At 35.0% G+C, this 72,089-nt stretch overlaps 6 protein-coding genes and 2 non-coding genes across 10 annotated transcripts; 6 read left to right on the plus strand and 2 right to left on the minus strand.

The window, feature by feature from the left end:
- The first annotated feature begins 9,081 nt into the window (after positions 1-9,081).
- Positions 9,082-10,305, plus strand: LOC131653906 (NDR1/HIN1-like protein 6). The gene has a single exon (XM_058924246.1). It carries the CDS (start codon positions 9,244-9,246, stop codon positions 10,018-10,020), a length of 777 nt encoding a protein of 258 aa, XP_058780229.1. The 5' UTR covers positions 9,082-9,243; the 3' UTR covers positions 10,021-10,305.
- Positions 10,306-16,801: 6,496 nt separating this feature from the next.
- Positions 16,802-19,221, plus strand: LOC131651335 (uncharacterized). The gene is made up of 3 exons (XM_058921000.1): positions 16,802-16,953; positions 18,517-18,973; positions 19,063-19,221. The coding sequence occupies exons 1-3, from the start codon at positions 16,802-16,804 to the stop codon at positions 19,219-19,221; spliced, it is 768 nt and encodes a 255-aa protein (XP_058776983.1).
- Positions 19,222-25,600: 6,379 nt separating this feature from the next.
- LOC131653907 (serine/threonine-protein kinase BLUS1-like) lies at positions 25,601-27,563 on the plus strand. The gene has a single exon (XM_058924248.1). It carries the CDS (start codon positions 25,612-25,614, stop codon positions 27,190-27,192), a length of 1,581 nt encoding a protein of 526 aa, XP_058780231.1. The 5' UTR covers positions 25,601-25,611; the 3' UTR covers positions 27,193-27,563.
- LOC131653908 (LOB domain-containing protein 7-like) lies at positions 27,548-29,119 on the minus strand. Of its 2 annotated transcripts, none has more exons than XM_058924250.1 (2): positions 28,192-29,119; positions 27,548-27,847 (listed from the first exon to the last, which is right to left on the minus strand). In XM_058924250.1, exons 1-2 carry the CDS (start codon positions 29,012-29,014, stop codon positions 27,822-27,824), a joined length of 849 nt encoding a protein of 282 aa, XP_058780233.1. In that variant the 5' UTR covers positions 29,015-29,119; the 3' UTR covers positions 27,548-27,821. The 2 variants fall into 2 exon arrangements, with proteins under 2 accessions (XP_058780233.1, XP_058780232.1); XM_058924249.1 differs by having other exon boundaries at positions 28,166-29,119.
- A 2,543-nt stretch (positions 29,120-31,662) lies between these two features.
- Positions 31,663-32,532, plus strand: LOC131651336 (uncharacterized). Its single transcript, XM_058921001.1, has 2 exons — positions 31,663-31,960; positions 32,045-32,532. Exons 1-2 carry the CDS (start codon positions 31,663-31,665, stop codon positions 32,530-32,532), a joined length of 786 nt encoding a protein of 261 aa, XP_058776984.1.
- Positions 32,533-34,478: 1,946 nt separating this feature from the next.
- LOC131653909 (beta-galactosidase 17-like) lies at positions 34,479-43,783 on the minus strand. 2 transcript variants are annotated; one of them, XM_058924252.1, is made up of 20 exons: positions 43,563-43,698; positions 43,190-43,376; positions 42,900-43,001; positions 41,915-42,110; positions 41,712-41,800; positions 41,000-41,080; positions 40,295-40,389; positions 39,429-39,499; positions 39,085-39,175; positions 38,899-39,016; positions 38,722-38,817; positions 38,591-38,639; positions 36,849-37,027; positions 36,703-36,774; positions 36,412-36,561; positions 36,267-36,317; positions 36,010-36,181; positions 35,732-35,877; positions 35,537-35,602; positions 34,479-35,397 (listed from the first exon to the last, which is right to left on the minus strand). In XM_058924252.1, exons 3-20 carry the CDS (start codon positions 42,969-42,971, stop codon positions 35,293-35,295), a joined length of 1,899 nt encoding a protein of 632 aa, XP_058780235.1. In that variant the 5' UTR covers positions 42,972-43,001; positions 43,190-43,376; positions 43,563-43,698; the 3' UTR covers positions 34,479-35,292. The 2 variants fall into 2 exon arrangements, with proteins under 2 accessions (XP_058780235.1, XP_058780234.1); XM_058924251.1 differs by lacking the exon at positions 43,190-43,376 and having other exon boundaries at positions 34,490-35,397; positions 43,563-43,783.
- Positions 43,784-53,405: 9,622 nt separating this feature from the next.
- On the plus strand, positions 53,406-53,479 carry TRNAN-GUU (transfer RNA asparagine (anticodon GUU)). The gene has a single exon. It is a non-coding gene; the product is annotated as a tRNA-Asn (tRNA).
- A 5,236-nt stretch (positions 53,480-58,715) lies between these two features.
- On the plus strand, positions 58,716-58,788 carry TRNAR-CCU (transfer RNA arginine (anticodon CCU)). The gene has a single exon. It is a non-coding gene; the product is annotated as a tRNA-Arg (tRNA).
- Positions 58,789-72,089: the final 13,301 nt, after the last annotated feature.

The raw sequence follows: 72,089 nt of genomic DNA on the forward strand, positions 1-72,089 counted from the left end.
GAGCATTGGCGAGTTGTTGTGCTATTTGACTCATCTGAACCTCAAGATTTTTGATGGATGCACCCGTGTTTCGAAAATTACTCCTTGTTTCTTCTTGAAACTGAGAGCTTTGAGCTGCCATTTTTTCGATGGCAATCTCCCAATCTGCTTTTCTGGGGGCCTGTTGCTGAGGTTGTTGATAATGTTGTTGAGGAGTTCTATACTGTTGCTGCGACTGGTGACCTTGATATGGAATAACCTCTTGTTTAGGAGCATTCCCTGGTTGATCCTTCCATGAAAAATTTGGATGATTTTTCCACCCCGGATTGTAGGTATTTGAGTAGGGGTTGTTTTGCTTCAAGAAATTTATTTCCTCCACTTGCTGAGCTGTAGCAACACACTGAACAGTAAAATGAGGTCCTCCACATATTTCACACCCCATCGGTTGACTTGCTTGAGCCGGTTGAACTTGTGCTACTGTTTGTTTTTCAAGACCCATCTGTTTCAATCTCCGCTCAACTTCCGCAGCTACCTGATCTTCTATTTTCACAACTTGCGTTGACAATTTCATATCCACAAATCCTTCAGGTTGACTAACACTACGGTCATATAACTCCAAGTGTTCATTGGCCGTAATAGCTTCTATGATTTTTTTAACACCAGTGGCTGTTGCAAAGTTGGATGAGCCACCAGCTGCTGTGTCAATCAACTGCTTAGTCTTCATTTTAAGACCATTCAGAAAATTCTGCATTTGTTCAGTGACATCCATGTTGTGAGTTGGGCATGCCACCAATAACCTTTTGAATCTCTTATACGCATCTCCGAGTGATTCTCCTTCTTTCTGCTTAAAGTTAACAATATCATATCTCTTACGAATATAAACAGCAGCCGGAAAATACTTATTGAGGAAGGTTGACTCCATTTGTTGCCATGTGGTAATACTCCCAGCAGGTAATGAGTAGAACCACTCTTCAGCGTCATCCGCTAACGTGAATGGAAACATAACCAACTTCTTGGCTTCTTCAGAGTGTCCCTCTATCTTCAGAGATGTTGTCATAGTAAGAAACCTTTGTAAATGCTTATTAGCATCTTCATTTATTCTTCCCGAAAATGGTTTCTTCTCCAGCTGTCGAATTGTTGCTGGGTGTATCTGAAAGTGAGCAACATCGACCGGTTGATTTACAATTGTCATCCGGCCAGCTGGTGCATTTGCTCCACCATAATCACCTAATAGCCTTTCTACGGGAGCTGCCATCGTTTCAGCCTCCGAATCTGAATGCTCAGAACGAATAGAGAGAATTTCCTCGTTATCAGATTCCGAAGCTGTCAGAATGTCTTCTAACGCTTCCAGTTGTTCTTGCTTCGCTTTTTGAAGCCTAGCTCGCAATGATCGTTCTGGCTCTGCGTCAAAAATAAATTCTGCTGAGGCCTTACCTCGCATACAAAGGTTAGACGATTGTTAGTAATAAGCAAATGAATGACAGAAAAATAAAATAACAGAAAAATAATTTTAGTTGCAAAGCAACAAAAATTCAATTGAACTATTCTTCAACTTATAATTTGGCAGTCCCCGGCAACGGCGCCAAAAACTTGACCGGTAAAATAGCAAGTGTACTATTTGTTTACCGATGTAGTAATAAGAGAGTAAATTCCCAAGTGTCGAACTCGCGGACTGCGTAGGAATTATATGTTTCAGAACAGTGCAATTGAATAAAAAGTCATCGGGGTATTTGGTTTTTATGTTTAATTTAAATAACAACTTATGCAAACGAAAGAGTTAAAATAGTTTGATTCAACGAAAATATGGGGACACAAGTCAGGACTGATGTATGAATCGCTCTGCAATGAAATAATCACCACTTAACAGATTAACTTTAGAAATTCTCAATACCGACTCCAAACATTGATTTTCCCTAATTCCTTAGTGAAAACTTCTTGAGATTAAAACCCTCTTTCAATTCCTTAACAAGATAGTTTTACCTCAAGATTCTAAAAAGAACATAGCCCGGATAATTAGGTCGCTACACATTAATCCTTATTCCCAAGTGATTCATAGTTATAACGTTATGATTAAAAAAGCGTTGAGGTAGTTTTCCAACAGAACCTAAACCGTATATCATCACATATATTTTCCAATATAAAGAAGCAATAAGCACTTTTAATCATAAACTGAATTTCATAAAGATAATCCGCAAATTAACGGTAAATTATAGTCATTACATCACATGATTCAGGGACATCAATCCTAACAAGTAAAGAGTTTAGCTACTCATGACAATTATCACGATAACAATGAATAAAGATGAAGACATTACAATTGGTTGAATCGGAATTGATCTTCAATCGCGGATGCTTTTGAAGATTTCTTCGCTCCAAGCCCTAATGCTCTCAATCTCTATTTTCACGTTCTCCGACTGTCAAAAAGTGATTTTCTTCTTTCCAAACAGTGACTAAATACCTCACAGCAAATATTCTCATACAAAAAGTCCATCATACCCTTACTTAAGTGACAGATTTCATAAGTTAAAAATCAGAATTTTTCTGCGCACATGTCTGACACGGCCGTGTCATGGGACACGGGTGGCCGTGTCAGACCCCTGACTTCTTGGTTCCAAGATTTCTCAACTTTTTCTCTTCAGCATGTCTGACACGGCCGTGTCATGGGACACGGGTGGCAGTGTCACAACTCTGTCTTCTTGGTTTTCATATTTTCAAGTTCTTCTCTTCAGCAAGTCTGACACGGCCGTGTCCCATGACACGGGTGGCCGTGTCACAGCTCTGTCTCACCAAAATTCACTTTTTCTTGCCTCGAATCGTGCCCTGTATCTGCATAACTTAAAACACTACCAACACAAGATCAAAAGCAATGGAAAAACGACAGAAACTAGAAAAGATAACACACCAGATTCAAATACAAAGATAAATAAAACTAATCAAGAACTAGACTAAAACGACTTAAAATACCACCGAATGAAGTGCTTTTCCATTGATTCGAACATAGGAACAAGGTGAAATTGGTGGCCGATCATCGGCGCTAATGGTGAATGAGTTGGATTTGATTGGACAATTTTGAGACTTGAGTTGGTATGTGAAGGCACTCCTAATAGTGTTAGATTGGGTATGCTAAAGATGACTAATGGTATTCTTGACGAGATTAGATAAGGTCAGAAAGATGATGTGAGTTGAGCGATAAGTTGACTTTGAATTACCAAGGTAAAGGCGGTGAATTCAGAATCGACGAGAACGGTGTAATGAGTTTGAGTGCAAACCCGGAAAGGACACTGTTATGTAGTAACGACGGTTTATGCTTAAATATGATTTTTAACTATCTATTGACAAATTGAGGACTTGATCACCCTTAATCTCTTGTTGGTAGTAGACGGAAATCATATAAATGAGATGAACTTGTTTTGTTACCTTAATGGTATAAGATGTGACGAATACTAAGCCGCGAGAATAATCACTCACTATGTTGTGTGGACTTATGAAGAGGTGAATACGGAAGAGTGAGACATGATGGGCAAATGACTTAAGACAGGTAATCAGAGTCGCGCAGCGAAAATACGATGTGGAGTAGTGTTATGAGTACTACTTATGGGAAGTAAGGAATTAATATGTCGGAAGCCTACATAGAGAATATGTATTGATCTATATGTTGGATTTAGAATCCAGTGGATGTAAGGATGTCGTGTCGAAGAATTATAACTCTTTTGAATAATTTCCGAGATGATGAATATGTCATTACGGTTGTACGTAGTTAACGAGTATGTATTCGGCGAAATTAAAACGAAGGATTGATAATATATGATGCTGTAATAATTTTGTGCTGTTATTGAGGTGATATTGTAAATTCCATATATAATGAGGAATTACACTCTATGAAGGACGGAGTTGATTTGATTCTTAGTAGAGAGCGTGACTTAGTTGAGCTATTTTGTAAGCGATGGTATATTGAGGCTGATGAGTGTGTACTTGTTCTGATGGTTAGGATGTTTAAATAGAGGAAGTAAATCAGGAATTGGTTTTCGTTGGATGCGAGTAAGGATTGCTAAATGGTAGATTAGTACCATGAATGATGAAGAATGATTCTTGAAACGAATGAGTAAAGAGAGTCGGAATCGGGTAAAACTTAGAAAGCTATTTGGTATAGATGATTGTGATGAGTAGTCAGAGTAGTGCGGAAAAAGCGGAATGTAACGTGTTGGATAATTACTGGTGTGACTTAAGAGGATCCAGATAATTGGAATTCAATGATATAGGAATACGAGTATTGAGTTTCTTGAAGAAAGCAGTTGGTGAAAAGTGTAAGTGTTATTTTGTCGCTCAGATGGAAAAAGTGTCTAAGGATGGTAAGTTCGGTAGATGGGATCCATTACTGTATTGTTGATCAAGTGTGATCATACTATAAATTGTGTAATTGTATTACTCGGTTGTTGAGCGTATTGTATGGGTTGTACCTCAATGTTCTGTTGTTGTTAACATTTTGGAGGTATAGCGAGTGGTATACTTTTGAATAGTCAAATGCGACGTAAGAACTGGGATTTCAATGTATGGAACATGTTTCCTGTTGGTTATGTCAGATGGATTTTCGAGGAGTGACTGATGGTAATGTTGATTGGGAGCTGGAGATTCAGGTGAAGGACTCGTATACGAGCTGGTTACTTGAGGTATGTTTTCGAGGACGAAAACTCTTTTAGTGGGGGAGAGTTGTAACACCCCATATTTTCTAATTTTTATTTAATCGGAAATTAAATTATTATTTAGAATTATTTGGTATTTTGTTGAATTATTGGAGAATTATGGATTAAGGGCCATTGGGCTGGAATGGTGAGATTAGTAGTATGGGGGTGCTAAGTGAGTAAGCCGTTACTAATTATTTTATGTTTTCATAAAATAAAGGAAATAAGGAAAATTGGGAAAAAGGAAAAATGAACGTGAAAAGCAGAGCAGAGGAGATGAGAGATTGGAAAGCTGATACGTGAAAGAGGAACCGAAGAGGAAGAGGGCTAATCAAGATCTTTGGCTAAGGTAAGGGGGGACTCTTCCGGTTAACATCTTTTATCGTATTATAGATAATAGGACTGATTTAGAGGCATTGTTTGTGTCAATTGGTTATATGCTAGATTGGGGTTTTGGGATGATTTTGAAGGAAATTGTATGATTAGATGAATTGTATGATTATATGATTGTTATGGTGATTAAATGATCCTCTTTTTGTGTTATATTTATGTTATAACATGTATGTGGCTGATATGGTGGTTTTGAGGTTCATGACATAACTTGGTTTTGGTTTTGGGGATTTTGGGGTAAATCCCGAAATGCTGTCAATGGCGATGAGAGCTTTGACTTTTGCCAGTTCGCGCCGCGAAGGTAGGTGCGCGCCGCGAAGGCGTAGTGATTTTCTCGTTCCGCGCCGCGAACCTTTGTTTGCGCCGCGAAGGCGTGTTTCCATTCGTTACGCGCTGCGAACTGTGTGTGGCGCCGCGTGCTGTAGCGATAATTATTTTCCTTGAAAAATATAAAAATGTGTAACTTTCAAACCGTAAGTCCGTTTTAGACGCCGTTTTGGACGTTGTTCCTTAAATTGAAAGTTCTACCATATAAAATAAATATAACAATAATAACTTGATTTTATTTTGAAAAATATCGTTTTCTCCAAATGTGGTTTATTCTTGTTTTGCATAGTTGATGCGGTGCAATGGTTTGTTGTTTGCATAATTGAATATGTGCAATGATGGGTGTTGTTATAATGTGATTGCTTCTGCTTGTTATGCAAAATGGATGTTGTTCATGGTAAATATGGTTATCATGTGTCTTGAGGAATGATGATGTAAATGCTCTGTTGTTGTTGGGTTGATTTGTTGTACTTGGTACACGATTGTGAGGGGTGCTATTGTTGTTGCACTGTGTGGGGAATGTTTTATCTGTTATGATGTCGTGGTTGTAACTGGTAATTGATATACATATATTGTTGATGTAAAATATGTATTTATTTATGGTTGAGAAATAACATAACTGTGTGTGGCTATTGATTATCGTGGTGGTTGATGATTATGACAATTGGTTGTTTAATGTTGATGATGAGCATGTTATGGTTGATACATGCATTTCATAATCATGTTGTGGGTTGTATCCCTTATGGTGGTGGGACAGCGGTAGCTAATTCCCATTGTGTGGAATTGGTGAGAGAAGTAGCCAAATCTTTATGGTGGTGGATCGGTGAGATGGGTTATCCCATGTTTGGTACCACATGCATTTAGTTGCATTGCATTAGGTTGTTGTGTATGATTGTAACATGAATGGAAGTTGTCCAATGTTACAATTTGTGTGTATTTTGGTATGAACGACTGTATTTGATGAATGTTGCTATACAATCTGAATATAATGAAATTGGGTGAATAATGTGACCATGACGTGTTATTGTTTATGATTCGATAACATTTGTTAATTGTGAATGAGACTCACCCTTACTGTTGATATTTTCAGATTGAGGATAGCGGCTTTTGGCTCGGTGAGGATTAGCTCATGAGTCAGTTTGTTTAGTATAGCGTCGATGTCATGCTCTGATATTGTAACACTGGGGGAACGCTAGCTTAGATTTGATGATGATACTCTATGTTGTTGTTATTGGAGTAATTTTGTGAGATATTGCATAGATGATGTTATGCTTATCTGTTGATCAATGTTCCGCTGTATAGAAACATGATTTTGTTAAATTGATGATTTGCCCCTAAGTGAAGCATGACATTTGATTTATGATAATTTGTTTTAAATTGAATTGTGGCACCCTTGTTTTCATGTTTTACTCTGAATTATTTTATTATTTTCCGCGGGGTTTAGAAGGGTGTTACAATGAAGCAGACACAAATTCAACCACCGACTCCGGTGGCATCTCCGACCAGTGTGAAAATTGCAGTAACACCTTTGTGTGATCGTTTGATCTCTTTGCATTACTCCTACGCGCCCTTCAAATAACAAGTACTTCATGCATAAATATAAAGTTGATAGAGTGACACATAAGATGTTAAAGTATTTTCATTCACCCGTTATTTTAATACCTGGGTTTTTCACGTGTTATTTTAATACATGAGTTTTTCATTCAAACTCGTGTGAAAGTAAAGTGTTTTCAGGTATCGATCGTAGTCAAAGAATATGTATCGATACCCGAGAACAGGTTTTTAGACAATTGAGTCCAATACAGTGAAAGTGCTTGGAGGAGATTGAGAAATACACCATTTTTATAGCTACACAAAAGTAACTAGTCTGTGACTAATAAGTTCGGCCTTCAACGATTTATTCGCCACGATAGGACAACGTGCTGGCGAAAGCAGGCCTTGTCCACATTTATCTATTTTCTACAAAAATGTTAGGATTCTTGTAATAGAAGTGAATGCATCATATTGAGAAGTCAGAGTAAGGATCATGACCCTAACTCCAGTTTGTTTCATCATATTTTAAGTGATTTTTAATTAAGCTATTTTTTAAAAGTACTTTTTATTTAAGCTATTTTCACTTAAGTGCCTTCGCACTTAGGTGTTTCACAAAACTCCAATTTTTAATTGCTTTAAATTTACACCGATAAAATAAGATTCAGTAATCAAACCTTTGGTCTCTATGGTTCGATAACTTTTTATACTACTTCGCACAGTCATACACTTGCAGTGTGTCAGATACTTCCTGAACGATTCATAGGACCCTTAGCGAACGTTGAATAGGATTATTGTTGATACCTTCTTGTGTGTGTTATCCAAAAACTGCTAGATTATTTCTTCACCAGGTCTTGGTAATTAGTCATAGACACACGTGGTAAGTTCAAGTACCATTTCACTGTGGCGTCCATGAAAATGCTAGAGGATATTTTTCACTTCAAGGAGTCGTTGGGCGGATGATAGCCATATGGGTTAAGAAGGTGATGTGCTCATAAGGGTCGCTCCTTTCGTCAAACTTTGTCAGTGGAAGGGGTGAAAATTTCCAAGGATGCCCCCCCATTTTTGATAGAAAGAGGTTTGGGATAAATGATTTCAATTTCCGCAAGTAGCTCTGCCTCCTATTGTCGGTGTTGAAGGTTGACAACATTGTCTTCCAAAGTTTGATTATGTCAGCACAATTATTCCATAGTAGTTTTCATTTCTATCATGACCAGGCAATCGCAGTAAAAACACTACCTTTAAGCGTAATGCCTTGCGTTTGTACCATATTCGGGGCGGCGGTTGGGGCGCTTTTTGAGGTAATGTAGTTGTGACCCAAGTTAGTTTTACCAGAGTCACACGATGGATCCAATTGTACTCGCTAAAAGTACAATAATTTAGAGAAAGAGACTGTTCGCGTAGAGATTGTGAGAGACTCTATAATTTTTCCATGTAATTTGTATCTATCTCAATAACCTTATAGGTTAGGGCATTTATAGATATTTCACGGGCTTATCTAGGAATAGTTTCCCTCATTCCATCATCGTTAGCATGGGGCAAAGAAGACTCATTCTCCCTCAAATTAAGAGGAGTCAATTTTCCTTCTTGACTAACATCCTTCCACCATTATTCTTCATAAACCACATGTGATAATTGAGGCAGATACCAGGTGTCAGATCCAAAGCCTATTGGGCGATTTTCCATGTCCTTTAGGCATCGTCTGACCTCGGACGCCTTGGCCCATTTCAGCATACAAACAATGAGATGGAATTCAAATTCGTCTAGTAACTTTACTGAGTTTCGAATCACCATAATCCATAATTTAATAAGATTTTTGCTGAAAATATCTTTAGTAGTAAAAAAAAAGAGGATCACTGTATCTCATCCTTCTAATAAAGGAGAAGTAATTGAGATAGACAAGGTAACCAAATTTAAACCTTCAAAACTAACCCAAAGTAATACATAGAATATTTTCTTCCTTCTAAATTCAGAATAAAATATAAATTCAAATAGAATAAACAAATTAAATCATAATAATGAAACACATTATAAAAAAAATTCCCTATAAACGAATATATTATACATTTATATAGATAGTTGAGATTGAGAAATAAAATAATTATAAGCGTGAAAAGCATTATATGTACTGTACGCGACTACGCGCTAAAGGTAAGAGAGTAAAGAGCTGGATACAGCTAAAGAAAGAATTGTTAGAATGTTACAATCTCTCTCTCCCCATTTTCTACTACTTATTACTTCTTCTTCTTAATCCACACTTTAGTTAACCCCAAAAAACACACTCTCTTTCTCTCTCTAACTCTCTCTCACCGACAGTCTTATTTTCCTCAAAAACACAATGACAGATCGAGTATACCCCGCCGCCAAACCCGCCACCACCACCAACGGAAACGGCGTAACCACCGCCAACCCATCTTTCCCTGCCACAAAGGCCCAACTCTACGGCGCCTCTCGCCCAACCTACCGTCCTCAACCCCACCACCGCCGCACCCGCCGCCGTTGCTGCTGCACTTTCTTCTTCTACCTCCTCCTCATCCTCCTCATCCTCCTCCTCCTCATCGGCCTCACCGGCACCGCTTTCTACCTCATCTACCGCCCCCACCGTCCCACCTTCACCGTCACATCTCTCAAACTTTCCTACCTCAACCTCACATCCTCCTCATCTCTCAACTCAAAGTTCAACGTCAACATCACCGCCAAAAACCCCAACAAAGCCATCACCTTCGTTTACCAACCCACCTCAGTTCAAATCCTCTCCAACGAAATCGACGTCGGAAAAACAACAATCCCTTCTTTTAAACACGGCAAGAAGAACACAACTTTACTAAAAGCTTCCATTTTGAACAAAGGAGAGCCACTAGAAACCGACGCAGCCACAGAGTTGAAGAAAAACATGAAGAGCAAAAACGGGTTACCGTTGAAAGTGAAACTTGATACAAAAGTGAAGGCTAAATTGGGAAAATTGAAAACACCAAACGTCAGAATTAGAGTCTCTTGCGACGGAATCAGAGTTCATGTTCCCACCGGTAAGAAACCGGTGGCGGTAACGGCGTCAACGTCGAAGGTAAAGTGTGAAGTTGATGTGAGATTTAAGATCTGGAAATGGACCGTTTAATTGATGAAGTAAAGAAACCCATGTGGAAGAACAACACATGACAGTATCTTAGTCAATAGAGGTGTGTTTTTTGGTTTTTTTTTTTGTTTTTTTTGTTTTGGTTTTTATTTTATTTTTAATTTATTTATTTTCTGATATTTATTCTGGTATAATTTGTTCATAATTCATATTCATAATTATTACATAAACGCTTGTAAATGGCGACAAAAAGACTACTTGAGTTTCAGTGGGTGACAGTTGTATGCTAGTCTATTTTTCTTTAGAAATATATTTGTATTTTTTTTTCTTTCTAATTTGTGTATTTTAGTTTGGTGCGTTAAATAATGCCAAATTGATTCATAGAAATACAATAATGTCGAATAGAATATTTACATATATGTTCTAACGGAAAGCCTATCTGTCATTGTCTATTGTTTATAATATTAAAAATGAAAGGGCACCATTTGGTAACATATTGATTATTTAAAGCAAAAGTTAGGATATCTCTATTGCTGGACAATTTGAATTGTGTATATGTCTGGCGCACGTAAATACCAAAAATGGTTAGGTCTAGTGCTATGTTAAGGGAGGAGGCTAGGTTTTCTCTAAACACTTGTCATGCGGAAATGATAGTTTTTTGTGTAAGAGGAGATGTGCGATGTTGAACCAACATTAAGACCTTAGGATTTGTTCAACCATAATGATTATTTTTTTTTTTTCCAAAATTATTTTATTGGACTCTCCTAACTACATTATCTACATCTTCGTTCCTATTTACCAAAACTATGTGTCCGACTATCTTAGGTCTAGATTGTTCGGCTGGTTGGGGCACACTTGTTGTTGCACTTGGTCATTAGGATATGCTTAAGTAGGTGCTTGAGGAACACCAAATAAATCATTAATTCGACTTATTTGTTGTGCTAACTATTGGTAACTATGATTAGTGTTTTGAATTAAAGGAAAAACAAATGAAATGCGAACCTTTATTACATCAAAGAAATCGACTTATATACTATGTACAAAAATAACTGTCCGAAACGATTACTTTTTCATAAATTTGACACGGATCTGGTTACGTGGGTTCTGTCTTCTCATTCGTGTCTTTGATATTTAAATTGTTTCAAAACCGCTACTGTTGCTTCGAATTTTCAAAACCGCTACTGTTGCTTCAAAGGCAATCGAATTGCCTTTGAAGACTAAAAAATACACCTAAAAAATACCTCTATAGGAAATCTTATCTATCAAATTTACTAAAAAGTCCGCTTGATGTCAAAAACATAACTTCCATTCATGTCGAAACACTAAGCAAAAATTAGCAAAAATCTCATGCCAACGATTCTATTATACTAATTTTTATGCATATGTTTAGCTACATGCGAGGCGTGTGCCTGTGTGGTCTATTTATGTAATGCAGCAAGTGATGAAAGTGCCAATCTCTTGCAAATGAGCCAGAGGTGGCAGCTGCTAATTCTTTTTCCTCTTCACAATAATTGTTTGGAACTTATCCACCCACTTCATATATTTCAGCATTTTTTTGTTGTTACTTCAACCGACTTCAACTATTGTGCTTTTCCCTCTAGGCTCTACCCAATGCTATGCTAGCCTTTTCTTGATGGGGCCAGTTTTTCTTAAAAATTAAATAAGTTACTCTTTTTATATTGTTGTAATAATTTAATTAAATATAAAAAAATAAAACATGTTATATTTTAATTTAATTATTCAAGTGTATACAATTTTCAACAATGCGTCGATAGTTATGAACGGACTGATAGGAAATTAAGACAAAAATAACATAATAATACGTAGTAGATATAAAATTTCTTCATACTTGTAAGAACTTTAAGGATCAACAACAAATCAATCAAATAAATGCACAAAAGAACACCAATATTTTCAACATGGAAAACTCTTTGATATAAGAGTAAAAATCATGAATCGTTCGGACCAAAGAAATAGCTTCATTATAATCAACTGAGGGTACAAAAAATTCTTAAAGTGACTCACAAACAAGGGCTAACAACTGCAAATCACGAAGCAAAACTAACTTACAAATAAGAATAAAAAAACTGAAAAATAATCTAAATATGCAGCTCCAATGCGAGGCAGATATCTCTCAGCTCAGATCTTGTTTTCAAATTATGAACGGTCAAAAGTTAGATACATGAGTTGCAAACATGCCCACAAAATTTTAGTTTGATCTGACAGAGAACGAATCGGAGATCATCGATTTAGTGGGACTGATGCAGAAAAATGGGAATGAATTTCTCTTCTTTTCTCTCTCTTTTAAATCCTTTTTTCTTCTCTATCTCCCTTCACCCTAAATTGACACTCTCCACTTAAATAAGTAAGAAAAATGGACTATTCATATTTGGGTTTTTCTCCATATAGGAAGGGAACTCAAGCCCAACAAATCTCTCTCTCACAACTATGTGGAAGAAATCGTCAAATCGACGATATCACAACAAGCTTCAAACTTCCCTCTTGGTAATGCTTTAGTCATCATATCAGAACCATTATCATTTGTATTAACTTTAGCTAACTCCAACAACTTAGCATCCAAAACACCACGTATTCAATGATATCTCATATCAATGTGTTTGGACCTATCATGAAAAATTGAATTACCAAGATGAATAGCAATTTGACTATCAACAAATAACACATATTTCTCTTGAACAAAACCAAGCTCCTGCAAAAATTTCTTCAACCAAAGTAACTCTTTGCATGCTTCAGTAATGACAATGAATTCAGCCTCTGTAGTAGACAATGTTACACACTTTTGCAATCTGGACTGCCAAGTCACAACTCCTTCTACAAATTTATTCATGTAGCTCGAAGTGGACTTTCTGAAATCAATGTCTCCACTAGAGTAGGCTTACCTCGTCCTAAATAAAGTCTCAAACAATTAGTACCGCGAAGATACCTTAAAATCAATTTTACAACATTCCAATGCTCTCTACATGGATTTGACAAAAATCTACCGATTGTACCAATAACATGTGCTATATCTGGTTCTAATGCTATACCTGGATTTGAAGCACTCTTTCGATATAATATTCTTGTGACATCCATAGTTTTTTCTCTTTTCTGTCACTCATGATTCTAATGCCAAGAATCTGTTTAGCTGCTCCCATGTCTTTCATGGCACATGACTCGCCTAACTGCTTCTTTAATCTGTCAATCTTAGAAATATTTTCCCCTACAATAAGCATATCATGAACATATAACAACAGGATAATGAAGTCATTGTTAGGAAATTTTCTAACAAAGACGCAATGATCTGAAGTTGTCTTATGATATCCTTGATCACATATAACAGACTCAAACTTCTTGTAACACTGTCTTGGAGCCTTCTTCAACCCTTATCAACTCTTTCTCAATCTACACTCATGATCTTATTTGCCTTTAACTTGAAAACATTCGGGTTATTTCATGTAGATCTCTTCCTCCAAATCACCATGAAGGAAAGTTGTTTTCACATCCATATGCTCAACCTCTAAATCAAGAGTAGCATCCAAACTCAACATAGTTCTAATTGATGACATCTTTAAAACAAGTGAGAAAATCTCATTAAAATCAACACCCTTTCTTTGACGGAAGCCCACCACTAATGTAGCTTAGGTGTAGTCTTCTACCTTATCAATGCTTCAACCCATTGTCTGCATTTCGCTCTTTAATCGTTAGAACTTGGTTTAATGCTTTTAGTTCTTCAACCGCCCTTTGCTCCACCTCTAATTTTATTTGCAAAGTAAATAATATTTTGCAAAATGAACCCGAGATGAAAGAATGAGAGGTTGAAGAACTACGAGCATTAAACCAAGTTCTATCCGTTTAAGAGAAAAATATGGATAAGTGTTGAAAAATTCTTGTCTAACATTGAACGGTGTAACTTATTCTTTTAATATAATTTAATTTGTCATATTATAATGTTCTAGATCAGATTGAAAAGTTATATGTTTAATGAGCATTGACGAAATAAGCGTTCCACATAATTTATAATAAATCCAGTGTAGATATCACAACGATTGTTTAGAACAACCGTTGTTAAATGTTATGCGTTAAAGAATATCACAACGGTTGTTTGAAGTAACAGTTGTGATAGGTAACACACTACCTAGTTTATAATAACGGTCGCACGGGCGTAGTTGAAAGCATCATACATACAACAACTTCTACCTCACAAAGGTTGGTCAGGCTTGGTGGTATCCCTTTTCCAACCGTTATGAAATGATTTCTACGTAATAGTGAATTGGAATAAGCCTTAATAGCCAATCAGTATTGGTTGTATATGCTTTTTGTATCATGACCTTGATATATATATATATATATATATATATATATATATATATATATATATATATATATATATATATATATATAAGGAATTGTATTTATTATTTTATTTGTATATGACATAATAAAGTCTTTGGAATAATTAGTCTATTTAATGACATATTAAGTGTGACTTAATCGTGAGACCTCATTAAACATAATGACGTTATTCGTAGTCAAGCTTTACTGTCAAATAGGACAACAGTATGAAGATATGACATGTCAGATGTCACGTCGGATGTCACACATACAAACATAAACGGCGTTTGTGAAAAATAGACGAAAAGGATTTAAATGACAATATTTGAAAACATAAAAGACTACATTGGTCTTTTTAAAAATTAAGGGACTAAATTAGACTCCGAGATAAAATTAAGGGACGAAAAATGATATTTTGCCAATAATGATTAATTTAAAATAGTTGGATATGAGATTTTTTAATCTTTATTGGATATATATATCTTTGTAGTCTTCGAGTATTTTGATGCAAGATGAATAACTTGTCTTTCGAATATTCATCTTCCTTTCAAACCTCTTCGCAAGATAATCAGATGAAAAATAATCTATTGGATATATATCCCCGTGGTCTCTGAGTATTTGGATACAAGTCGTATAGTTTGCTATCCGGATACTCGTCTTCCATCTAAAAAAAATCTCAACCCATCAAACATATTTTTTTCCACCCAATGGCGACTAAAATCATTTTCGCAATTAAAATCAACCAACAAACAAACTTTTGGTTAAAAGAACTACGTAGCTTTGAATTTCTCATTGCACCAAAAGATATGTAGGAGTGAGACTCAACTCCTTGTCAAACACTTAAAAAAAAATCTATTTTTTAGTTCTTTTATTTCATTTTCAATAACTTTAATAAAAAAAAAGAAACTTAAACATTTTAAGCTAGCACTTTTTCAAAATTAACTAAACGATTCTTGTTGAGTACAACAAATGCGTATGGTGCTAATGTCTTCTCCGTACATAACCGACTCCCGAACTTGAATTTGGTTGCAATGAGCATATTTTTGTTCTTCAAAGGTTTTGTCGATGTTTCCCTTTTAAAAAAAATAAAACTTTGGTGGCGACTCTGTTGATTTTGAGCGTTCATGCGCTCGGGTATTTTTTTTGCGCCACGATAGCTAACGACTCTGCTGGGGATTCTTTTAGAGTCATACCTAGTTTATTTAACTTTGCGATGAATATTAGCTTTGTTTTTATTTCTTCTTGTGTTTTTATGTTTCCTTTATCTTGTTTTATTATACTTTATCTATTTCTTTATATATTTTTCTGCAGGATTTGAGAAGCAATGTTTGAGTGAAGCTCTATACCCAAGCTTTGAGAAAAACCTAAGTTTAAGTTGGTGGTTGTGTAGTTTTGGCCTTCGAGATGTATGTCTCGCTTGGGTGACATGAAGGCCCTGCCTAGAGTAGATCTTGTTGAGGGAATTGTTGTCTAATGAGTATTCGTTATGGCGAAAATATTTCTCAAGAAGATGCGTGACTTTAGGGACCTTTTGATTAGAACCTAAACTTGTTGTTAGGACTGATGGTTGTGAAATGTTGGCCCTCGAGATGTATGTCTCATTTGGTTTACATGAAGACCTCACTCAGGATAGATCTGCTTCACGACATTGTTGTTTAATGAGCAATTCGTTATGGCGATTATATTTTCAAACCGGATCCGTGGATCTGAGAACCATGTCTAACACCTTGGAGTCGATGGTTGTGTAGTTTTGGCCTTCAAGATGCATGTCTCGCTTGGTTGAGACGAAAAACCTCACCGAAAATAGATCCTCTTCATGGTATTGTTGTCTAATGAGTATTTGTTATATGATGACAATATTCTCAAGTAGGCTCTGTGACTCTAGGAAAAAATTTTCTCAAAGAAAATCTAGAGCTTACCTGTGAGAGAGTTAATGATTAGTTAGCCCCTAAATTTCTCCCACCAACGTTTCTCATAAACCAGTCATACATATCATGGCTTTGCATTCCCCTAAAAAAAATTGAGCATACATCAACAACTCATGCATCCGCATTCATCATCATGCATGCACCTGTTTCAAAAAACTCATTCCTTTTTCCATCCTCAGACATACCAAACAAATAGTCGTACAAGCTGACTCCCGACACTCTTACAAAACACGAGGCAACTGTCAAAGAATCATGGACCAGTTGGAACAAAATCAGACTACATTAAGAAAAGATGTTGATGAGATAAAAATCAAGATGGACCAACTCTTGGAAGCCATGTTAGCTATGGCAAGGAAAGAGAACACCCCTTAACAAATTGTGAATGTTAAGAATTCCGCTCCACTATTTGGTTCTACATCAAACTCGCAGCCTGGGGTGACTAATCAGTTCCCAGAATTCGGTCTTTCTCCTGGGTATACTCCAGCACAAGCTAAAGGCCCTACTCAACCTCATCTGGTACAAGTCACACTGTCACAGTGTCTAACGTGAACGAAGACCCTGCTATGAAAGAAAATCATATTGGCCAGACTGGGCATACCTCACCTCAAGATGCTTTTGAGGATACTCAATTTGATTACTACAAGTCAAATCCTCAAGATACACACCCAATGACAAATGTGGAGTCTGCCGAAAAATATCGTGTTCTGGAAGAAAGGTTGGGAGCTCTAGAGGGACACGACGCCTATGGATTAATGGATTCTTCAATCAATACAATTACATAATTGAGTTTTTATGTCTAAGTTCTAAGGATTTTCTCTACATTAGTGATATCTTTCATTTGTTCTCCATTCACTTTCATCTTACTTCCTATTTTCATGAATAGATTGAAATATTAATTACTCCTCTCACTAGTGTTCACTTCTAGAGTTTCAAAATCTCTTCTCAAAGCAACCTATCGTTAGTTGGTCCAGTAGTAATTGGCGCTGAACTTGGTAGGGAGAACCATGGTACCACTTGATGCCAGAACTGACCCCAAACCGGACTAAACCGATGGTGATAAACAAAAAAAAATCTCTTCTCAAAGCTTGAACTCTCTTCATATTTTTTATTCACCGAGTCCTAAATCTGATTTGAAAAGAAGGATTTCGTAGAACTTGAACTCATAACTTCATATTTGAAAGTGAAAAATGCCTTACCACAAATCTAATTTAATTTAGATGATATGTAATACAACTGCAAGTTAATTACATATATCATATAATTTTTAATTTGATATGATTATTGTCAATAATATCAAAACATATATATAACTTATAAGTTTTCTGACTATTTTTTTAGTAAGTGTAAACTAATATGTATATAATATTTTCATGGTAGAATTATGATAAAATTATTAAATTGAACAAAACTATATATGTTACTTTACGTATATGATGGGTCGGATCAAAATCTGGACTCAACCGAGTCCGCCTCCGTTTTAAGTCATTTCATGAGACAAAGTCGAGCCAGTTCAACTTAATATGCCAAGTCGAGCATAATGGTCTAGAGTTAATATATCTTACTTTTGAATGATGCACTCTAACGTACAGGCATTCAGAGCGTATTAATTCCTATAAGTGATCGGTCTCGGATAAAGAGGCAAAATATTTGATTCTTATTAATTGATCTGATGTAAATAAGGAAATATGAGTCTTAATGGTCAATCAATTAGTTTTTATAGAAATTGAACATGTGAGATCATATATGTGCTAGCAACCATAAAAGGAAGAGGACATACACCTTTTTCATACAACATAGTCTCATACTTGCAACTTTGATTTATACTGTGCTGATAGAGTTATCGACTGATGTATTTTATAGATACAATTATTTTTAAAGGCGGAAATTGAGTTTGTAAATGCCTCCAAATCCACACTTTCAAACATTTGCTTAAACTATGGTGAATTTTGTTGGTATTTGAATAGTGGATAGTTGATGTAAGATGGTTTTATAAAATTGTTTAAAAAGAATGATATGACATTGGTTTCTTGGATGATCAATTACAAAGTGTCGATTGCCTACTTATAGACTCAAGTCATTATCCTCTCTCTTAATTTGGTAATCTTGATTTAAAGCAAACCTATCATTTCAAAGCCTTTTTGATTTCTATTCCTTGGGCTCAAACCATTTGGAGTGTTGATATACCGCCTTCAAAATCCTTGTTAGCTTGGAGGCTCATGTTGGATAAGGTCCCAACTGATGATTAACTTAACTTAAGGGTTTACTTCACGGTTTTTAGATGCAGTCTCTGCAGGTCTAAAGTTGAAATTTCTCAGCACCTTTTCGTTAACTGTCCTTTTGCTAAAGAAATATGGCTCTGGTTCTACAAAGCAGTCAAGACCACTAGTCATCCTTCAACTCTCGAGGATTGGTGGACTGCTTGCAACATTAATAGATCTAAACAATTCTCCCTCGTTCTGAAAGTTACAATCGTCTACATTAAATGGTTTATTTGGGAAACTAGGAATTGGGAAAGATTCATAACCATCACACCAACTTACAAGACCACTATTCAAAGAATTAAATCTCTTCTTCTTCTCACTGGCAACAACTCCAAAGCAACAACATCATCTTCCATGGATGAATTCCAAATAATTAAAGCTTTTAACATAAACATAAAGCCTTCTAGAGCCCAAGAATTACCGAAATCATTTGGCACCCTTGCCCTCTTGACTAGATTAAGAGCAACTGCGATGGTGCCTATAGTCTTAACATTCTTCCAATTGGATGTGGAGGCATTTTTCGAAACAACCATGGAAAATTTATATTGGCTTTTGCTAAGCAGGTTATTCGGCCTTCCTCTTACCTTGTAGAGTTTTCTGCAGTGCTAAAGGCTATGGAGATTGTTTGGGGAAAAGGGTGGCAAACAAATTGGATTGAGACAGATTCCTTAATTGTGGTTCAAGCTTTCAAGAAAACTTTCCTTGGTTCCGTGGCAAATTAGAAACATATGGAACACTTTTCAAACTCTTTTGGCGCATAAAAACATCTTCATTTCTCACATATTTAGAGAAGAGAATACTTGTGCGGACTTTTTATGTAAATATTGGTCTCACTTGTACTTCCCCAACCATTTTTTAATCCATTCCCTTAGGCATTAGGAAGGATTTTGTCCAAAATAGACTAGGTATGCCTTGTTTTAGATTTTCCTCTTTTTGTTGAGTTGGCTTTTTAGCAACTCCCTCTTTTGTAATCCTTTTCGGGTTTTCTTAATATATGAGGCCTTATTAAAAAAACCTCTCAATGATAGATTTGCATCATGATACTTCCAGGTTCTTCTAACATTTTCATTTAGATCATAGTTCTAGGTTCTTCTACCATTTGAATACACATTATAGTTCTAGGTTCTTCTACCATTTTCATACATATTATATTTAAGAATATTCTAGAAATTTGTAGCAACTTCAACACTCCTCCTTGATGCAAATTTCTGCAACTTCAAGCGTAGCTCGTAGTTCTTCAAATCTTGGTCTCGGAAACGCCTTCATGAATATGTCTTCAATTTGATATTCTGTCCTACAATAGCTGAGTTTGAACTCTTTAGTTGCTTCAGCTTTTGTAATAAAGTGATACTTGATTGTTATGTGTTTTTTATGTGGTGCACTGGATTCTTCGTCATTGCAATTATTGATTTATTGTCGCAAATGATTAAAGTAGGTTGGTCTTGTTTTTCTCCCATGTCTTCAGTTATTCTACAAAGTCATATAGATTGGCTCGTTGCTTCAACAGCTGCCACGTACTCTAATTCGATTATTGACTGTGCAATAGTAGCTTGCTTCTTTGACATCCAAGAGAAAATTCTTGAGCTGAGTGAGAAAGCATAGCTCAGGTGCTCTTATGACATCTACTGAACCTACCCTATCACTGTCAGTGTAGCCAAGTAATCTTAAGTAAATTTCGGTAGTATACCATATACCAAACTCTTGTGTTCCTTGTAGAAACCTCAAAATTCTTTTTCCTGCTCCAAAGTGTATTTGACTTGGGATTTGCATGAATCTTGATAGAAGACTTGTAGCATACACTATGTATGGTCTTTTAGCTATCAAATATAGGAGGCTTCCAATTATACTTCTATATCTGGATGCATCAGCTTCTAGAGCTCCATCATTCTTATGTAGTTTCTCATTTCTTATGAGTGGAGTAACGATAAGATTGCAATCGTACATATTGAATTTCTTAAGTAAGCCTTCTATGTATTTCTTTTGCGAAATGAATACCCTGTCATTTCTCTGACTTACCTCTATTTACTCAGGAAGTAACTCATCAAACTAAGGTCAGTCATCTCAAAGGTCTTCATCATGTCTTCTTTGAACTCCATCATCATCTTAGTATTGTTTCTTGTATAGATAAGATCATCTACATATAAGGAGAGTAAGAGAGTATAATGACCTTGAGACTTGATGTATATTGTATGCTCACTCTTTCTCCTCTTGAATCCTTGATCCATAAAATATTGATCGATTCTGCTATACCATGCTCAAGGTGCTTGCTTTAGGCCATAGAGTGCTTTTCGTAGTCTTAACACTTACGTTTCTTTGCCTTCAGACATAAATCCTTATGGCTGCTTCATATAAATCTCTTATTCAAGTAAATCGTTGAGGAAGGCACATTTGGCATCTAGTTGATGGATACTCCATCCTTTTGGGCCACAATAGCTATTAGATCTCTTATGGTATCAAGATTTGCTACTGGTGAAAATGTCTCATTGTAGTCAATCCCAGATTGTTGTGAGTAACCCTTAGCTACTAGCCTTATCACATGTTTATGTATGGTGCCATCAGGGTTGAGCTTTATCTTTAGACCCACTTAACCCCAATGATATCTTTTCCATGGGTACAAATTACTAACTCCTATGTGTTGTTTTTCTCGATCATATTTATCTCTTTTTCCATTGCCTTGACCCATACTTCCTACTTTGACGCTTATTTAAAGCTTCCAAGTTCAAGTATGGCCAAATTGCAGGTTTCATATATGTCCACCAAAGATCTTACTCGTCTTGGTGTAGACTCTGATGATGATAGTTCTTGTTCTTGTTGTTGTGATGGAGGGGAATGAGACTCACCTGGGTATTCTTCCTAGGCTTCTTCTTGAGGTATTTGAGATGGTATAATAATGTTCTTCTCCAATTTTTCTTCATCCCAATTCCAAGAAGCATTCTCATCAACTTCAAGCTTGTGCCTCTTCACGTCTGGAATGTGAACGTAGCAGATAGATCTGAAGACCCTTAGGTGCTTTGTTGATGGTTTTTTCCCGTTCCAAGCTTCAATTGGAGTCTTATCTTGTATTGCCTTAGTTGTACATATGTTGAATATGTAAACATCAGTGTAGACTGCTTCAACCCAAAAAGTATTAGGCAGTCCCTTCTCCTTCAACATTTATCTATCCATATCCTTATTTGTGCGATTATTTCTCTCAGACACACCATTTTGTTGAGGAGAATGCGTGACTATAAGTTGTTGCTCTATGCCTTCATCCTCGCAAAATTTGTTAAACCCGAGCGAGGCGTACTCTTTGTCCAGATCACTTCTTAGTACTTTTATCTGTTTTCCAATTTGATTTTTAACAAGGGCCTTAAACTTTTTGAATACTCCAAAGATTTTTTATTTTTATTTTAGGAATTAGACCCATGTCATTCTAGATAAGTCATCTCTGAAGAGTATAAAATACCTTTTGTTCTTGAGTGATGGCGTCCTCATTGGTCCACAGACATCAGTATATATCAGCTCCAATAAGTCTTTAAATCTCCATGCTCTACCTATTGAGAATGAAAATTGGTGTTGCTTATCGAGGATTCACCCTTCGCACACTTCATTGTTTTCCTTTATGCTTGGAAGATCTCTCATCATTTTCTTCTCATGTAACAACTTCAAGGCATGTGTGTTGAAGTGGCTAAATCTTTGATACTATAGCCATGAATCATCAACTTGTACCTTCATGACAATGTTAGTTGCACATTTCAAATTTGGTGGGAAGCTTCTATTGTTCTTCTCCATCTTCACTTGGGCTATCTCGACCCCTTTTATTTTTGTTGTCTATGATTTTGCATACACCTCCTTCAAAGTGAAGTGTGTAGCATCTCTCCATCATTTGGCCAACACTTAGAAGATTTTCTTTTATGCCGGGAACTAGTAAGACATTATGGATGAGTCACGTAGCTTTATATGTCTCCACCGTGACAGTGCCTTTTGGTTCTACAACACTACTATTTCACAACCGAACTTTGACTTTGACACACTTTTCAATGCTTTTGAAAGTAGTCTTTGAAGGATAGAAAAACACTTAGAAAGGGGGGGTTTGAATAAGTGTAACTTTAAAAACTCTTAAGATAAAAACAATGAACACAATATTTTTATCCTAGTTCGTTGTTAACGGAACTACTCCAGTCCACCCCCTTAGAGTGATTTACCTCAACTGGGGATTTAATCCACTAATCAATCTTGATTATAATGGTTATCCACTTAGAAACACTCTAAGTCTGCTAGAGTATACTAATCACAACTTGATCACTCTAGGAACTCACCACTTAGAAACTTCTAAGTCTTCTAGAGTCTACTGATCTCACTGATCACTCTAGGAACCTTTTACAATCAATGTAAAATAAATGTTTACAAGAGTATTGAAATGCTTCTTAGAAAGCTATAATCACAACTGTGATATTTCTCTTAAGTCCTAAGCTTAACACTCACTATATATTACAATAGTTGTGAGGTTGAAGATGAAGTTCGTGAGCTTTAAATTTGATAGTGTTTCTGTATAATGCGCAAGAGTTGTGTGACTGATTCTGATCAGAACTTCATATTTATAGGCGTTTGAGAAGATGACCGTTGGGAGCATTTAATGCGTTGCGTGTATAATACAGTTCTGCATTTAATGTTTCACACTTTTGTCAACTAGCTCGAGCCTTGCTTTTGCTGCTTTTACTGACTTTGCCTTTTGTAGCTTCTAACGTTCCTTTTATCAGTCAGCGTAGCCTGTCATCTTGTACTTGCTTCTGATCTCAGATTTGTGAATACAACGTTTGAATAATCAGAGTCATTCAGCTTGGTGCAGAGCATCTTCTTGTCTTCAGACCTTGAAGTGCTTGAGCGTGATACCATAAGAACTTCAGTGCTTCTGCTTCTGATCTCATATTCTTCTGATGCTTCATAGACCATGTTCTGATTCTGCTTGACCATCTTCTGATGTCTTGCGAGAGCATGTTCTGATGTTGCAATCCTGAACCTTCTAAGTCAGTGCTTCTGAGCGCTGAATTGTGCATACTCCTTATATATTTCCTAAAATGGAAAATGCATAGGATTAGAGTACCACATTGTCTTATACAAAATTCATATATATTGTTATCATTAAAACAAGAATATTGATCAGAACAAATCTTGTTCTAACAGTCTCATCCTTGGTCATGTGATTGCTGCAACCAATATCCAAGTATCAACTTCCTCCTTTTTCTCTGATTGATTCTTGAGTGGCATAAAATGTACATTGCTCTTGATCGTGCTCCTCTGCAATATTAGCTTGATGCCTATTTTTATTGCATAAATTTTTCTCTACGTGCCGGAACTTCTTGCATTGGTTGCATTGTTGCATATTACAGTGCCAACAATATTTCTGTGTGGCCTAGTTTTTTTGCAGATATTGCATTGAGGATTTTTATCTAATTTGTTATTGAGGAAATTTCTAGAAAACTTCTCTTTTTCATAAGTTTCTCCATAATTTTTCTTTCCTCCATTTTCTTTATGTTGGGGCTGAAATTTGAGCTTTGAGTGGAAGGCATTTTCAAGTATATCTTCTTTATGCCTATATAATCTTTGCTTACATGCTTCAAGAGAGCCCGTTAATTTTGTCACTAATAGAGAGAACATATCTTTGATTTCCTCAATCATTGTCACGATTGGGTCAAACTTTAAGGGCATAGTAATTAGAATTGTCTCAACAATTTTCTTGTTAAGAATATCCTCCCCAAAAGCTCTCATTTGATTAATTATTTCTTTAACTTTAGAATAGTAATCTTTAACTGTCTCAAACTCCTTCATCTTCAATAGTTTAAAATCTTTTCTTAGAGATTGAAGTTTAACGGCATGCACCTTACCGCTTCCTTAAAACGCCTCCTACAATGTGTTCAATGTTTCTTTGGATGTCTTAGCAACCATAATTCTTAGAAATATTGCATCAGTCACTGCTTGTTACAAGGTGAACAATGTCTTTGAATTTTGCTGTTTATTTTTCTTCAACTCTTTTTCTTGAGCTGCATTAAGAGCTGAAGTATCTGTGGGGGTGGTGAATCCTTCTTCTACTTGCCCATAAATTTTGAGATGAAAAAAATGTCTCCATTTTAATACGCCAGAAATCATAATTTTCACCATTGAAAATAGGGACAAAAATAGATGATGATTTAGTGGTATTATCCATAGGTTAGAAAAATTGTCGGAGTTGGTTAATAGTACAAGAAATTTTTTTTGAAGTAGTTGAGAAGATTTTAAAATAGTATGTAGGTAATATAACGACGCCCTATGTACGACTGAACTAGCTTTGATGTTATTGTTGATATTTGAATAGTTGATAGTTAGTATAAGATAGTTTTAAAAAAATAGTTTAGAATGAAGGCTATCACGTTGATTTCCTAGATGATCAATTACAAAATGTCAATTGCCTATTTATAGGCTCAAGTCACGATCCTCTCAATGGTAGTGAATGTTTCTACATTATTTTAGATCTTTTTAGATATTTCACAATAGATTAGGACCATAATACTTTTAAATTCTTCTATTTTCATATACATTATAATTTTAAAATCTTCTACCATTTTCATAAAGGTGTTATATTTAAAAATATTCTACAAATTTGTAAATTTCAACCGATTTCAACAAATCCACACCTACGCATAGAAATATCAAATTTAAAATCTAAAGAATTGGATCCAAATCCAATGGCATGGTGGCTGTGTAAACGGCTGTGTAACAAATTTATATTACGAGTTTCTAATAGAAATTGGTGTAAATGACTCACACACACACACACAAAAAAACCTATAAATAAATAAAATTTATTTACTTATTTCATTATTAATTAGGTGAATATAGTTACACATCATTTTTGTGATTCACATGCATGGTTTCACAGCCACAGTATATAAATGAGAAATAAATCACCTCTAGCTTATGATACTTTCTTCTTTTTTCATCAACATTCACAAGAAAACTGCTTAAACTCAATCTACCACTTTCTTATCAATTAATTTCCTCCATCCACCTATCCATCACCATTCCATGCAATTCATATATATATTCTTCCTCTTGTATATATTTTCTAACAAACCATTTCAATTTTCAACCTCTGCATGAAAACTTCCATGGCAAGCAACATAGCAGAAAGGGTGCAATATCCATTAGACTCTTCCTCCTACAAGATCATCGACGAAATTGGCGCCGGTAACAGCGCTGTCGTCTACAAAGCAATCTGCATCCCTGTAAACTCCACACCAGTTGCTATAAAATCCATAGACTTAGATCGTTCACGCCCCGACCTCGACGATGTTCGACGTGAAGCGAAGACATTATCACTTCTTTCTCATCCCAACATCCTCAAAGCTCATTGTTCCTTCACCATGGACCACCGTCTTTGGGTGGTTATGCCATTCATGGCAGGAGGTTCATTACAGTCCATAATCTCTCACTCTTTCCAAAACGGCTTATCAGAACAATCCATAGCTGTTATTCTCAAAGACACTCTCAATGCTCTTTCTTACCTTCATGGACAAGGTCACCTTCATAGAGATATCAAATCTGGTAACATCCTTGTTGACTCAAATGGATTAGTGAAACTTGCTGATTTTGGTGTTTCTGCTTCCATTTATGAATCTAACAACTCAGTAGGAGTATGTTCTTCTTATTCGTCTTCGTCTTCTAATTCTTCTTCTTCTCTTATGTTTACTGATTTTGCTGGAACTCCTTATTGGATGGCTCCTGAGGTTATCCATTCTCATAATGGTTACAGTTTCAAAGCTGATATTTGGTCTTTTGGGATAACTGCTTTGGAGCTAGCACATGGAAGACCACCACTTTCTCATCTTCCTCCTTCTAAGTCAATGATGCTTAACATCACCAAAAGGTTTAGGTTTTCTGATTTTGATAAATATATTTATAAGGGAAGTGGTGGAAGTAATAAATTTTCTAAGGCTTTTAAGGATATGGTTGCTTCTTGTTTGAATCAAGATCCTACAAAAAGGCCTTCTGCTGAGAAGTTGCTTAAGCATTCGTTCTTTAAGAATTGTAAGGGACCAGAGTTTTTGGTGAAGAATGTGTTGAATGGTTTGCCTAGTGTTGAGAAAAGGTACAAAGAGATCAAAGTTACAATGGGTGCAGACTCAAAGGAGAATGATGATGATGGTGATGATGAGGACTCAGTGGTGAATGTGAAGCAGAGAAGAATTAGTGGTTGGAATTTCAATGAAGATGGGTTGAAACTTGAGCCGGTATTCCCTAAGGATCAGTGCATAGAAGATCATGATGTGGTGAAACAAGTTCGGTTTGAAGAAGAAAATGCGATCCAAGAGGAGGAAGATGTTGCATCATCAGGAACTGTGATTGAGACAAGCCCCAATGATTCTGATGTGGTTGAACTTGATATCGATGATGTTAGTGGTGTTGTGAAGAACCGTGAAGCTACGTTGGCAACTTTGAGTGTGTTGAAAGGGAGCTTGGAACAAGAACTAGGACAGGTGAAGTTTCTGATGAGTCTAATCGGTGGAAATGAAGAGGAGAGTCATGTGGCCGAAAGCGAGGAGAAAACGGTGCAGGAGATCTCTAAGTTGAGGATGGAGTTAGAAACTGAGAGGAAGAAGAATTTGCAGTTGGAGTTGCAGCTTGAGAATATCAAGCTTCACCTAATTTCTTCTACTGTCAATAGTCCTACAAGTTAATATATGTTTCTATAATGTCTCTGAATAAGTACATGTACTGTGAATGAATCTGTGCAACCGTTGCAAAGAATCTAAACTCATCTTATAGAGTTTAGACTCTTTATGGTCACACAGATTTCAAAGAATCTAAGCTCGTGTTATAGAGATTAGATCCTTTGCAGTTGCTTCAACGGATTACCAAACCAAATCAAAATCCAAATATCCGTTGTATTTAGATCCAACGTTTCTGCAATCTGTTGCAACACCTTGTAGTGACTGCATTGGATCTGGATCCAGATCCAATCCAGATCCAATGCAAGCTTGTATTTTTCATGTACAAAGTTGTTTTGGCATTGTTATAGTATGACAAAACAGATATTGAAAAAAAAAATGTTATAGCCTCAGAAAAACTCAAATCAGTAACAGCAATAGGAAAGAAATCTATGCCTTACAAAAAAAACACATGCACACCAGTGATCCTTGTGTGCTAAAAAATTACTAATCTGAAATGTGGACACTACTCTAAATCTAAAAAAACTAGCAAAAAGTTTCTGGAATCTATTCTAATAACTTAAAAAGAATAAACAAAGCTGCTGCACCTTTCCAATCTATGGGCTCATCTTTTTCTCCTTTTATTACAGCCTTGTTTCTCATTCACAATACCTCTTCATCATAGCTGCATATTTTAATAAAATATCACAATATCAGATAACAATAAAAGACATTTATAATAATGATCTAATTCTTGTAAGCCAAAAAATCAAGAAATCCTAAGAATTAAATGAAGTATAGTAATGATTTGTAACAAACAAATTATATAAAAGAACTTGGCTTCATGCATGAGATACACAATCATGTTCATATTGAATAAGTCAAGAATTAATTCCCATGCAATACAATATTATAGGATCATCAAGTGATTCATCCAAAGAAACTCAAATTAACAAATCAAAACAGATCATGAACCAATGATATATACAAACAATCAACAAACCTGCTGTCTCGGATCATTAGTACTACCTCTGACGATATCCGACGAATTCATCTCATTACTTAGGTCAAAAACAGGTTTCTGATCATCATTCAAACGATTATCACCAACAGGTTCTTGATCCACCTCATCCTCCTCCTTTTTATTATCCTGCAACGTTAACGGCGACAACGGTATTGAATTCACCCACGTATTAAGATCCTCTTGCAAAGGAACATAATTAGGGTTAACCCCGACAACATCATCAACAACATACTGCGGTTGCATCTGCTGTTGCTGTTGCGGTTGAAACATATTAACATCATCCAGTTGTTCCTCAACAAAATTCTGTTGATGTTGATAATGATGAGGAGGGATAATAACACCTTCATCATCATTATGATTAATATTATTATTATTATCGTCGTTACCGATACCATTAACGTTACCATTTACGACGATATCATTATAATGATGATGATTGGATGAAGAAGAAGCAGCTGCGGCTCTACAAATAGCAAGCTGTTGAAGAACAAAATGAAGCTCAACAGTGAAATAATCAATCTGAGCCTGCAGAGTCTGAATATGTCGATAACAACCACCAACAGGATCCAAAGCACGCATATCAGCTTGATAAACAATAGTAGACATGGTTACATCTCTGGATTCAGGAGGAACATTCTTAAGCATGTTGGTGATTTTACCAACGCCGAATAATTTATGGGCGTTGAGGAACTGTTTTTGACGCTCGTGAGGAAAATATGGTGCGAGAATACAGGTTGGACCGCACTTCCTACGTTGGTATTTACAAGCAGAACAAGCCTGTGGGGTTCCTCCGTTGCTGTTGTTGTTTCTTGAAATGTTGATGTTCATGCTTCATAATAGTTTTTTGCGTCGTCTCCGCTCCCGATGCACCTGCAACTTTTATGGTGCTCTTCTATTTCTATCTCCGCTTATATTTCAATCTGTTTTAACAAATTAATTAACACATTTTTTTAATTTTAATTCTAAATTAAAATTAATAATGATTCATAGGAGAGAGAAATAACCTTAACAGAATTTGTTTTGTTCAACGCTATTTTTGGATCCTATTCAACAATGACACGTTATTATGATATACATTAATAAAATTAACTAATTAATTATTATTCAATAATTAATTTCGCTAACTCCAATTATTTATTCTAGCTCTGTTGGGTTTATAATCTTAAACCCTAAATTTAACCTAAATTTTAGTAATAAAAAAATAAATTTTGTTTACATATTCTATATCTCTATTAAATATAAGACTTTTTCATTAAATAAAGTCTTCTCATATTAGTTTGTTTTTTTTTACAATTGATATTAGTTTTACAAATTAATTATTTAATAGAGAGAATTTGTCAATTTGGTATTAAATAAATAAGACTTAATTATGCTTCTTTAAATTGGTTAAATTGGTTAAATTGTTGAAAATACCCTAAAATACTTATTTTTGACAATTAATGTTTCATTTATTTAAAATTGAAGATTGAAAGAAAAAAAATTATTAAAAAAAGTTTGAAATTAGTCCTAGTTAGGTTAATACAAAACAAAAATTTGATAACTAATATTAGTTCTTGTTCTCATTTAAACAAACAAAACAAGTGGTCTTCAATCAAAAAAACTAAAAAAACAAAAGTGAGTCTATTTCAATAAGGGCCTAATTCATATATTTTCTTCAGTTAGCTTTGCTTTCTAATTCTAGCCTCAACTAATAATTTCATTAATTTGTTTTTATTTTCATCTCAGATGAACTTTTTATTAACTAATTTTTTTTTTATGAGATGACTAATTCATATATTTGAACTTAAACTGCAATCTTAATTTACATTTAAAAATAAAATAAAAAAACTAGTCCATATGCATAGGAATTGATTTATATACCTGCAGCTCCTTCGCCTTTGTTTAACACACTTTCTCTAACAAGCAGTTAGATCATTTTCAAGTATCAAAATTTCTGCAATATATATGAACAAAAAAATTTTTAATTAAAAATTTGAAAAAACACAATGGTACCTAAAATAGTAAAACCCACAGAATCTATCTTTGCTATATAGTGTGCTAATTAAAAGTAAACATTGATCAATTCGTTAACCTAATACATCTAAATTTGATAATCGATGAACAGAAAACAGAGGATAGAACTCGCAGCTGAGTAGAATCAAACAGAAATCTGGAACGAAAAATCGAAATCAATGAAAGAAACGATATTGCGAAGGGAATTGGAATATTGAAAGAAATGCGATACAGAATCAAAGTCAAGATTGAATCACACAACATGTTATAGATCATTCAAGAAATTAACTAATCAATCACAAGATGAATAACAAAATCTACTGTGTGAGAAAGAAAGAAAGAAAGAAAGATAGAAATGAAGGTTGGGGATGGTTACGTACGTGTTTTGAAGTGCATATGATGGATGATGAGTATGTTCTCGTTATTTCTTTTCCAAATTGCAGAGTTTTTCTTCTTCCAGAATTGAAGCGGAAACTAGTAATAGCATTTTGGCGGGTTAGGGGTTAGTAGTTAGTTTATATATGCTCACTGTGTAATGTTGATAACTGTCATTTTTCAACTTTTTTATTTTAAATTTTACTTTTGAGGATGCATTTAGACAAGTAATTGGAAATGAGTTTAATTGATACTTTTCCACAAGTAATCATAATAGTTAGATTTTTTTAATTGTTTGACTTTTATTTTAATTAACATCTAAAGTATCACTTATGAATAGGGCTATTAAAATCGGAGTGGCCCATTTTATCGATCCACAAATCCTATATTTTAGTGCGAGTCGGACAGTAAAAAAGCTTTAAAAAAGGAGAATTCTTAGTGCACTCTATGAGGTAGAAAAGAACTCTATATATGGAAAATCGAAAATGCCCAATAGTTTTCGGATATATATATTTTCAGACCCACCATTTGTATTACACAACAAGCACAAAAATACGTCATCTTATAGGCAAAGAAAATTTTATTACGGAGATACACCTCCTTCACATAGTATTCAATAAAAAAATTTACACGTTCCAGTGAGTTATTCGGAGATGTAGCTCTGAACAATTGAAGCAGGAATTTGAGAATTTGACACATTTGCATGTCAGATTATTCCAAAGATGCATCTCCGGAAAAAATAAATGTGTTATTGCTAAAAACAACCACTTGCATGATCAAACCTCATATCCATTTTTTTCATAAACCTTTTCCAAAAACCCTTTCATTCTCAATCAAAATATTCACTCCAAAACTTCATTCATGTGTTTCATCAAATCAAAAGGAGAAAAAAAGTTGGAATTCAAGGTAAGTTCATTCATTTCAAGCCTCATTGATCACATTAATCCTGTTTTTAAGCTGAAAACAGTTATGTCGTATCCAGAAATGTATCTCCAAATTCTTTATGAACTCATTTAGAGATGCATTTTTGGAAGCGGTCTGTTCTCATTCTCCAACAATATGTTTTCTTCATTTTAGATGTTTAAGAGTAGTTTTTGTTTTCATTAGAAATGGTGCATCCCGATGTTTTCCCTAAATATATTGTGTCTTTGGATACCTCGCGTGTAGTTGTGAAGAAGGTAGATGTTGGCAACAAATTTAAAAATGAACAAGAGTTTGAATTTCGTGATCAAATACTTCAATGGATTCGCATAAAGGCATCCAAACTGGGGTTTGGTGTTGTAATCGGAAGATTTGATAATGGTTTGGATAGAAGAGGTGCATTTGTGACATTGACATGCAAAAGAAGTGGGAAATATAAACCTCATCTCCGGAATTTCAAAGGAGATGAAACTGGTTCAAGAAAATGTGAGTGTCCATTTAAGTTGTGTGGTTATCGGTTGGCAAATAACAAATGAAGTTTTAACGTGATATATGATTTACATAACCAAGATTTGTGTAAAAAGTTAGTTGATCATCCAATTGCATGTTGTCTCATGCCGAAAGAGGAGGAATGTGTTTCTGACATGACATTGAATTTGGTGCAACCGAAAAATATACTTGTAACTTTGAAGCGTAAAAGACCCGGGAATATCGCACATATCAAGCAAGTGTACAATAGGCGCTATCAAAGTAAATTAGTGATAAGGGGGAATACAACTGAAATGCAACACCTATTGAAAATTCTAGATGATAACAGTTACGTATCTAAGTACCGAATGTGCGAGGATGGAGTAACTGTTAGAGATATATTTTGGACTCTTCTTGATTCCATAAAGTTGTTCAACATGTTTCCCATTGTGCTCACAATTGATTCAACATATAAGACCAACAAGTACAAACTTCTATTATTGGAAATTATTGGTGCTAACTCTACTGAGAAGACTTATTTTGTCGGGTTTGCATTTCTAGAGAGCGAAAAAAAGGATAATTTTAATTAGGATTTAGAGGTGTGGGCAATGCTGAATGACCAAGAAGACATGTTGAAAGTAATTGTTACCGACTGTGATACCGTTTTGATGAATTCAATTGCAAAGGTATTTCCTACTTATGCATTACTTTGTAGGTATCATGTAACAAAGAATATGAGAAGTCGGGTTAAGTCCGCGGTAGGGACAAAACAAATGGAGGGAAGAGATGGAAAAATGGTCAAGGCGGGCGTCATAGTGGACAAAATAATGAATGCATAGAATGTTATAATAAATTCTTCTACCAAAGAGTTATATGGTGATGTTTTTATACAACTCAAAAAGGTGTGTGAGAAATATCCATATTTATTGAAATATGTTGAAAGTATAATTTTGGACCAGGTTAAGGAGAAGATTGTATGTGCTTGGACCAATCAGGTTAGACATCTTGGAAATACAACAACAAACTGAGTTGAGTCTGCCCATGCTACTTTGAAGAATTGGTTGGGAAATAGTAAGGGTGATTTGTGTACAGAATTGGATTCTGTGAACCAAATGAATCAAAACCAACATAATGAGATACAAACATCATTTGGTAGTAGCATCACAGTGTTGGAACACATGTTCAAAGACAACACAATGTATTCTTAGTTGGTCGGCAACTTATCTCGAGCAACTCTAAAATTATATTTTTCACGAAGCCAAAAGAGTTGAAAATGTAGGCTCCAATAGCTCAAAGTGTGGTTGCACGCTTGTGAAAACATATGGTTTCCCATGTTCTTGTGTTTTATATAAGAAGGCGAAACCTGATAGCTCAATATGAATGGATGAAGTTTGTACTCACTAGAAAAGGCTCAGTTTTTATGATGATGGTGTCATGAAACACGGTAAATCGAATATCTCTATCTTGATCGAATCAGAAGTGATAAAAGATAGATTTTTGAAAGTAGATGACAATATGAAACTCCACATTAAAGAGGAAGATTGTATATCCGGGGACCACAGACTTGAAACCACCCTTTCAACTAGTAAAAAAAAGGAGCGCCTAAGAAGGTCAAACCTACACCGAGTGACAATTCAACGATGCGGTCTCCTTCATATTTTGAACATGTTGACAAACTTTTTCCCGATTTCAATAGTAACTAAGTTTGATATTACTCTCTATTTATGCTATGTAGCTTTTGTATATTGACATATGGGTTATTATGACCCATCAGGCCGCATTCTATTAGAAACTAGGTCGGGCTCGGTTTTGTTATCCCATGAAGTAATTGGGTTGATCCATTACAACCCATTAATACATGTTGGCCCACTGAGCTAGCTCATTTGACAACTCTATAAATAGTTGTGAATTATTTACCGTGTAAAATATTTTACGTTGACACAACATGTCAATTAATCTCATTGAAAATTAATGAAAATTTAATATTCTAATAAAATGTATTAATTGAATTCTAATTGAAAAACTCTCAATTGGGCGCGATAAGGCGGACCACTGGTCGCTTAATTGGAGCTTAGGTCACCCGATCCAACTCCATGTTCATCATAAGCCAACTGCCTCAATATGTGGGTGGTGACATGTCCCTAAAGGGGTCAGTTTTGGTCAAGACTGTAAAGGAAATCGCTCCTCCTGACGAATCTTATTAACCGCTTCTCATATTCTATATTCTATGGAAGAAAGAATCATATTATTCCTCTGTTATCTCCAAACAATTAAATTTCAACCAGTTCTTCAACCACAATCTAGCTCATGGATCACATTTATAAATATCTCAACCCATAATATTAGAATGAATCATTCACTTGTGAGCATATACAAACTCACTTGTGATCATTTTCATAGTCATCTCTATTGAACTTTTCACAAATACATATTTATTTTTAAATTCTCCTCTTTAGATAAAATATTTAAATAATTCATTACTACGTTTTGGATCATAAATTTAAAAATAAAAATAAAAGTTTGTCCAATTTAAAATTTTAAAATTAAAGATCAATTTGGTAACTTAAAAATTTCAAAGGGCCAATTTATAGAATTTAAAAAATTACTAAAGATCAATTTGCTATTTTTTGAAAGAAAACAAAAAAGGTCATTCTAAAAACATAGGGACAAAATTAAGGGTCATTTCAAAATATTAAAGCTTTCTAAAATGAGATCGTCTTTGCAATGTATTGGAACCGTGTTTGACCATATATAAACGTGTCCAGTGTTTCTCAACATAGAACCAAACATGCACTTAATCCACCAGAAATTCAATTGCATATTCATTAACTAGCCTACGAATTAAGCATGTTCAATGGTTGTGACACAAGAATCATTGTTTGAAGAGAATGAACCATTGCAGGAAAAGAAAGAGAGAGCTCATGCTAGGTCCTCTGTTTAAACCACATTTATTAGAGTGTGATAAATTACTTACAAAATGTTTGGATCTGCTTTCTCTTGCAATCAAATGCACATCAATTCAAAGCTCCAAAGCATGGCGTTAAACATACCAGAGGGTCACCATGAAAATACAAATTTCCAGATACACAAAATATAGGTAACACACCATATTAAAAAGTTATCGATTACTATATATTAATGTTATTACATACAAACCACAACTCTTTGATAAGCCTGGTAAAAAAAACTATTGAATCAACCTGTCATGAAGTTTTGCTTCACATGTTGTCTTACAAGCATAACAACAATGGCTATAAGAGGGTTTTTAACAATAGCCATGCAGATAAACTCTAAACCTTCAACCTCTCTCCATATGTTTTCAAAGGTCAAGCATATTTTCTGACATGGTATTACATCCGATGGATGTTCATCCCATTAAAGCCGCATGTGAAGTCTGGCTCATCAACCGTGTGCACCACAAGTTTGGGGTCCGGAGATTCCAATTCGAGTATTACCTGTACATTAGTTGATAAGGGTGCAATCACGGTTGCACCATCAATCAAGTTGTGATTCTCAATGACATTATTCACATTAAATATACAATGATAAATGCTAGAGATAGATTCATATATAATAGCTATTTCCAATCCATACCAAAAAATTATCTCCATGCTTAAGGACTGGAGCAGGAACGTAGAGAGTGCACTGTGGTCCTTTCAACTATTAAAGAATGATAAATTATTAATGTTCGAGAAAGAAAAAAAAATCATTTAGATAGATAATAGAGTAATAAATCACTTTCCGTAATCGCGAATATAATTGATTCAAGAGTAAAAAAAAGCATTTTACCGGCCAATATCTTCCAAGATTGAAGTCATTGACAAACACAACACCTTTTCCCCAATTGTTGAATGACAAAAATGTATCCTTGATCTGACTTGATTGATCGATGAAGAAGTGTCCTGAATAAAAAGCAGGTTCTTTTGATGTATTTTCTGGAAAAGAACAAATACTTACATTATCAATATAAAATCCAATGAAGTGATGACTGAATATAATGAGATACAAATAGAACAGTGATTGGAAAAGTATTATGTTTTTCTTTCCATGTGTATTTCGGCACATACCAGACTTGTTCATCAACCTTTTCCTCGAGGTTGATATTTCACTGAATACAGAATATGTAGCCTGTGTGATGGGATTATAATTCGGCACTTCATTTAGATTGTGCAAAGGAATAGGGAACATTTTCCATCCCAGTACTCTATTCCCATCCAGATAAACAGATGACAGAATGCCCTGAAGAAGTTGTGACAAAGATCAACCAATCACAATCAAACCCTTAGAGAAGCATCATCATATAATTCATATTCATGACTTTTACCTTCCTATCGAAAATGAAAGGCCCATAATTTACACGACCCATATTTTCAACCTACATAAGGTGGGAAGAATAAAAAAACATTCAAAATCCCATGAAATATTAAAAGTAGAAGAAATAAGAATACATTAAAAAAAATGGTATATACCAAAATATATAAGTTGATGTTAGAATGACATTGGAATTCAGGGAGGCTGAGTTTTTTATTCAACCATCTTTCCACAGTACCAACATAAGTTGGTTTTGCACCCCTTCCTTCAGAAGAACATGAGATAAATACTTGTGCTCTGTCATGCACCTGCATATTGGCAATTCTAATATTCAGAAAAGCTAAATTCTTCTAAATAGACAAGACATTCTCTAAACTTTATTGGCTAACAGAAATACAATGAAAACAGATAAAAAGCAATGAGAATTAATGATAGGGTTCAAACAGCACCTTTGGTATGGACAAAATTCTTCCCCCTCTCCGTGCTTCGTATTCAGCGACATACAATAAAAAACCAAAAAACTGAACACACATCGTCAAGCTTCAATAGTATACCATTTAGGGAATGGGCACCAGCGTGAACAGCATCAACATACCTGGCCTACATTCTCCATTGACATCGGATTTTTTGATGCAAAAGCATTGGAAGAATTGGTGAAATCAAATAAAGAATATTGTCTTTGTAAGTGGATTGGTCCATATGTTGCCTTTTCATTATCAGAAGGAATAGATGGAAGAGGTACAGAGCTATATCGGGCTATAACCCTCCGAATTGCTGAAATGTATATAAACACAGTTAAAATTTAGCTTGTATGATCATTGTTAAATACTTAAATTACAAATTTTGAAAAAAGCAAAAGGCAAGTTAATTTTTGTTTGGGCCATTGAAAAAGATATTCTGTGGTGATTAATTTACAAATGAACTTATCATGTCGGTGTTTTTGGCTTAATGCCTTTCTTTTTGCTATTCCTCATATAAATAGATAATGAGAACATATCAATTTCTGATTTCTATAGTTTATTCTAGGAACAAACTAATAAATGCAATAATAAATGCAATTGAAGAGGAAAATAAATTCCTGATTAGAATTAATATGCCAGTAGAAAGTGATCAAAGTACTAAATGTTATAGACCGTAAGTTCTTCATAATAAATTGAAAATTGTTGGAAGTTGTTGAGATAGAACACCGACTAGAGGTTTGCCTGAATTATTCTTCATAAGGCTTCGGTAGTAATACACGCCAAGTTTGCTTTTACTGTTGAGTTAGGCCCAAATCCAACTTTTAAGGTAGTATCACAACCTACTCTAGATTCTGCTGTTGTAAGTATCCAGGACCAAGTGTGAGGGGGTGTTGAGACTCAGATTGGATAGTGATATGGCTTGAATAATGTTTACAGCGGATCCAATCTCACCCTATGAGCTAGCTTTTAGGATTCAGTAAGACTTAAAGTCCAAATTATAATGTCTGAGAACTAATTTAGCCATATCTCTAACTAATGTGGAATCTCAGCACACCCTTCACATCCTAGTAACAGATTAACAGAGGTATTTGGGGCTATGATTAAGACCCTCTACTGAAAGTCACTAAACGTAGGTGTTTTTTTTATAATATTTTAATTTTTCTCCAAACATTACATATGCAGCTTCTACAGGTTCAGGATTCATTACATACTGATGCTAATAGTTTCTATAAGCAAAATAATTTGTAAGAAAAAAAAAGGGAACAAAATGCTTTATTACTCAGAGGTGTCAGAGACTCAAAGCAAGCTCTCCCATGGGAATGCTTCCCTTTTAGAACTGAGAGATCAGTTAGGTATGAACGACTCCAAACACGCCCCTCCTTCTCGGGGGCCTTTTCTGCTTATGTCTCAACTAGACCCTTGGTTGCAATCAAAACTCACATTTAACTGTCCAACAGTCTGTACTACCCTCTTCCTCCAAAAGTAACATCTGCCTCTGTTGGTCTGTATCACATGTGGATAACATTTTCAATTTTTTGCAATCACGGTACCAGTTTGCAACTTAAGTTGAACTTTTGTTGTTCCCTGGTATGATGTAGCAATGAAGAATAGAGAAAGATTACTACGGAAAATCCCTTTCTTAGAAGATGACGTCCATATCTACCCTCAGGTGGGGAAAATGGAAATCTAGCTCAGGCTTCGAGTTACTATTTCACCTCAGTGACTAATTATTGTTTGGGATTCATCAAAACATATTTTGGGGTAGGGATGTGCAAGTACTCACAAGAAAAATGGAAGCTGATAAAAAGTATGACCAACAAACTGAAAAGTAGAGTATTGATAACACTTGAAAATAAGAGAAAAACAAAACCCATACCATTGAATTTTGAATTGTCAACATCACCAGCTTCCGTGATTGGGGCATCCTGCATTTGAGATAGTCCAGTTTGTTATGTGCATACCACAATTCAAAGTATAAGGTGAAAACGCAAGTTAAAAAAATCTTACATAATCGTATGAAGTGAGGTCAGGCTTGTAGTCAGCTTCGTCTGCACCAGTATTTGCTCCATTATAAAATCCGAAGTTTGAACCACCATGTGCCATCTGAAAATCAGAAGATCCATTTCAAAAGGACCAATCATAATGTGATTTTCAAACAGTACGAAGGCATAGGTTGCGACAGACATATAGGACTGCAGAACCATTTTTTCTCAAAATTTCTTCAAGAGCAACTGCTGTGGAATCAGCACCAGTCTTGGCATTTTTCTCTCCCCAATGTGTAAGCCACCCAGTGTAAAATTCGCTGATAAGACAAGCACTCTTAGTATTTAGGATAATAAACAAAAAAGTAGTCCGCACTAATAAACTTACGTCGACAAAGGTGGCGATTTTCCTGGGGCATTGAACTCCTTCTGTAACTTGAATATGGGCCAAGGATCATCACCGGTAGTGAAGTCAACAGCTATAAAACGATAATATGTATTAGGTTATATAATCAAATATGGTCAAAGCAATGGATGCCACATAATGATGCCGAGATATGTAGTTAAATGTCAACATAAGTCAATTCACTTATCTGCAACACTCCAAATGTAGCAAAATGAGATACTAAAGAAACAAAAGATTAATATTGGGAAGGAGGGATGGAGGGAGAGAAAGAGAAGATAGATGTTTGTAAGACCTTATTAATATCACTTAAACTATTGAAATTTCACCTGAAAAGACAGTATCTCCACGAATAGTTCCTTTCTCAAGATTTTCTCTGGACCCTCCATCGGTAGTGTATCTGACAACAGGAAACACAGAAAAGAATAATAAGGAGATCTTCCTGACTACCCTTGATATTGCACTTACCATAATCAGGTTAAATTTAGGATTTCGTAGACATACTCGTACATTAAAGTAGAAGTTGAAATTCAGTTTCATGTTGTAGTTTCAAACCAACCTACCCATTAAAAAACTCAATACCTTACAATTAACAAAATGCAAACCATTTAACGTTATCTCATTTATCTCTCTTGTTGGGAGTTTTGAGGGAGCCTGAGAGCAAGGGACCTGCACTAATGGGCCAAGTAACAAACTAAGAATAGGAACTTGACATCACATCTTCACACAAAAAGCTTAAGGCATTTGGAATACAAGTCTACCCTCTTATTTCGTCTTCATTTAGCTATATCTAGTTGATGTGCCCTTCAAGTCTAGGACAGGACTGGATGTATAGTGTTCAGACACCTATATGAGTGGCCCAATATTGGGGTTAGGACATATTGAATGTTAGAATATGGGATAACTATAGTTTTGGGTGGACAACTGCATAAGTATTTAGGAGGAGTACATTGGCCATTTATCTAGCAAATGTGAGATCTTAACACACACCCTAGCCATAAATTTAGCTAATGTGGGATTTTGACAATCTCAGCCTTAAAAAGGTCACTCTAAAAGTGTGTGTAGGTAAGAGGGGGAGTGGGCCTTGTCAAGTAGGGTCTTCTATCATAAGATCTACAATTCTATATCATATTACAGCAGAATACATCAGTTCAAGAGCAATGAGAGATAAGCTTAAAAACATAAAATCACATACAAAATAGCATTATGCCCAAGATGACTTCTAGCTAGTGTGACCAGGTGTTGAAGATATGCTTTGTCATCTCCATACGAACCATATTCATTTTCAACCTGTGTCAAACAATGTCAGTATTAATCTATATCTCCTTTCATGAGATAAATGGCTAAGATACAAAAGAGAAGCATTACATAAATCTTTAAAATATTCAAAACAGAAACTTAAGTCCTAAACCAACACAAAAATTCAAGCATTTTAAACCTCACAATAATAGGGGAATATCTTTGTATTTAGACAAACCACCTTCCACTAAATGCTAACAAATGATACATAATTTTAGTTTATGAGAAACAAAAAGAATGAAAAAATTTAGAATACTGACTAGAATTCTTACGGTTTTCGAGTCTTACGATGTTAGTGGTCTTAATGGGCTGGGCATGTATCTGTCTAGTTCAACATACAATATTAGTAATGGACCCAGATTATTAGTAATAGAGGTATTAGTGGTTTGCCTCTAACACATATCATATTAATTATTCAGAATGACTTCTTTTTCCCATCAAAACCCTGTAATTTCGGTATGGGAATTCTTCCATTTTCCAACATAAGTACCTAGACTTTCTGTTTCTGAAATCAGAACATACTTTATGCTTTGCAAACATCTAGTATAATAATGTCAATCAGGCAAATAGAATTTTCCAATTCTACCAAAAAACAACATACCTGAACCATTATTATAGGGCCTCCATTGTCATATAGGAGAGGAACAAATTTTGGAAGCAGCTTGCCCCACCATCTTTCAACCTTACATAACAAACTATAATAAGTGCAAACCTCAATAATAGTAATGAGTAAACACATAAAGACTTATAGCAAATGTTTTCAAGAAGATAAATGTTTTAATGAATGTCAAAGTTTTAGATGCACAATCCAGCAACAACGACCGCAACAACCAAGCCTTATCCCACTAAGTTGGATCGGCTACATGAATCAACTTTCGCCATAATGTTCTATTCAGCAATACTTACAAAAAGCCATCAGCGCAATAATCACAAGGGTTTATTTAACCTATTCCCTGTAAATCACTAACACATCGTTACAGTGTAACCACATACTAATTTTACCTTTCCTTTCCGGTAAATAACTAAATTGTGATTTAATTAAGCACAGCCTGTGCCAGTGGCATAATAAAAGAAGACTCTGATGGGGTTGATTCGGTGCTAAATGCTGCCCAAAGGGACAAAGGAGGTAAAAACAATCTTGACTTCTAGGCTTTGTATGACTCTCACATAAAAAGAGAATAATGCAAGCTATATAAGAGATAGAATCTTGAGGAAAAAAACATAAAACACAAATCCAATCACAAGATTAGCGATTATGAAGTTGATTGCAATGTAGATCAATGTTATCATAAGATATAATAAGGACAGCATACCAGTTTAAGAAAAGCAGGATCAGATGATCTTAGTTTGGGTGATGGGTTCATGGAAGATAACCAACTTGGGAAACCACCCCAGTCCCACTCTGAAATAAATCACGGTCGTTGTCATCATATTGAATTCTTGATCATCATATTTAACAAAGTATCAACACCAATGCTGGCAATGCACATGGAAATTGTGTCCAGGGAGAGCTAACCTGCACATATATATGGTCCAGGTCGAAGCATCACAAGAAGATCGAGTTTGTGACAAAGGTTTAGGAACGATTCAATATTTGCAAAACCCTCAAAAACAAGCTTTTCTGGTGTTGGTTCGTGCAAATTCCAAGGAACATACGTCTGAATTGTGTTCAAGCCCAATGCCTTGGCTTTTAGCAGTCTATCTTCCCAATACTGCAAATAAGAAAGAAAATGGTACCACCATATGGAAGTGTTTAAAATAAATTACTTATGATGTCTAAAAGAATAACGGGGCAAACTTCATTCATCAATCTGTGTTATCCTTATGAGGAAGATCGGAACAAGAGGTGCCAGATGCAATGACAGCTAGCTCCACTTTCTTGTTCTGCTTTAATAATAGTTATTTTGTATGAATTCTAATGTAAGAAAGACCATAGAAAGAATTTGACTGCAAGCCAACTTTTCTAAAAAATTGCCCATTTCCACTTATAGAGATCAAAATTGGTGAATATAGTCAACAATTTTCAATGCATGCACAAATTTTCATTGCCAATTATTTTTTAAATCTATATCTAGTTCTATCCTCATGAAGAACATGAAAAGAAGAACCGATCTGATTAAAAGACCTTAATAGCAAAACATAGTTGGACCAAGATATCTATGACGCCTATAGTGATTGTACAACCATTTCTAACGATGGCTTGATACGGGAAAATATTCAAAGCATATTGACTCCTACTGACTTGTAAATTAACAGGCTGGCATTACCTAGTAATTAACAAATAAATGTTCTTTTAATAATTTAAAAAGCCTCCTTTAGCAATTCACTTGTGCCCCATCTGGCCATCATTTCAAAAAGCCGTTGAGCATGTAAAATACATGAAAAAAACCAAAAATGCAATAGTATTGTCATTGACAGCAATGCAATTACTATGAGCACTATGGACAGTTTTTCAAAATCCGTCTCACAAAATTAATAGTTCAAGTTAGCAAGATGTGTACCTCCGGATGCACTCGAAAATAATGCAAGTCACCGCCGATGATCCGAAAAGGTTCACCATTTTTCCAAAACATATCATCTGCAATCTCAAACTTCCTACGGACCTGATTAAAATTTAAAACAATCGCAAAGGAGCTAAGTTGGAAAACATCAAACAAACTATAGATCAAGTTACCACAAAATGGAAAACAATAATAATATTATATGACACATTAAAAAACAGCTAAAAATTTAAACACATTTTTAGTAACAATCCCAATTGTTTTGAGCGGGACGGGCAAAATAGTCTCACATTACTTGGGAATCCCAATCATATATCTCAATCCAACTGGGCGTCTTTTCTAAACGACAAAGCCGTCAGGATTCTCACACACAGAGTGGACAATACCAGGTCGACCCGAACACCAATATCACTAATTCAACAAGGGATATTGCAAAAATCAACATCCTTAGTTCTCCTATCAATTTGGGAAGAAAACCTAAAAATCATTGCAAAAACTAATTATAATTATTTGTTCAGATTAATTAATTTCAGTTGACTATAGCATTTAACAAACATATAGTTCATATATATCAAAAATAGAGAGTTAATTGCCGATAAACACCGCGAAACTATATGAAAGTAAGAGAAGTAATTATGGCGGGAAAAGAGTAAAGGAATATACTTTTTTGGGATGAGAATGATGAGCGTGATGGCGAGATTGAATAGAAGGAAGTGGAGCGAAAACGGGAACGATTACAAAGGCGCAAAAAGCTATGAAAGAGATGAAGATCAAGAGAATGGTGGCCTTGGAACCTCGGTTCTTCGCCATCGACTGTAGTGTGGAAGCACCGGAGTTGGTCTTCTTTGGTCGCAGTATCATTCACGCCAACTGCGAAATACTATATTTCATTACAAACTTTAATTTAATGTTATTTCTAGACAAAATTCTTCATTTTATTTTATTTTTGAAAAAGCTCAGTAATATCAACAAAATTATCTCTTTTATAAACAAATTTTAAATTTATGGAGGGTCGAAAATGAGTTGAGTTGAATTCACCTTAGTGTTGCTCGATTTATTAAGAATTGGTTCAACTTAAGTTTGACAATAAGAATTTAAAGGTAATGTAGGTACAAGCAGATCTCAGAAAATAAGACATATACTTGCAAGATTGCAAGAATGTGTGATTATATCACATGATGTGGTCGGTGATGAAGGTGAGTTGGTACATTAAGCTTTCTACGCATGTGTTGAACATGTAATACAGCTGAGGCATTGAAAGATTCGAAGTGAATGAAAGTTATGAATGAGGAATTGAAATTCATCCAAGACAACAATATTTGGTCACTTGTCGAATTGTCTCACGACAAGAAGAAAATTGATGTGAAGTGGGTATATAAGTGTCATACCCCAATCAAGGCCGTCTCAGAAAATTCAGAGGTCCTGTTCTAATTTTTAAAATTGGACCTTATAAAAAAGAATATAAAAAATCATATTTTATTACCATTATAAATAATATTAAAAATAAAATAATTCAAATTATTAATATATATTTTAACAAATATATTAGGCTTAATTGCAACTTTAATCCCCTATTTTCTCTTTTTTTGAGTTTTGATCCCCTTATTTTAAAATCCTGAATTTTGGTCCCTTTTTTAATTTTGTTTTTGAGTTTTAGTCCCCCTCCCCATTTTAGACTAATTTTTAGTGACATGGCCATGGATAGTGATGACTTGTCATTTTCATAATGACCAAATTTAAATCAAGTCATTTTAATTAATAATAATAATAATATTTCCATATTTGTATTTTTTTTCCATGTGTAGTGTCCTCGTTAGCGTAATGATATAGATTGCAGTTATTTCATGTTGAGGTTTATGAAAGAAATTATTCTTTTGAATCAAATAGAGATTCCAACCATGGTATGGGTTTCTAACTTATAATTTATTTTAATATTTAACACATTTAATCTAATTAATTAGTTTTCACTAAATCATATTATATTAGTACTTTGATGAATTCAAGTCTTCTACTTACTCGAAAGATCAGTTTGATGAAATTAAGAAGGATTGGTGTCAATACATTATTGAGATGAAAAATTTATAAGGTATTGCGACACTTTCATTGACGAGAATTTTGAGTATATATAAGTTTGAGTTTTTATGAGATACTATGCCATCATTAGTGTGGTAAATTATGTTACAATGTTGTTGTTATGTGGAAGGTTAGTTATAATGGTATTGGAGTTAAATTCAAATAAAGTTTTGTTTGTATCATGGTATGAATTTGGGAATTTTTAATGGTGGGTTATAATGGATTCTTGATTTGTTTAAATTTGGAAAATTTTAAATGTTATGTATTTATAAATTATTGGATTAAAGCTATATATAAATATGTGAGTTTGGTGTATATTTATTGGATTGAAGCTGCAAATTTATGAAATCAAGTGCAAATTTGAAAGACAACACTTATTTTAAGTGATTATTTGTAGAGAATGCTTAAAATATAAGTTGTATATATTAAAAAATTCGTGAATATTAGACAACACTTTAAACAAAAAAAAACTGTCAGTAGGGGTGCATTAGAAAACACTTCTAAACTAAAAAGCGCTGTCTGAAGGGGACTTTACACATCGCTTTTAAAAAAAGCGCTGCCTAAAACAGAAAAAAGTAAACTAAAATATACATTACACAGCACTTTTAAAAGCGTTGTCTAAAATGAAAGCACTGTCTAAAGGGGTGCATTAGAATGCGCTTTTGTAGTAAAAAGCGCTGCTTGAAGTGAACATAGAGAGCGCTTATGGAATAAAGCGCTGCCTAAAGGCGACATTAAGCAGCGCTTTTACATTGACAAAAAGTGTTGTCTTTACTTACATCAGTGCAGGAATAGGCAGCACTTTAAAGCGCTGTCTATGGCAAAAAAAATGCTGTCTATACCCTTCTATGACATATATATGTCTTTTTAATCACAACCATTTATTCTTGATTAAAAGGTTGATAAGTATTCTTATCATTCTCACATATAATATGCATTCTCATAATATATATATATATATATATATATATATATATATATATATATATATATATATATATATATATATATATATATATATATATATATATATATATATATATATATATATATATATATATATATATATATATATATATATATATATATATATATATATATATCATTCATAATAAAAAAGCTAGATGAGTATTTTGACAACTTTGCCACATGTCAAGCTCACATGAATTCTCAGCCCTTTTGTTATATTGACATGTTTCTTAAAGAGGAAACTTTCAATTATTAATATAATTCTATTACTATATTTTTAATTTAAATGAAATAAACTTAATTTCATACTAGACACGTGAAATCATGGGTGCTTGGGTCATTGGAAAGATCAAATATTGACTGTCTTTCCTATTCTCAATACTTCTTTCCTATTTTCAATGTCATTTCTTCACTTCTCTTCTCTCAACATACACATCATCAATGTCACTATCTCTCTCTCTCTCTCTCTCTCTCTCTCTCTCTCTCTCTTTCTCTCTCATTTATCTCTAAAACTTCACACACTCTCTTTCTCTTCCTTATCGCACAGATTCAGGTTTTCATTTTGATTTCGTATTCACAGAAAAATGTAGAAGAGATGAAGATGATGTGAAGCAGAAGAATACATGAGTCTCTGCGGATTTGTGTCAGGATATTAGAATCGTTGAGGGTGAAACAAAGCTGACGAGGTAAAGATGAGGCAGCAAACTGAAGAGGGTTGAGGAGAAGACGTTGCGGGATTGAAGACTGAGAGGTTGTGGTCACAGAGGCGGTGAAGTAGACAAGTGAGGGAGGAGAAGCAAGTCACTCCGTTGCGAACTAAAGAGAGATTCTTTCACGGCACAATATTGATAATCCTAAGTTAAATCAAGTAACTGTTGAAGCGGTAAAGGGGCAAGCAAAAAGTAATAGGTATTATTTATTACCGGGTGATATAGGTTATATCGTAGTCCACAGAGATTGGTTGAGAAGAACTGCCGTTCGACTATCTCGCATTCTAAGTTTCATGATTGGTTGCGGAAAGGTAAATGCGGGAAAAGTAAATAAAAGCAGATAAACAATCTCAATAGTCTAAGAGAAATAGTTATGGAATTGCATTTCGTTCTACCCGTCGAATACTTAAATCTGAAGATCTATCGCTCGACACTCACAATACGCATCAACATCACCGGGCATCACTCGAGATGCCACATCAGTGTCCATGTCTGCAACACCGACGAAAGCTCAACTGTACTATTCACATCAGCGATTTCTCCACGGACACAAACAACACGGAGGCATTAGACTCGATACCCACTACGATTGTTAGTCCTAAATCCATGTCTGCAACCCAGAAACTAACAGTTATCATTCCTAATCAAGATCTATGGTGTCCATGTCTGCAACAACACAAATCCAGAGCATTTAAGCAAAAAGATCAAGAACAACAACAATGATGATTTGTAAAGCGAATATATAAACGATCCGAAGATCCACAAATATACATACAATAAGAGTAGAAACATACATACAACACCCACCATTGGAATGAAACAAAGGGAAGAGAGAAGATGAACCGGAAAGATCTCACCGGTACAATGAAATCGAGACAGATCCATGATCAATCCACATGACGTCGCACCCAATGGTGTTTCCTAAGCCTCTAAACTATCAAAATTGGACCAGAGCCACTCCATGGGGGAAATGGATGATAAAAAACCCTAAAAATGTGATTTTACAACATATATACCAAAAATGAAGTCGCAGACCGCGCTAAGCGCGCCCAGCGCGCTAAGCGGGCTGTTTTTTATTGTTCTGAAACCTCCAGACCGCGCTTAGCGCCAAAAACCCGCGCTAAGCTCCCAACTTTCTGCCAAACGAGTCAAAAATGCTCCCAGGCCGCGCTTAGCGCGGTCAAGCCCGCTTAGCCCGCTCAACAGAAAAATGAAATCTTATTTTGGCCATATCTTGAGAACCGTAACTCCGATTTACGCCCGGTTCGAAGCATTGGAAAGCTTATTTCATGCTCTATCTAACAATGAATAAATATCAATGAAACTGATGATTTTTCTCATATTTGTTTTGAGCGTTATCCGCCGATGAATTGGTAAAATCGCGTGCTCGCCGCCGTGTCTTCAACACTTTATTCCTCAAAGCATCGAACACGCATAAATACCTACAAAAAGATAACAAAACTATCAAACGGTATATATTTACACGAAAACGTAACAAAACACAAACGATACAAATATACACAAAAACGGGGAATTATTCAAACGGTATTAACAAAAAGTATCGATAAGTGCCACTATTTACAAACACAAAATAACTACATTTTGGCACTTAACAACTCTCCCCAAATTGAATTTGTTTGTCCTCAAACAAGGCCAAACACTCAAATTGCAAAAGTAAAAATCCAAAGAATCAAGAATCAACAAAGTTTAGAAAAACGAAACAATTGTACGGTTCGAACAAAAACGTACGAACAAAGTAAATACTTACCACAATCCTACAACGAATAACATGAAAAAGAAACGAATCCTAAGTACAAAAATCATACAAAACATTCTAAAACAAAACAAGCTCAATCACGAATCACTCCTAGCAAAAATTCATCGGTAGATAAGAAACACACAAAGGTGAGGACTAATGACACTCACCCGACAACTTGCAAACAAAAGACAAAATTATGCATTCATCCAAAAATAGTATCGAAAATGCAACGGCACGAATCACAAGGGCTTTAAAGGTTGTAATGTTGCTTGGTTAACAAACAAGTGATAAGTCCTAAAGCTAATCGAAACAAAAACTTGCCTAAACCTAAGGGAGTAATTACTTCCACAAAGTTTCAAACAATATAATTTCAATACAACTCTTCTTCTTCATCACAAGTTTCACACCAAACACAAAACTTATTAGCACACTCTTATTCAACTCTTTTTGTTCTTTTCTTTTTCCAATTTTTTTTCTTTTTTCTTTCTTTTTCACAATTTTTTTCTTTTTTCTTTTATTTTCACAACCATATACCAACCACATCATAAAGAGGCAAACATCCTCTCCCCAACTTGAATCCAACCACAATATACATTGAATACTCCCTACTTTCTAAGGCAAGGTAAAAATTCAAACTATAAATCATAGTTGAGGGTTCAAGAAACAAAGAATCAACATCCAAACACAATTGAAAACCAAACGCTCATAGACAAGCATTAAGCAAAAACAATATGGATATTGACAAAAAGGCTCAAAGGGGGTTACTAATGCCCACACACTCACAAGGTGAATTGATATTTAGCTATGGTAGTTGTGCTCAAAATCAAACAAGTGCCTTGATCACTTTCGTGCATTCACAAAATCAATACAGACGAAAGATTAAACATAATAGTATCCAGTTAAAACAAAAAATGTCGGTCACTCACATATATACACAATGGAAAGCCACCTCACATTTATGGTAAAAAGGGGAAACTAATGTGATTCAAGTCATGAGCAAGTTATGCAAAAAGAATGAATAATATGAAAATTGTACAAATGAAAAGTCTCATAAACATGTTATGCTATAGAAAGCGATAAACGAGTACCTTGCTATGTACAAATTCGAACAATCATTACCGCACAATTGGCATGTTGAATCAATCAAAATTGAAGAATTACCAAATGCGACTTCAAGTAATCGAGCCAAAATTTGAGTCTAAACAACAACAAAAGAATTAAAATTATAACTATAAAATACATACTATAAAGCCTTGATGTAAGTGGGAAAAAGGCGAGTCAAATGAATCATTAAAAAGAATTCATTAGCCAAAAGCTACAGACCGCGCTAAGCGCGGTCTAGCACGCTAAGCGCGCTACACCAGAAAGACAAAAAACAGTGCAACAAAACAGGAATTCCAGTGTGCCTCCACTTAACACATTTACATCTCATTTACAGAAAAATATAAAAATAAAACTGTTGGGGTGCCTCCCAACAAGCGCTTGTTTTACGTCGTTAGCTCGACGCCTTTTATTTTTTCGCGAATGGTAAGAAACTTCCTCGCGGTACGCCAATGCTTTCGCCTCAAACACCACCTAAAGAAAACGTCATGCCCAAACACTTAACAAACGAATCAAAAGCAAAAGTATATACAAGTATGTGTAAAAACATAATATACATAAAACGCAATATTTACAAAATCCTTATTTGGCTAAACAAATTGAAAAGTGAAGATTTAGAATTTACGAACTATCCGAGTTCAATTTGTTTAGCCAACTTCACCTTGATAAATAGCAAAAGTAAAGAGGAACAAAATCAAACACACAAACATGTACAAGTATGAAAACATAAACATGTATAAATATACAAAAACACACAAGTATGGGAATATGCACAAAATATACGATATGGACATATTTACGAAACTTAAAACACAAAACCATCGCAATGCGATTAATCTCAAAACCAATCCCCAGCAACGGCGCCATTTTGTTGAAGCGGTAAAGGGGCAAGCAAAAAGTAATAGGTATTATTTATTACCGGGTGATATAGGTTATATCGTATCGTAGTCCACAGAGATTGGTTGAGAAGAACTGCCGTTCGACTATCTCGCGTTCTAAGTTTCATGATTGGTTGCGGAAAGGTAAATGCGGGAAAAGTAAATAAAAGCAGATAAACAATCTCAATAGTCTAAGAGAAATAGTTATGGAATTGCATTTCGTTCTACCCGTCGAATACTTAAATCTGAAGATCTATCGCTCGACACTCACAATACGCATCAACATCACCGGGCATCACTCGAGATGCCACATCGGTGTCCATGTCTGCAACACCGACGAAAGCTCAACCGTACTATTCACATCAGCGATTTCTCCACCGGCACAAACAACACGGAGGCATTAGAATCGATACTCACTACGATTGTTAGTCTTAAATCCATGTCTGCAACCCAGAAACTAACAGTTATCATTCCTAATCAAGATCTATGGTGTCCATGTCTGCAACAACACAAATCCAGAGCATTTAAGCAAAAAGATCAAGAACAACAACAATGATGATTTGTAAAGCGAATATATAAACAATCCCAAGATCCACAAATATACATACAATAAGAGTAGAAACATACATACAACACCCACCATTGGAATGAAACAAAGGGAAGAGAGAAGATGAACCAGAAAGATCTCACCGGTACAATGAAATCGAGACAGATCCATGATCAATCCACATGACGTCGCATCCAATGGTGTTTCCTAAGCCTCTAAACTATCAAAATTGGACCAGAGCCACTCCATGGGGGAAATGGATGATAAAAAACCCTAAAAATGTGATTTTACAACATATATACCAAAACTGAAGTCGCAGACCGCGCTAAGCGGGCTGTTTCTTATTGTTCTGAAACCTCCAGACCGCGCTTAGCGCCAAAAACCCGCGCTAAGCGCCCAACTTTCTGCCAAACGGGTCAAAAATGCTCCCAGACCGCGCTTAGCGCGGTCAAGCCCGCTTAGCCCGCTCAACAGAAAAATGAAATCTTATTTTGGCCATATCTTGAGAACCATAACTCCGATTTGCGCCCGGTTCGAAGCGTTGGAAAGCTTATTTCATGCTCTATCTAACAATGAATAAATATCAATGAAACTGATGATTTTTCTCATATTTGTTTTGAGCGTTATCCGCCGATGAATTGGTAAAATCGCGTGCTCGCCGCCGTGTCTTCAACACTTTATTCCTCAAAGCATCGAACACGCATAAATACCTACAAAAAGATAACAAAACTATCAAACGGTATATATTTATACGAAAACGTAACAAAACACAAACGATACAAATATACACAAAAATGGGGAATTATTCAAACGGTATTAACAAAAAGTATCGATAAGTGCCACTATTTACAAACACAAAATAACTACATTTTGACACTTAACAGTAACACCGTTCCTCTCTTTTAACTTTCCTTTTTTAATGTTTTACCTTCTTTATTTGTTAAATAAATCATAGAATTCACAATCGATGATTCTATTAATCTGAATGTGTGACACAGTTTTATTTTTTTAATTCTCTTCTCCCCCCCCCCCCCCCACAACTTCAAAGTGCAGTTTCTGCGGAATCTCAATGGGATTTTACAATCGTTACAGCAGGAATCATAAGCGACCATGTGGTTCCTATTTGATACATCAATGGTGAAATAAAGCGAACGATGATGATGGTCTTGAAAGCGCGGCTTGAGATTTTTTAGGATGTTTGTGGTTAGTTTATCTTGATATATTGCTGATGCTATTCCTTTCACATTTACAAAGTCTCAGTAGCCGACGTTGAAGCACTGAAGTCACCTTTGTCGGGTCTTATTGTTGAAATCAAATTGTTAGAATTATATTAAAATTAAATGCCATATTTTGTGGCTATTTTATTTCACGTTCATATGGAAGAAGACATCTTGAATGAACCTCTTTTTTGTCGACTATTTTTTCGTTGTTGAACCTCGTTTTTGTTGTTTATGATAGAAACGATGCGGGTATGTTGCTTCAATAAAACGTAAATGTTATCATCGATATCAGGGGAGTTCAGCTGCTGGTTCCACACTAGCGGTTGTCATGTAATAAATAGTTTTACCATTTTGTTTGGATCTATTTTATGTATATACTGAATTATAGCTGGAACATTGAAGTATGACTACTAATTTGAGATTTGTGATTTGTCTTTTGTTATATAATAACTAATAACTGATTTGTGGTTTGTCTTTCTTGATCATTATGGTGAACTGCAATCACAGAATCAAATATAACATGATTTTTTGTTCTAAATGTAGACTAAAGAGAGTTTATAATGTGTTTAGTATTATGTGTCTTATGAAACTTTTCTTATTGCATGTGATGCATTTGAAGATCGTAATATCGCTATGAGTGCTTATGTTAATACTAAAGTGAAGTGTGAAGCATTTGGAGCACCAGATCTTGAATGGTTAATATTCTGACTATTATTATTGATTATTGATAGATTATTATTATTAATTTGGTAGTTGATTTTTATTTCTCAAATTATAATCTTATTTATAGATAAAGCTATTTTAGGATGATATGTATGTCAGTTTGAGGAAGTTTTGATCAAGAGGGAAATTTTATAGAAGGTCTAAGAAATCTACTGGATCAAAGGAGGTGACTACTCAATTTACAAGGTATTATTTATGAATCATAAACAATTTTTTGTTTCTAATTTCAGCATCATGTAAGCTTTAAAACTTACAATTATTTAACAAATTAATTGTTGATACAATTATTTAACAAGTTAATTTTTTTTTTAAACTTACACAAATTATTAATAAATTGGAAATGCACAAATTATTTTATAATTTACAAATAAATTTAGTTAAATAAATTTTTTATTTATATTATTAATAACAATGACATTTTATCTATACAATAGTACTATAAATAAAATTTTGTAAATTATAAGTGTTTTTAAAATGAGAGTTTGCTTCAATTAAGTACTAGTATATATTATTTTATTAACAAACAGCTGGAATAGCTCAGTTGGTTAGAGCGTGTGGCTGTTAACCACAAGGTCGGAGGTTCAACCCCTCCTTCTAGCGATTTTACATAATTTTTTAGGAAATATTTGTCCTTAAATTATGTTCATTAAAAGATGTTGTCATAATAAGAAAACAAATCAATACTTAAAAAATAACATGATTAATTTAAAGAGAAAAAAAGTACAATTTGTATTGATAATGAGTTGAATTGAAAGGTCGGAGTCCTTCTAGCTATTTGACATAATTTTTGAAGAAATATTCTTTCTTAAAGATTTACATTAGAATATCCCTTATAAATTATGATGATTAAAAGATGTTGTCATTATATGAAAACAAATCAATATTTGAAAAATCACATGTATAATTTAAAGAGGAAAAAAGTACAATTTGTATTGATAATGAGTTGAATTGAAAGGTTGGAGGTTGAACCCCCTCCTTCTAATGATTTTACATAGTTTTTGAAGAAATATTTGTCCTTAAAGATATACATATGTATAATTTAAGGAGGAAAAAAGTACAATTTGTATTAATAATGAGTTGAATTGAAAAACATGCCTATAGATGGAATTTCAAAACATGAAAGGATTTCCTTCAAAATGACCAATTGGTATCTTGAACATCAAAGAAATTATTGCTTTGACACTTAATACTCTTGCGTATGATAATATATTTTTTTGAATATTTTTTATTTATTCATTTATTTAATTCTCCGCCGTCCATGTCCACTAAACAGAGTTATGCTAATTTTTATAAGTGAGAGAACTCACACACTTTATCACCTTAAAATTTTAAAGGACAATCACAAAAATATGTTTCTCATTAAAAAAACTCAAACATAAATGCCCCTAAATCAATTACCACAACACATGTTTTTTTAAAATGTTGACCCCCAATCTATTACTCCAACACATATGTTTTTTAATTGATTTTAAATAACTTTTAGATTTAAGAAATAAATAATACAATTTTTTAAAAAGAAATTGATTTATTTATAAATAATCATTGACACTATTCAATAATTATTTTTTGTTGAGAATCAAGTGTGAGTGTGGATAATAGTCCCACATTGAAAATGTGTGTGGTGACTTGAGCATATATAAGTGGGAGAACTCACTCACCTATCACCTTGAAGTTTTAGGTGGAGAAGTGGTGTCTCTCCCACAAAGGTGTGTTACTCAAAGGAATGTCCCGGAAATTAACAATGCTCCCAAACTCTATCCCCCCCCCCCCGATGTTGCGCTAACAATGGTATCATGAGCATTTGGTTCGAGAAAAAACGGGACCGGCTAAAATTTGTAGTTGAAAGTCAACTGATACAAGTGTATGTGGAAGAGAAGCTTCCACATGAGGGGGAGCATATTGTGTAAGACTCACACTTGAGAGGGAGTGTTGAGAATCAAGTGTGAGTGTGGATAATAGTCCCAGTATTGAAAGGAATGGTAAAAAAGTTGTTGTATTTTATTCCTCAGCTCTAGGCTGGTATATATAATGGTAATACAATAATGATATTAATTCTTTCCTTAATGGAGAATAAAGGGAAATAATACAAATAGGGAAATAATACAAATAGAAGTAATATATTCCAACACCCCCTCAAGTTGGTGCATAGATATCTATCATGCCCAACTTGTCAATCAAATGCTCAAAGGTTGGTCTTGCCAAACTTTTGGTAAGGATATCCGCAGTTTGCTGATTTGAAGTCACAAAAGGGAGACATGTGATTCCAGCATCTAACTTCTCTTTTATGAAGTGTCGATCAATCTCAATATGTTAGGTTCTGTCATGTTGAACTGGGTTATGAGCTATGCTATTGTCAGCTTTACTGTCAGAGTACAATTTTAATGGAAGCTCAATTTTCATCTTAAGTTCTTCTAGGACTCTAAGGATCCATAACCCTTCACAAATACCTTGAGACATAACTCTAAACTCATCTTCTTCACTACTTCTTGCTACAACTCCTTGTTTCTTGCTCCTCCATGTCACAAGATTACCCCAAACATAAGTATAATATCCAGAGGTTGATCTTCTATCTATGACTGAGCCTGCCCAATCAGCATCCGTGAAGATAAACACATTTCTTTCACTAGTTTTCTTAAAATGTAAGCCTTTACCAGGCTTTCCCTTCAAATATCTCAGTATCCTGTAGACTGCCTCAAGATGTTCCTCGTAAGGAGAATGCATAAATTGACTTACTACACTAACTGAGAAAGCAATATCAGGTCAGGTGTGTGACAAATAAATCAGTTTTCCAACCAATCTCTAATATCTTCCAGTGTCAACAGGAACACTACCTTCTCCCCAAAGTTTAGCATTAGGATCCATAGGGGTATCTGCAGGACGACATCCACTCATTCCTGTTTCTTTCAATAAGTCTAGAATGTATTTCTGTTGTGAAACCACAATACCATTCTTTGACCGAGGAACCTCCATACCAAGAAAATATCGCATGGATCCTAAGTCCTTGATTTCAAAGTCTACTGCTAATTTTTCTTTTACTTTTGCCATTTCAACTGTATCGTCTCCAGTAAGGACAATATCATCAACATATACAATCAGGGCAGCCAATTTCCCATCATGGGAGAACTTTGTGAATAAGGTGTGATCAGCCTGTCCTTAAATGTACCCTTGTTTCTTCATGGACTGAGTGAATTTTTCAAACCAAGCTCCAGGAGGCTGTTTTAATCCATGCAAAGACTTATTTAATTTGCATACATTTGATCCAAATTTGTCTTCAAAGCCAGGAGGAATGTCCATGTATACTTCTTCTTCTAGATCGCCATTAAGAAAGGCATTCTTAACATCTAACTGATGTAGGGGCCAATCCAGGTTAGCAGCAAGAGATAAAAGAATTCTTACAGTGTTCAGTTTTGCAACAGGAGCAAATGTCTCTGAGTAGTCTATACCATAGGTCTGAGTAAATCCTTTAGCCACCAAGCGAGCCTTGTACCTTTCAATTGACCCATCTGAATTATACTTCACAGTAAACACCCATGTGCATCCAACTGTCTTCTTGTCATTCGGTAGTGTCATGACACTCCAAGTTTTGTTCTTTTCTAGAGCTTTCATCTCCTCAAGTACAGCTTCCCTCCACTTTGGAATTTCTAGAGCAACCTGTACATTTTTTGGAATTTCTACACTAGACAATTTTGAGGTGAAGACAGACAGAGATGAAGACAAATTTGAATATGATATAAAATTGGACATGGGGTGTTTAGTACACGATCTAACAAGTTTTCTAATGGCAACAGGATCATCTATATCAGGATACAAAATACGACTTTCAGAAACAGAGTCAGAGATGGACTTACCTTTCCTATTCTTAGGAGGTTGATCATTCCCAGTTCAGATTCCTGACAGTGTGGAGATGTGGACTCATCCATTCCTTTGTGGTTCTTTTTCACAAAAACCTTCCCTTTCCAAATCTTGTTTCCTAATTCAAATCTGTTTTCCTGAAGTGACTCATTATTCTGTGGCATTTCAGTTAGATCATCGCTATCATCGTTTTCAGGAATTTCATTGTTTTCTACATGAGAAAATGTTGGCTCAGATTCGCAAGGATCGTTACTCATAACAGGAGTAGGATTAGATAAAGAATCATGGCCATTTTCTGTTGGTGCAGAAGTATAAGTCTCAGAACTTTGTGATACAGGCAAAGATAAATTATTTAAAAAACTCATAGTGTTCCTGTTGACACTGGAAGATATCAGAGATTGGTTGGAAAACTGATTTATTTGTCACACACCCGACCTGATATTGCTTTCTCAGTTAGTGTAGTAAGTCAATTTATGCATTCTCCTTACGAGGAACATCTTGAGGCAGTCTACAGGATACTGAGATATTTGAAGGGAAAGCCTGGTAAAGGCTTACATTTTAAGAAAACTAGTGAAAGAAATGTGTCTATCTTCACGGATGCTGATTGGACATGGGGTGTTTAGTACACGGTCTAACAGATTTTCTAATGGCAACAGGATCATCTATATCAGGATACAAAATACGACTTTCAGAAACAGAGTCAGAGATGGACTTACCTTTCCTATTCTTAGGAGGTTGATCATTCCCCGGTTCAGATTCCTGATAGTGTGGAGATGCTGCCATTGTTTGTGACACCCGATGTTTCGTCGCCGTTTCCGCCACCATTGCCATTTCCGCGGCCACCACCGTTACCGCCGCCGCCATCACCACCATCACCGCGACCACCGCCACCGCCATCATTGGATCCGGTGTAGGCAAAACCTAGAGCGGGCCAATTCGTGCTGTGATTCGCCATAGGGGATTAAACGGGTATGTCAATCGGAAGCTGTTGTGGAAGCTTTATAGTAAACCCTAACCCAGAGCTTTTGATACCATATTGAAAGGAATGGTAAAAAAGCTGCTGTATTTTATTTCTCAGCTCTAGGCTGGTATATATAATGGTAATACAATAATGATATTAATTCTTTCCTTAATGGAGAATAAAGAGAAATAATACAAATAGGGAAATAATACAAATAGAAATAATATATTCCAACACCCAGTGTAAGACTCACACTTGAGAGAGAGTGTTGAGAAGACTCACACTTGAGAGGGAGTGTTGAGAATCAAGTGTGAGTGTGGATAATAGTCTCAGTGTAAGACTCACACTTGAGAGGGAGTGTTGAGAATCAAGTGTGAGTGTGGATAATAGTCCCACATTAATTAACAATACTCCCGAACTCGACCCTCCCCCAATGTTGCGCTAACATTTTTTAATATAAAAAACACGAATAAATAAATAATTCATTATATAGGTTAGATATGCCATATTTTATATATTACAAGTAATGACAAAACTATCAATATAAAAAGTATATGTAATTCTTTTATAAAATTAACTAATAGAAATTTTTAATAATATCTTTATTTTTAAATATTAAATTTCTATATACCAGTTATAAAATTTTCTAATTTAATATTACATTTATTTTTTATTTATAATATATTAAATTTCAGTTTTTAATATTTAAAATTTATTTTATAAAATAAACTAATAATTTAATTTCTTATCCTATCATGTTTTTTAAGCTAGCTAAAATTCATTATAGGAATTTCAATTTAAAAAGTGAAATAAATTTCAACCAAAGCATGAACAAAAATCATGAGCGGTAAAAAACTAATGGAATTTGAATTTTTTAAAATACCTGAAAATGCAGAATATGCGGAGCAGTAAAAGTAGTAGTAAGCTTTTAAGACGTTCTTTGAGCTAGAGTAGATTAGTGCGTTTTGGTTGAAATATGTTTCACTTTTTAAATAGAAAATTACCAAATAAGCATCATAAGCAGCGCCTGTAGCTCAGTGGATAGAGCGTCTGTTTCCTAAGCAGAAAGTCATAGGTTCGACCCCTATCTGGCGCGGTTATTTCATTTTTCAAATGCTTTTCTTATTTTCTCCAGGGCTGCGCGCGTGGTACACGGACACCTCTATTTTCATTACAAAATTGTTTTGTCAAATTATTTTATCAACAAATTCTTTTATCAATTTTGTTGATAATTATAACTTCAATTATTAGAATAAAATATGGTCTATCTCATTATTCAATTTGTCAAGAAATTTGCAATATTAATTCCATCATCTTGATACATTTTACTTAGATTTTAAAATATAATATATTTAGGAGTGAATAAAAGTGACTTAGAGTGAAACAAAAGATCACACTTTTTAAATCTATAGACAAAATAATAGTACTACCTAAAATTCACACTTTTAGAATAACTTGAGTTTTCTTGAGAGTGAAAAAAGAAAATATCTTTATTGAGAACAGAGAGTTAAAAGTTTTTACAGCATAGCATACGCATCTAGCCAATGTAGATTGACTACCTTTAGCGGTTTGCATGGTTGGTTATTTTCAAAAACCAAATCATAACCATTTTAAAACCATTTAAATGGTTTGGATTTATAACCATAACCACATTTTAATCAAAACTGATTATAAAACCGGTTATAAATTTGGTTATGATTATATAACCGGTTTTTTAAAAATATCCAGTTTTGAAAATTATTTTTTCTGAAAATATTTTTTTTCAAAAAAAAAATTATATTTTGAGAATTAAAATATTTGGATTTGGATAATAACCGGATTATAACCGAATCCAAAATAATTTAACCGGTTAATAACCATTTAATTATATCCGGAATATATGAATGGATAACCAAACCATTAATAATTAATAATTAAGCCGGTTAATAACCATTCAATTATATCCAGATATTTAAAAATGGATTAGGTTTGGTTATAGATTTGGACATCAAAACCGGATATTTTGCACACCCCAAACTACCTTAACTAATTTTCAAAAGAACCTACATAATTTGTGGTACAAGAAACAACTAAATAATGAATTAAATACTCTCAACACTTCTCTTTATTCGTGTTTTTTAACCTTTTCATTTTAATGAGTTCCTTCAACTCATCAAATCTTGTCTTCTTCAATGATTTTGTGAGAATATATGCTAATTACTCTCCTGACTTACAATAATCAAACTCTAACTTTCCTTTATTCACTTGGTTTCTAAAGAAGTGATACATTCTCTCTATATGATTACTCATTCCATGACACATAGGGTGATTAGTTAAATCTGCGGCTCATTTGTTATTTACAAACAACTTCATCTTCTTAAGTTTCATGATCTTGAGCTCTTCTAGCAACATTTTGATCCACTCAGCTTGACATGTTGCATAAGAAGTTGCTACATATTCGGCTTCACAAGATGATGATGCTATTATTCATTATTTTCTTAAACTCCAAGAGATTGGAGCACCTCCAATCATGAATAGGTAGCATACAATACTCTTCTTTTCATCTTGATCTCCACTGAAATCTGAATTAATGTATCCATGTACCACTGTATTTGTGTCGGTGTTCTCCCTCCTTGACATCAACACACCAAGATCAATCGTGCCCTTTATGTATATCTCATTATTCTCTTGGCTGCAGTTAGGTGACCTTCTTGAGGTTTCTCCCTGAATCTACTTATCAACCCAACACTTTGACAAATGTATGGCCTGATGTTGCATAGATACCTCAAGGATCTAGTGATTTTCTTGTACAATGTTGCATTTACAAGCCTATCACTTGTATCCTTTCTCAACTTTGCCCTTGTTTCCAACGGTGTGGCTGATGCATTACGGTTGACCATTTTAAACCTCTTGAAGATTTCTTGAGCCTACTTCTTTTGGAGCAGGAACACTCCTTTGCTTGTGCATTTGAACTTCATTCCTAGGAAATATGACAAATTCCTGATATCAAACATTTTAAATTCCCGCATCAATTCAGCCTTGAACTTCATGATCTCATCTTCATCTGACCCTATGCTTTGCAAATCATCCACATACATACATATAATGATTTGATTGAGCCTGCTTAAATCATTGACATACATTTCATGCTCGAAAGTGCATTTTGTGAATCATGTCTTGATTAGAAAACCATATATTATTTTATTCCAAGCTCTTGGAGCTTGTTTCAAGTCATACAAGGCCTTCCTTTACACGCACACTTTCAACTCCCGCCCTTTGGTTTCAAATCCTGGTGGTTGGCTAACCTAGACCTCTTCATCCGATGGCCAATTCAGAAATGCTGACTTTACATCTAATTGATGTATCTTCCATTATTTGTATGTTACAATAGCCACAATAATTATGATGGTCTTCAATCTTGCAACATGTGCATAGATCTTATTGAAGTTAATGCCAGGTTTTTGCAAGAAACCTCTTGCCACTAGTCTGGTCTTGTACTTAGAAATCTCACCATTTGCTTCGAGTTTTAACTTATAGGCCCACTTCACATCAATTGGCTACTTGCTTCTTGGTCTCAAAATATTTAATAACCAGTTGGTTTTACTAATTCAGTTCTTGTTCTAGTAAACCTTCTAACATTTTGTTCAGATGATCCTCCATCTTGAGTAGCTATCTGTTCATTTTATTGATCATCTTCAAGCACGGTTATGATTGTATCTTGTTCATTTTGAGACAACCTCTAAGTCCAATTCCAACTATTGCTCTCATATATTCGAATATCTCTATTTATTACAAGTTTATCCTCATTTGGTGAATACAATTTGTAAGCACCAGTTGAATGATAACATATACCAGTTCAATTTAATTAACCTGAATATAACTTAGAGGGAGCTTACAAACCTCACTCTTAGGACTATCAGACTCAGGGGGAGCTTACAAACCTCAGACCCTGGAGTCATCATTTTAATTAAATCAACAACCATTGTTCTTAAATACTTGTGTTTGTCATCGTCAAAAAGGGGGAGATTGTTGGAATAAATTTGGTTTGTACCACATCCCTAAGGTTTTGATGATAACAAAGTGTTTAAAGAACAATTGAGTATACTAACTTATGTTCAAGTGTGCAGAACCATAGACTAAAAATTTATGTTACAAGTTAAGTTCTAACACCAAGATTGAATATTAAAGAGAAGCTGAAAGAACCAAAATCTGAAAGATTACAACATGAAGATCAGTCTCTGAAGAGGTCAACTTCTGAATACCAGAGTCTAAAGAAAGTCAACCTCTGAAGATCCAGACTCTGAAGGCTCAATCTTTGAGGAGGTCAACTTCTGAAGATCGGACTTTGAAGAAAGTCAACCTCTAAAGATCCAAATTCTAAATATTCAGACTCAAAAGTCAGTCAAAGTGCTAGGATCAAGAAACTCTGATAGGTCACCAGTAAAATCTCAGAGCAATTTATCTTCTTTTAATCATGTTAAGATTCAAGATCAAAGGTAGTAGGGATGGAACTAATAATTCCTTTTGAAACTAAGGATTTTCAAAATTGGTTTTTCCAAGAATCAACCATTTGAAGAAATATTTCAATGTGTCTGATGAAAGATTTTTATAGACTGACTTATGCAAGAATTCTTCTCCAAAATCTCTATTTTGTTTCTCTATTTAAGGAATTGAAAACTTGAATGAAAGCAAGACAACGAACCATTGACAAACAAGAGTTGTTACTCTGTCAAATCAAAAGCACAAGTTCAACTTAGAATTTTTAACATTTGTACATTCTTAGAAATTCTTAAGTATTAAGAGTCTTTTATATTGTATCTTGTTACACCTCTGACTGTATATCAAGTGTAACTCTTAAACAATCTCATTTGTAATATTTAGATTGTAAGAAGTCTCTTGCTTGTGTGCTTGAGCATCTGAAGTCTCTTGATTGTGTGCTTAAGAATTCGGAGTCTCTTACTTGTGTGTTTGAGCAAAGGTAGTTTCTTACTTGTGTGTTTGACCACAGGAAATCTCTTGCTTCTAAGGTTGAGCAAATTGTAATCAAAAGTGATTATAGTGAAAATCCCTTGGAAATACAAGAGGATTGGGCTACTCCTAACTTATGGAAGGAACCAAGATATACCGTTTGTGTCTCTCTTACTCTTACTCTCTAACTCAGATCATAACTTATCCTCTGAAAAAGTATCTGAAATTCTGGTGTCAGATATAGGATGTCGAATGAGATGTCACGACACTATATCTTAGTTATGAACACTAATAAGAACATCAATAATAAACTTGCGGAAAATTAACAACACAACAATATGTTTACCCAGTTCGGAACAATCCTTCCTACTCTAGGGGCTACCAAGCCAGGATGAAATCAATATTCGATAGTATCAATTTGAAGTCAAACAGTCCCAGTTTATCCTTCTCACTTAATCACTACCCTTCCTATGATTTCTAGCTAAGTCTCACCTAGGTATGAGGCCTTCCTCAAATCCCTTCCAGTCACAATCTCGTGACAGAATGAAAACCAAATAAAAATAAACAAACTACTCCTCGATGCTTTAAAGCTTACAAGGATGCAAATAATTTCCTTACTTAAAAGCTTCGGAGATCAAACAACATTCAACACCTACAGGTTTGTGAATGTACACATATGAAACCCTTGTAACCTAATCCCTTGGACCAGAAGCCGAACATGAAAATAAGGATTCACTCAGCGTTTATAGAGCAATCCCTAGCAATCCTGGTCACGGGCTTGGGCCACATAAAATAGGGTTCTCGCGCAGCTAATCTGTTAAGTCAGTTTAAGTAACTGACATCCCAAAACCTAAAAATAGAAACTGACTAAGACACTTCAGAACGCTTCAGGAAACCTGTAATGTCAAGATATCTGTTATGACATCATCGCAACTATTACACAATGATTTAGCCAAAATTGCTGCCAATACGGAACCAACAATATCATTTATGTATCAGATTCTAGACCTTTTGGTTCATAATCTGATAAGGAGTTTCAGAAAAGAAAGAAAAAGTTAACACAATTCAACCTTTTTCTTGTGTTTTTCTCACCTTCAGTTTCTTCTTCGATGATCTTCAAAGAAAAATCGCATACATACACTGATGAATCAAGAAGAGAGCTTTCACACATTTCTTCCTATTCTCCTTGTGTGCAAACTTTCGAGTATCATTTGCATTTGTCTCTAATGCTGGTATTCCATCATACGCGATTACAACCACATCTTGAAATCTAAATACGATCTTCATTTGCTGGAAATTGATTCAATGTTCTGCTTCAATTTGCCATCGTAAATAGTTAAACTGAACCAGGCCCCTTGATACCAAATTGTTGGAATAACTTGAGTTTTCTTGAGAGTGAAGAAAGAAAATAAAATAAGTTGATTCTAGAGAAAATGATGTTGCAGATTTAATGAGAAGAGCGTTACAAGTTTCTACACCATAATATGCATGTATATATCTCTAGCTAGTGTAGACTAACTGCGTTAACAAACTTTCAAAACAACTAAACCATAAATTACATACTCTCAACACACATAGACAATTATGAGAATCTAAGTTCGACTCTAGATGAAAATGTATAGTTTAATAATATTGACATTGTTGGTTAAGCTAGGCCTTACAAAAAAATTACATTGTAATTTCTATATATTTTGTGTTCAAGTTAAAATTTATTTTAAATATAACCCGACTGAAAAATAATACCTCTGTTATTCGATTATAGAAAGAGCTTGCACAATATCCACTTTTGAAACATAACATCATACATTACTTATACCTTTTTTTAATGTAAAATTATATAAAATTAAGAGAGAGTAATGTATATACCAGAGATATCAGTATTAGAAGTACTGGAAACCACATTGCAAATAAGAGGCATACATGAAAACTAAAAAGTATAGGGGAACAATAAGAAATAAGTTGTGGACTCTGGCTGCTGCCACAAAAAATGAAATAGGAATCAGATAATAGAATGAACCAATAAATACTATACTTCTCACTCAAGACAAAGCTACAAATTGCAAAAGAAATGACTCGCCTACTTCACCTTGTAACCGCAGAAAGCACACATAGTACCAGTTGAGTCTATAATGATCCCGGACCTAAAAATATTTAGGAGAATCATAGTCCTAGCTTGAATAAGATTATAGGAACACATAATTATCTTATACTATGACAATTGGATCAAACTCTATTGGGTCGAAGAGTAGCTTCTGGTTTGACAGGATTTATGTATGCCATCGAAGTATGTTTACATGCTGGTATTGAAGACCTAGATACTTGAGTCAAAGTGTGTTCTATTACGTGGGTGTCGAAATGCTAGGGTTGTTAGTATTTCAAATTGGGCTTGTTTGTTATGTTCAATTGTTTAAGTTATCTTGTACCCTAAGTTAGTTTGTAATGGGTGTTTGTGAAAAAGCCCATTAGTTTAGTATGTTAGGTTTATTATAAATAGCATACTAGTCTCTCATCATTGCATACTGCAAATCCTAATTTAGGGTGAGAAAGTTATTTGTTATTCTTGTAACACTTGTAATCTTGATTGAAAGAGAAAGTAAAGAATAACAGTTATAACTAATCATTGTTGTTCTTATTGCTCCCCTACTTTTTCTGACCTTTGTGGGTTTCTTGCCAAAAGAACCCTATTATACTTAGTGATTCTGGAATGGCTTTTCACAATATAGACTAAATCCAACTCTTCCAAACCTTATTTGGGAATTTTATATCCTCTTTATGAGGAATTCCTTTACCTTGTGAGGCATCAAAGAACACTAAATATGTCGAGCTAGTTGTAGCAACCTGCCTAAAATTTATAACTTAGAGAGTCGCCACCTATTATGAAGGGCGAATAGGAAACCCTACGCAGTATAGAGATCAGGGCAAGATACTATATTCAGGTCGAGGGAAGGTGTTAGGCACCCTCAACCCTTTCCTAAAGGTTAACATTGCAAAGATAAGGGTTATGGCAAAACATAAAGAAAGGTAACAAACAATTAATAGGGTTAATAATTTTAATCATTGACATGATTAGGGTTTGAAGGAAGGGGACTCGCCTTGTTGCCAAGTGCCTACGTACCTCCTTAGGGAGGATCAGAGTCTACGTAGTTCGGGGGACGGGTTGTACGCCCTTAAGGTTTGAAATTTGATTTGAAGGTTTGAAGGCTTTGAATAGCCTGTTGTAGATAAAAATCTGTATTTGGAGTTTGAAGTTTGAAAAATGTTTGAAAGATGTTTTGAAGTTGTTTTGGATGTTCTGGGCGTACGACCCTGATTTGGCACAATTAACCGCAATGATCAATAGGTTCGATCACCATAGTCAAAAGATTAGGGGTTTTGCACCATTACCAATTCAAATCGATTGATTCGATTATCACTAATAATGAATTAATGTATTTTATTATTTTTGTGAATTTTATTTTGTATTGTTACCCCTCATAACCGATTGATTCGATTACAAATAATAACAAATTAAATATGGAACGAGAGAGGATTAATCATCACAATCAATAAGATGATTGCAACCATTTAATCGAATATAATTTGATTTGTAATTTATTTACATGATATTTTAATTAAAATTATTGTTAACCATAGCGATCAATCGATTTAATCGGCACGAATAACAAATTGGCATTTTAATATAAATATCATATAATAATTTATTTTTTTAAAAAAATAATTATTATTATATTAATAAATATATTTGAAAGTATTTTAATTTAAACAAATAAATAATTAAAATTATTTAATTTATTAAGGTTAGGATTTAGTGTGGTTAGATAGAAGACTCATGGTATGAGGACCAATTGCTGGACGTTAGATCTAAGCTGGGAGGAGATCTAAGGGTCCAGATCTGAGGGACCATGGTGCTTTGTTCAGACACGCGTGTATTAGATCAAGAATAAGCTTTTCATAAAAAAGAATGTTGGAGGGAGGGCTCGAACCTGCGACCCTCCACTCCCAGATGCGCCCCTTAACCAATCCAGCCAAATCATTCAATCGTTCACTACGCGCGCTCATTACAATATATGTAAAACATGAATGGATAATGGAAAACACGCGCGCTTTTTTAAATAACCCAATAACATGCTGCCACATCTTCGTCTTCCTCAAGAAGACACAAAAACCTGCAAACAATTTGCTACGATCTAGCTGCGACTTTTCCGTGGCAAATCAAACTACCAGAAATAGCGAATAGCACATACACATCCATAAATATGGCGCGACCCCCTAGATCTATTTGTTTTCACCACACGAATCAGAACACGCTATTATCTTGCCCTAATTTTGCCTCTACAAAGAACCCCCAATTTAAACCCTAAAAGCTCAAAACGGACGACAATGGCAAAACGAGTTCCGACCGCCCAAACTTCAATCTAATGATCCAGAAACGATCCTCACATGGTAACAATGCACAACATACAAACAATTTCACATGATGATGCAAGAATCAACCTAATCGACGCTAAGTTCAGTGCGACATACCTGGGCCTGTTTGGAGAAATTCTGGGGGTGTTGGCGAAGTATGATGATCCAGACACGTTCCAAATGATCCAAGGAAGCTTTTGCAATCTTCGAATTTTGTTGAAACCTCTGAATTCTCGAAAGTCAGTTTCAAGTTCTTGAGTGATTTTTTTGGTTCTTGCAAGTGACTCTCTTCTCAGATTTTCGTCCCCTAATCCTATGCTCTAAGTTGTGTACTTATAGGAGGGTAGAATTAGGTTAAAATTCTGTCCAAAACTTCCCTTGAATCCAATCTTGCTTTCTTTGAAAAAAATTGATTTTATTTCTTGAATAAAAAGTTTCTAATTTGGTCCAAATATTGTATCACTCCTTTCCATTTGATTTAGCACGAAAATAACAATATATTTTGCCATTAATACTGATTGAAATTGGCCTATATGAATATTTTACCATAATATTTGATTTTTCATACTTAATTAAATCATAAAATAAAATACAAAAAATATATTAAATCAATTAATATGCTAAATTTCGTGCCCTTTTGTTTTGGATAAGCTAAAGGCTTGTGGATCAAGTTTGTACCATAAAAACATAGGCCCATTTGCAAGATTTCTCAATTTGAACCCTCCTTTTTCATATTTGGTCCTCCAAAATCAACCAACTTTGATCAAGCATATCTCACTCAATTTTCAAGCTATGAGAGAGTTCTAATACTTTTTGGAAACCTCAAAGTGTCATCTACAAGCTACTTTGGAACATATTTTTCATTTGGAGCTTTTATCTTGATCATATCCTCTCTGACAAAAAATTGCTTTTGAAGGATGCCTGAAAATGACCTGTAATCTTTTGCACTGTATCTCTCAAATGAATCATTTCTAGCCCTGGCTTGTGAGAGACAAATTTGTAGATAATCCAATTTCCTTCAACATAGGCTTTGAGTGGGGAATTTTTGATGTTCCATGTGAAAGTTATGCCCAGTCAAAGTTGGGTTGACTTTCTCCTAAGAAACCCTAATTTGAACCTTTGTGTATTTGTTCATCTCTGAGTTTCTATTAATGGAATCATGATCAATCTTTGATCAAATGATGGTTGTACTTCACATACTAGATCTTGACCAAAATTGGGAAGCTTTGACTATGCTCTGGTGGTGGTTGACTTTTTAGGTCAAACCAGTTGACTATGGATCTTCTGGACTTTGGAGTGAGTGGTTTTTGGGACTGAACCCTGAGCTTTGCATCATTGTGAATGGAATATGGGAGGGCAAATTTTGGGGTATGACACTAGTCGAGTAAACACTTATGCTTGCATAACCAATAATCCTTGTTAAGAGAGAAAAACAAGTTTATAGTCGATACCAAGGTGTCCATCATATCATGCTTCTTTAAAAACTATCATAGCCATTAAATTATCCCAACCCACTAAACTATAAACCCTGTGTTAGCTGAAGATTTCGTTTTATATTGTTTGTCCTTCGAAGGAGTTGAGAATCGAAGGAAAGATGGTTACTGATGGCCATCCCTTAAAAAGTGAAAAAAATGGCTACTGATGGTCATGCTTCGAAAATAAAGACTTCTAAGTTCGTTGAAGATAGTGAACACTGAAAGACTAATGAAATCATATGTCTTCGTGACTTAGACAAAATTTATAAAGTATATATTCAAGTATTACTACTTAGCGTGTTTTTTAGTAGTGTTTGTTTAATACACTGCCACGCGTCGAAGACGGACTCAGGCGGGAAGATTTGAAATTCGAAGACGGTTTCGTAACCGTTCAATAACAGATGGCTTCGCTGGAAGTTCTGATGAGAAACGTGGCAGCAGATTAGTGTAGGACCGTTAAGGTCGAAACTAGTATAAATAGGAGTTTTAATGTTAGGATTCCGTGTGTTCATTTTGTACAAATCACTCACATATTTACTCAAGTATCAAGTGTTACGAGAAAGAGTTCGCTGAGAAAATGTACGTATGACACCACCATTTTAATACATGTGTATTGTATTTCATTTTCGAATACATTTCTGAGTTACTGCATTCCATTTATTTCTTGTCATTTACATTCCTGTATCTTTATTTTACTTTCGAATTTACTTTTATGATCATTTACTTTTAAAGTCTTTAACGTTTCTGCAGTTTAAGATTCTTTATGTTTTAACAATCTTTAAGTTTCATATGTTATGTTATTTATCTTTCTTGTCGAAGTTATAATTACATATAACGAAGCAATTACCAAGATTCTTGAATCGAACAATACTCATTGAAGAGGACAAATTACGAATATGATTCAAATGAACATTGATAACAATCTTCTTGACTATGTGTCCTAGGATCAATCTAGTCGATCCTGCAAGTAACCAAATCATATTTATTATAGTTTGGAAGACTAGCGGTTGTTTACCGGAAATCACCGTAAACAAATTGGCACGCCCAGTGGGACAGTGTCACGCGGATTGTTTTAATCAATTGTTTTGTTTTTGTCTAGACAATATCAAGACCTTGTATGAACCTTAGGAACGGTAAATTAAAAGACAGTGCACAACCGATTCCCAAACGAAGGTACAACAGGAAAATGGTCGTTACGGCCAGTGCAGGGGGTAATCAAGATCCCCCACAAGGTTCAGGATCAGGAGCGGCAAATTCGACTTCTACTCAAGAAGCACGAGATGCAACGGGTCCAAATGGATCGAGACCTGCAGACAATTCCCAGACTGCGCCTGAAAATACTACAGGACATTCAGGAACTGTTCCAGTTTCGGCATCGACAACCGCACCCTCATCTACAAGTGCAGATGATGTACTGTATCCCTGGACAAACGCTGCAAACAATTCAATGGGTCAAGGCACAAGTTCTGGCTTCGAATGGAGACCAAATACTCCATATGGAATGCCATACCCATTCCCATTTGGAACAGACGTCCGAGGGGCAAGACCCATAAACACCTCAACTAATAATACGACATTTTCACCAAATGTTAGTTCAGTGGGTCGAAGTGGACGCAACACTAATTTTTCTACCCAAATACCCAATTTCACCACAAATAACCAAGCAGCATTTCGACAAGAAATGGATGCAAGCAACCATGACATGGTAGGGGTTTTGGCCAGAGAACTAACTTCAGTCTTGAACCCACTAATGGCAAATGTTACTACGACAAATAGAGAAAACGTAGAAATTTTCCAAAAGATATCATCGCAAATGAATCGAATGGCAGAATTCATGGGAGTACCACCACCTAAAAGGAAAGACAAACAGCCTGTGAATCAAGAAGAGAGGCCTATTTTGGAACGTGTGCAAGATTTGGTTCCCCCACCTAGGACGGTTCCTAGGGATATAGGCCCCTCACGAAGGACGGAGCCGTTCGAAAGGACTCCGGTAATTAACTTGGAGGATTCGAGTCAAAGGACCGTCCCCTTTCGACAAGAAATGGAGGAAGAACGACCCAGATTGAGGATTTTGGGTAGGGACGATCATCCAGATGAGATAGTCCAAAGAGTTAGAAGAGAAAATCTGGCCACAGAAAATAATTTAACTGCCATGATAGAAAGGGTTACGGCCAATAATGGCCTTAGTACTGGACTCAGACGTCCAAATTATACATCCCCTATATCAGATTATATCATGCAAACAGAATTGCCTAGGGGAACTAAGGTTCCTAAATTCACAAAATTTTCTGGCGAAACTAATGAGTCAACTGTGGAACATATTGCTAGATATTTAACAGAAGCAGGAGACTTAGCGGGAAACGAAGATCTAAGGATTAAATATTTCCCTAGTTCGCTGACAAAAAATGCGTTTATTTGGTTCACTACTTTGCCACCAAATTCGATAGACGCATGGGCATACTTAGAAAGGTTGTTCCACGAGCAATTCTACATGGGTCAAACTAAGATAAGTCTGAAAGAATTGGCCAGTGTTAAAAGAAAATTCGCAGAGACAATTGATGACTACTTAAATAGGTTCCGCCTGTTGAAATCAAGATGTTTTACAACGGTTCCGGAACATGAACTCGTCGAAATGGCTGCGGGTGGTTTGGATTATTCAATAAGAAAGAAACTAGATACCCAATACCTCAGGGACATGGCCCAATTAGCAGATAGGGTTCGACAGGTCGAACGCCTGAAGGCAGAGAAAGCTAGGGCAAATAAAAGCTATAAGAAAGAAAGAGTGGCGTACGTCGAAGCCGAGAATGTTGATGAGGAGTCTTTCAATGATTCATATAGCCCTGAAGAGGTCGAAATAGACTTGGCTGAATTAAAAGAAGTGCCACCTTATGCTTGCAAATTGTTAAATCCAGCAAATGGAAAAAACCCAGTAGAAAATGATAAGAGTGATAGGTTCCCTAAGAAAACTTATACGTTTGATATTACCAAATGTGATGAAATATTTGATTTACTGGTAAAAGATGGCCAAATGATACTACCCCCAAATTCCAAAATTCCTCCGTTGGAACAACGGAAGAAAAGAGGTTTCTGTAAATATCATGGTTTTTTAGGCCATAAAACTTCTCAATGTTTTCTTTTCAGGGATCTAATTCAAAATGCTCTCAATGATGGAAGGTTGAAGTTTGCTGACAAAACCAAGAATCAAATGAGGGTAGATTCAAATCCTCTGAACATTGCTGACGCTAGCCTCTGTGAGGTAGAAGATATCAACATGGTGGAGGCGTCTGAAGTCGAAGTTATAGAAACTAAATCAAAGTTCAATGGAAAGCAGGCTACTGAAAGCCTAAATGGTAACATAATCTTCAATACTGATGTTGAAGAATCTTCCAAGGCAGAGATAACTGAAGCCTCGAAGGAAGAAAGCAGCGAGGCCACTGAAGACCTCAGGATGAAACTCCAGAAAATACAAATCTCTGAAGTTCCTCCAGTAGCAGTTAACATGGTCAGTGCCAGACGCCCAGTATCTGAGTTTGGCGAATTAGAGACTTGGTTAACAAGGCAAAATGGG

The sequence above is a fragment of the Vicia villosa genome, linkage group LG2 (genome assembly GCF_029867415.1).
Source record: "Vicia villosa cultivar HV-30 ecotype Madison, WI linkage group LG2, Vvil1.0, whole genome shotgun sequence".
In the NCBI taxonomy this organism is placed as follows: domain Eukaryota; kingdom Viridiplantae; phylum Streptophyta; class Magnoliopsida; order Fabales; family Fabaceae; genus Vicia; species Vicia villosa.

Bases quoted from the DNA above. Each gene is read 5' to 3' on its own strand.
- LOC131653906 (XM_058924246.1), top strand. From the start codon at position 9,244: ATGACAGATCGAGTATACCCCGCCGCCAAACCCGCCACCACCACCAAC.
- LOC131651335 (XM_058921000.1), top strand. From the start codon at position 16,802: ATGAAAGAAAATCATATTGGCCAGACTGGGCATACCTCACCTCAAGAT. The intron at 16,954-18,516 runs GTTGGGAGCTCT...CACGGTTTTTAG, and splicing joins TATCGTGTTCTGGAAGAAAG to ATGCAGTCTCTGCAGGTCTA. The intron at 18,974-19,062 runs GTGCCTATAGTC...TTTGCTAAGCAG, and splicing joins GATTAAGAGCAACTGCGATG to GTTATTCGGCCTTCCTCTTA.
- LOC131653907 (XM_058924248.1), top strand. From the start codon at position 25,612: ATGAAAACTTCCATGGCAAGCAACATAGCAGAAAGGGTGCAATATCCA.
- LOC131653908 (XM_058924249.1), bottom strand. From the start codon at position 29,014: ATGAACATCAACATTTCAAGAAACAACAACAGCAACGGAGGAACCCCA.
- LOC131651336 (XM_058921001.1), top strand. From the start codon at position 31,663: ATGGTGCATCCCGATGTTTTCCCTAAATATATTGTGTCTTTGGATACC. The intron at 31,961-32,044 runs GTGAGTGTCCAT...TACATAACCAAG, and splicing joins TGAAACTGGTTCAAGAAAAT to ATTTGTGTAAAAAGTTAGTT.
- LOC131653909 (XM_058924251.1), bottom strand. From the start codon at position 43,760: ATGATACTGCGACCAAAGAAGACCAACTCCGGTGCTTCCACACTACAG. The intron at 42,111-42,899 runs GTACACATCTTG...TCTTATTTGCAG, and splicing joins ATTTTCGAGTGCATCCGGAG to TATTGGGAAGATAGACTGCT. The intron at 39,500-40,294 runs GTATGTGATTTT...TCCTGTTGTCAG, and splicing joins CTTGGGCATAATGCTATTTT to ATACACTACCGATGGAGGGT.